The following is a 72,089-nucleotide window of genomic DNA, read 5'->3' on the forward strand; positions in this document are numbered from 1 at the left end:
TTTTTGGTCAGGGATGACAATGAGGAGACAGGGCAGTCCTTGAGGCAGGGCTACCCATCAGAACCAGAAGAAAACAAGATCCAGCAGCTGAGCCCACTCCTGTTGGCTGATGGCTCAGTATTGGCTGAGAGTCGAGAGAGTCTTCAGTTTGTCCTTAACCAATGAAAAGGATCCAAAGATGCAGTCTCTCTGGCCAGTAAAGAGACACTTCCACCTATGATTGGCTGCAGAGTACTTCACCTCAGGGTTCTCCTATTGGCTTGGAATAACATGCTGGCAGCCAGGGCACCCTGTGGCAAGCAGGCACCTACGTAGGCATGCAGTCAAGAAAAGTCTGCTGCTGGGCACTGAAGGGAGAGGCAGATAGAGGAGTAGGCACCTCCCTCTGTTTAACTGGTGACACCTTGGGAACCCACCCAAATCTTTCTGTCTCTTTCCCCTCAGGCTGAGCATGCTTTCCTAGAGGACTTTCATTCACAGATATGGTGGTGACTGGCAACACAGGGTAAGATGTAGACTTTCCTCAGGGTTATTGCATTGTCATCAGGGATTCCTGATGTCTGAAAATCTGTGGTGGCCCAAAAAACTCATAGGACTATGGAATTTTTCAGCGACAGGGAACTTTGGAATAGTTCCCATTTTACAGATGATGAAGAAAATGGGGGCAAAGTCAGGGAAGTAAAGAAAATTTGGACAAAGTCACCAGATAGTTAGTAGCAAGTCACCTGACTGAAGGCAAGGGCAGCACTTTCTGATGCATCACAAATGAATCTCTAACTTCGACATTTCATGTAAGGGTACCTTTCTATTTTTCTTCAAACCATAAGCTTTCCACCCCTGGGAAACTCCCACTGTGGAGATCTTCAGGCCACAAATGTGGCTTAATTAACTTTCCCATTGAATTTTCAGCTGTGTCGTCAATGATGGAGAAGGAGGCTTGAGCTATGGGCTTTCTCTCATTGTTTACTCTGTTCTTATGATTACCAACCAACAGTAGTGAATTAACTGCCAACAGGGCTAAGGAGTCATGTAGCCAGCTAGTTCCATAAGAAGTTGTCGAACTGGGGACCCTGGCCACTAGCACCATGGCATATGAACCATCACTGTTCAAGATGCAGCAAAGAAGCAAGTCTGAGCCTAAGTTATTGTCGCATTAATATGAGTACTTCATTTTTCAAGCATTTATCCTCAAAATCACCTTTAGGTTAGAGACCTGGGTTTATTTGTTCATATGTAAGATAAGCCCCCTAGGGAGTCCTGAAATCCAAGCCATTGCTAGCTCTGCCTCATCAACCACAGAAAACATAAAGGGATTTTGATTGCTCAGTCCATCCTCTCTCCATTGCTTCTGCTTCCCTTGATGCTTCTGCTTCCCTCATTCCCCTTTTCTTATTCTTGAGAGACCGTCTTAAGTCCTGCCTTCCCCAGGAGCCTTCCCTCAACTAGTGGTACCCACATCAATCTCTCCAGTCTTTGTATTCTTACATCCCTTCCTGTCTGTCCCAAGAAATACATTTAAGTATATTACATTTTGTATTTCTCACTATTGGTTTCATGTATATCAGTCTCATATTCCCAACCAGCTTGTAAATTCCATAAGGGCAGGGTACACATTTTATGCTTTTTAATGTGCTCTGCAATGTCTGCTGGACATTCAAATTAGACTAGAATCATACTATAACAGATGTATAACTTCAAAGTACAAAATTCCATGATAACAGTTTTATGAAGAGATGGAAGATAGAAACAAGTAAGCAAATCTACTGAAAGGAAATACACTCAAATGTGAGAAAGGTGAGATAAGATGTATGTATACACGAATGTAAACTTTCATATATTTACCTGATTATCCAAATTTTCAATAGTAACATGTATTATTCTTATGATAAACAATAAGTGTTATTTAAAAGAGAATCACAGATTCACAGGTTCTGAAAGCTAGAGCAGGAAGGGATCTTAGAGAGTTTCTACGTACTGTCTGCTTGTTTTAGAGAGTAACAGCCTAAGGCACTGCTGTGGGAGATTACTAAACCGATAATTCACAGTCTCTGCCCTCTAGGAGCAAACCGACTAGTGCCCTGGAGCTCTGAGACTGAGCCTCCTAACCTCAAAACCCCTTTCTCCAGTGAATTTCCCTTCCAGGCAATGGTCCTGGAAGTGGCTGCTTTGTTTCCTCCTGCAGAGTTTTTCATGAATCCTTAGCATTTCCTTGGGGGGCCTGAAGGTTTGGCTTTAACTCATGCAGTAGTTTCTTGCTAGCTTTTCCTAGAGCACCTTGCTTTGTCTCTGGAACATTCCAAGACGGCAAGACATTGTACCCCTGCCCCAGGTGGCTGGAAGTAAAAACACCTTGCTCTACTTAACTAGCAATATAAACTCACTGCATTCTGAGTATTTGCTGGGGAGGATGATCTAACTCATTGCCACTCATACCTTTGAAAAGCTTGGCTGAGAGCAGTATGATTTAAGGAGGACCACCTAAAGGTGATGTTTGCATCCTATTCATTCTTTTCATATATTTTGGACCCAAAAGGATAGCTCAGGTGCCTGTCATACCCATTTTTTCCCTTTCTAGTTAAACCTACCTCACCCACAGCCCCATGGTCAGGAGAAGGATTGACTGTTTAATATATTAGAGTGGCCACTGATTGGCCAAAGAGTGGACACTTGACCCAAGGCAGGCCACCTATGATCTGGTAGGAGACCTATGTAGTGGTTTTTTCTAATAATATTTCTCTGACCAGCAGTAGAATTTAATGTGCCCACAATTGGATACTCTTGGTTAAAGCTATGTCACTTATTTGGGAGGATAAACATATATAATGCTTTTCATCTATCCATGCTCCCATGCTTCCATCCATTCATCAAACAAGCATTGGGTTCTTACCATAGATCTTCAATCTCTTATTTGCAATTCCAAAACCAAAAGCTCTGAAAACAAAAAGCTTTCTCTTAAGTTTGATGCTAAACCTCATTTTAACTGACATTAAGATGTGACAGTCTTTATTTATTCCACTTAGTGTGAATATTCATATATGTCACTAAAGAAATAGTAATGTATTTGATTATTGGGTGCTATGCAATAATCCACTAAAGGTATTATTAAATATATGTAAATGCACAGGATAACTTTGATAAAATTCCCCAAATTCTGAATTCTGAAACACATAAGGATTTTGGATAAGACACTCTAGACCTGTAGGATCTTGGGGTGGGGATGCAGACCCTACCTGAGCCAGCCAGGAGCAGAGGAAATTGTGTGGTGAAGGGAGTCGTCATTCAAGTCTTTAGAGAAGGAGGGCTTGCTAAGGTTCAAGCCAAGGAAACCCAGTCAGGTTACTCAATAATTGATCCAAAGGGCACAGGCAAGGCTGAAAACAGAAGACAAAATAGAGTCAAGAGAAGGATAGACCCCTAGTGTATAACCTGATTGGTCTCTGGAACAATGCATATCTCTGAGACACCTGAAACTTAGAGCTAGAGCTCGGCAGATATGAATGTCAATATTAGTGCATACAGCCACTGTCAAAAAAAAAAAAAAAAAAAGCTGAAAAAGAGCCCAAACTTCAATTAGTGATATGAATGAAGCAGGTCTGGTTAAGACCAGGGCAAGCCAGGCCAAAGGATAAAGGTTGAAACTGATTGTGTTTTAAAACTTCAACTTTCATATGCGACCAAGGGAATAGATATCTATTTGGTACAGAATCTAAATTTTCTAAACGGTACAACTCTACAGTCGATTTGTTCAAACACCACAATTGCATGGAACTTTGAATAGGAAGTGAGATATGGTAGGATAGTATAGGCTGGAGTGAAATAGTGACACATCCTAGAGTAATTTGGGCAGATAATAAAAAATATATTTACAGCCTCCCCCTCCCCAGCCCCGAGGATCTGGGGGAAGGTGCAGATGTGTTGGACATCCTCACCTGGACTGGTGTTGATGTTGTCACAAACATTGGGACTGGCGGTTTGATGTGCTGAGCCCTCGAGCATGGGACTTGCCCTTATGAAGCTCATTACCACAAAGGAGGGTCTAAAGTTGTATGTAATGGTGCCTAAGAGTCTCCCCCTGAGTACCTCTTTGTTGCTCAGATGTGGCCCTCTCTCTCTCTAACTGAGCCATCTCGACAGGTGAACTCGCTGCCCTCCCCCCTACGTAGGACCCGACTCCCAGGGGTGTAAATCTCCCTGGCAACGCAGAGTATGACTCCCGGGGATGAATGTGGACCTGGCATCGTGGGACTGAGAGTATCTTCTTGACCAAAAGGGGGATGCAAAATGAGACGAAATAGTTTCAGTGGCTGAGAGATTCCAAATGGAGTCGAGAGGTCACTCTGGTGGACATTCTTATGCACTACATAGATAACACCTCTTAGGCTTTAATGTATTGGAATAGCTAGAAGTAAATACCTGAAACTACCAAACTCCAACCCAGCAGTCTGGACTCCTGAAGACAATTATATAATAATGTAGATTACAAGGGGTGACAGTGTGATTGTGAAGACCTTGTGGATCACACCCCCTTTATCTAGTGTATGGATGAGTGGAGGAATGGGGATAAAAACTAAAGGACAAATGGGGTGGGATGGGGGGATGATTTGGGTGTTCTTTTTTCACTTTTATTTTTTATTCTTGTTCTGGTTCTTTCTGATGTAAGGAAAATGTTCAGAGATAGATTGTGGTGATGAATGCATAACTGTGTTATCATACTGTGGACAGTGGATTGTATATCATGGATGATTGTATGGTGTGTGAATGTATTTCAATAAAACTGAATTTAATAAAAAAAAAAGAGAAGGATAGAGCTGAAATGGAACAAAAATAGTTTGAGAATGGAGGAAGTGAGGAGGGGCCTAGGATATCAGGGATAGTGTCTTTGACTCCAGTTGATTGGCTGAAAGCTGGCTCTTAGGCATAAAGGTGGATCAGGCTGGCTTTAATGATTGAGAGTTGCGGCAGAGGGATACAGAGAGGAAATCAAATACAATCTTTAAAATCCAGAATCCATTAGCATTAGCAGAGTCCTGGATAGATAGAACTTGGGGTAATATTATTCTGAGACAAAGATTTGTCTTTGGCTTTTTCTGTATTTTTAAACTTTTTTAAAAACTACAAAATGTACCACATGCAAAGAAAAGTGCATAAATATAAATGTACAGCTTAGTCAATAAAACCTATGTCACTATCACCCAGTCAAAAAATAGAATATTTTTAGCACTCCAGTTGCCCAACTTTTGTCCTTCCTGATCACTGCTCATTCTCTCCCTCCTAAAGGTAACAACTATTCTGACTTTTACATGAATAACTTCCTTGCTATTGTTTATACTTGAACAGCTAAGCAATGCATCCCTAAACACTGTAATTTTGCTTGTTAAGTACTTTTATATAAACAATTGGTACGAACACCATTGGGTCTGGTTTCTTTAATTCAACGTTACATTTGTGAGATTCATCCATGTTGTTGCATGAAGCTTATTTTGTTCCTTCTCATGACTATATAATATTCCATTTTGTGACTATGCCACAATTTATTTACCCATTCTACTGTAGATGGACATTTGGGCCATTTCCAGTCTGGGGTTATTATGACTGAAGTTACTATGGACATTTTTGTCTGACTTTTGGTGCACACATGCATGCATTTCTGTTAGAAGTAGAATCACTGAGTCATATGGTTTGCACATGTATGGCTTTGGCAGATGCTACCAAATGGTTTTTCCAAGAGTTATACCAATTTACACTCTTCCATTGCTCCAAATCATTATCAACACTTAGCATTGTCTGACTTTTTAAATTTTCATCATTCTGGTGGGTGTGCATTGGTATCTCATTGTCGTTTAATTTGTATTTCCCTGGTGACTAATGAGGCTGAGCACATTTTTATATTTTTTTGGCCTTTTGGATATCATCTTTATAAAATTCCTATTTAAGTCTTTTGCCTATTTTCAACTAGATTGTCTCCCTTTTAGTATTCATTTGTGGTTCTTTATACATTCTAGATACAAGCCCTTTGTTATATGTGTTCCAAAGAAACTCTCCGGCACTAAAACTTCTCATTTGAGACTTTTTGAGTCTCATTATCTTCCTCTTATTTCTATCAGGTTCCCTATGCCCAAATGACCCCCATTTTGCTAAGGTCTTAATAAGCTCATCCAGGCCCCAGGCTGTACTTCACTAAGGTGGCAGAGCTCTTTGTTCCTTCTACTATTCCTCCTTCCCTTCCTCCTTCCCTCCCACTGATTTTCCCTATCTCTTTCTCCTTCCCTTCCTTCAAACTTTGCTTATTCTCAGGAGGCTGCTTATTATTCACAGGATGGATAGAAACAACTTTTTTTCAGCCATGGTGCCAAGACTGTCAGGTTTGTCATGTACTATGTATGTATCAGAAAATCTTCAGACTGGAAAGGTCTTTGGAGATCATGTAGTTCTCTCTTTAATTATATAGAATTGGAAGCTTAGAGAAATTAAGGGACTTGTTCAAGGTCACACTGCAAGTTAGAGGCAGAGCTAGTACTAGAACTCAAGACTGTTGCATGGATATGCCAGTTTTTTCCACTCCACTATGCTAAGACCAGGGCATATAGCTGCACATTGACTAGAGTGTTGTTTTTCTTTGTGAAAGTAAGTGCTGTCTGTGTCAGTGTAACAACGTAATCAGTAGAGACTATGGCTCATGTCTGTCTGGACCCAGGTTAAGAGATCACATCACCTCTGCTACTTTCCCATCTCCTGGCTGTCAAAGATTGAAGGACAACAAATGGCTTGAGAAATGAGATGAGTTAAGATAGTGTCTCCCACGCTGAATTATGTGCCAGATCCAGGACTATAGGATTCTGCCACAATCCATTTACACAAGAAATTAAATTGAAGATTGCAATGTAATATTCATATATTAAATCCTGGTGGACAATCAAAGTAATTAAGGCTAAATGCTCTGAATCATCCTGTGGCATCATGAACATTCTATTGCTGGGTTTTTAGAAGGACTTATTTCTATCACCAATTATCTTGGAAATCATTAAACCTCCTTTGGAATGTGAATCATTTGAAAGCTACCACAGTATGCAGTATTACGCACACCCTTTTGCTCCCATAGAAAAACAATTCTGCTAGACAGAGTGTGGGGTGAGAAAGGAAAGTCTTATTTCAAGAACTAGAGTTGGGGGATAGAAACAAGCCTCTGACCACTCCCATTCTGCTTTTCTTTTTTAAGGAGTGGATATATTTCATCCTAAAATGAGGCAGTTCAAATGATGCAGGCAACTGGATTAGCAACAGCTACAGATTGTTCAACTTCTTTTGTAGGATTATAGCTCTTACAAACACATGTTATTGATAAAAAGAAAGATCTGGGGGAATTGGTATGGCTCTGTGTAGCCCACAGTGATGAATAGGGTCACCCTTCAGACCTCCTCTTCACATGCTCCACCATGGGTCACTTTGTCTCTTAAAACTTCTCCAATTACCCTCATCTCTTAGGTCCCATTCTTCTTGGCTTCCTTCCTTTGGTTCTCATCTTTATTACAGTACTTATCATAAAGTATTCAAGTCACTTGTTGGCTCTCATTTTGGGGTGTAAGCCCCTCAAGGGTAGGGACTATGTCTGATTCTCCTCAGTGTTCCTACACCTGACCCAATGCCTACTTCCGAGAAAATGCTTAGTGTATGGTTCATGGATGTGCAAAAGACTGAAGAAACGAATGAATGATTGAGAGAACAAACTCATAAATCTACACAAATATAATTCTGTTTGGGAATGAAAGAATTAGTGTTACAGCAGCAACAAAGAGAGGGATTAATCACTTCTTCTTTTCCAGTAAATACCTTAATTCTGTCCATAAAACCATGCTCTCATATTGTTACCATCCAATGAAACCTGGTCACCAAGAATGTGTAGTTAAAAGACAAGCAAGAAGTATTAAGTTAACTTGTACTTTTTAGAGTTGTACTTAGGTAACCTAATCAAGTTCTTTTACCTGAACTAATTATAAGATTTTATTCATCTTGAATACTGCATACAAAAAAGGTCTCTGATTCATCAGTTTTGCCAGTGGGGATAATTAAAAGCATGCATATACAGTAATATTCCTACCAAATTATTTCTTCTCATAAATATTTATCCATAGCCTAAGTCTGTTGATGCTGAGCTGCATCAATATTTCTTAGCTCTGGCTCTTATACTGCCCCCCTGACTGCACCACAATTTTGATTCACAGATGAGATATTTGAGAGTTATCTGAGCATATCTTGTTCATGTCTGTATCCCTAATTCTAGCACAGTTTGGCACAGAGAAAGCACTCACTGCATAATGAATGAATGAATGAATGGGCAATCTGAGACAGAAGCTCTAAGGGATGTTTCCCATCATCAAAGCAGAGCTGCACAAAACAAGCCCCATTTACCTAGATTCTCTTTATGATCTGTTGTCTACACCACCCTTGAGCATCTAAGCCAGCTGCTCCACTCAGTCAAGCATTATGCCACTTCCAAAGGCAGTTGTCTCACCCCTACAAATGCCCAACATCATCCAGTTCATGGCTTTGGAAGTGAGTGGAGTGTTTTCTGCATGTAAGCCCAAGCCAGATGGAAACACCAGCAACCATCTATTGCTTTCCTTGGAGGGCTTCTTGAGCCTACACACTGCACATCATGGAGCTTCCAGTCAGTGTCAAAAGTAGTGCCAAGAAATATTGATACTGCACAAAGTCAATAAGCTGGGGCTATGGCTACATATTTATTGCGGCAGACAGTGATGCCATGTTTGCTTGGAAAATTCGATCAAGATTTTTCCAATTACCACGGGTTTAGATTTGAACGAATTAGCTCTTAGTCATAGAATTGCACAATGTCAGGGTTGGAGGTACCCTTAGAACTCATCTGGCCCTGTGTAGCCCTAAGGTTTTCAAACTTTTCTTTGTCAGAGACTCTTCTTATCCAGTGAAATCTTATGGCACGCCTCTCATTCAAAGGGAGGTGCAGGTATTAGATCCTGCTGCTCAGCCTCCTCCTGTTATCTGCCTCAAACTGCAGAGGAGAAAAGGAAAGTCCAGTGAGGTTAGGAGGGATCATGGCATACTGGGCAAAAAACAGTCCTGGGCTTGGAATAGGTATCAAACAGACTACAACTCTATCTTGGCCACAGGGCTTGATATTTCACCTTTAAACTTATGTCTGAAGCCTTTTGAATCTGGTCACCTAAATTGATTCAGGCCATCTGTTCCCTGAGAGAAATGACGCACTAGTAGGCTCATTAGCAAGAGTGAGTTTATTTAAATAAAACACATTGCTACCAACTGTCAAAAAGCCAAGAAGAAAATCCTGAGGGTAGGAGACACAGGGTAATAACGGCCCTTTATTACGGTATTTCATGAAGGCAAAGAGAAGGGAGAAGGAGCTGAGCTAAGGTCAGATCTCCTCCTCTCACCCTGGCTGGGTGTCTGCTTCTGTACCTGTCTTCCTCTGTGTCATCTTCTGCATCTGTGTATCCAGTTCCTTGTCAGTTTCTGCCTATGCCTATCTGTATGTGTCTTTCAGGGTGGCTCTGTTCACACTTGTCTGCAGTGGGTCTATCTCTGCCTATGTCTAAAGTCTTTCAGCACCTGTGTATCTGGGTGGGCTACTTTTCATGTGCCTGTTTGTCTCAGAACACGTCTCTATGTGTCTGATTTTGCACAAGTGTGTGTGTGTGTGTGTTCTTCTCTGTGATCTTGACTCTGTATCTGTGGCTTCTATTTCAGTAGGTAACTGTCCCTACCTTTCTGTTTCTGCCTTCAATAATTTTCCCCACAAGAAAGACTAATGGTGTAAATGGGAAGGATGGAGTTTTCTGAGCTAGGAAGGAAACCTGGTGATAGCCCTCAGGCATCACAGTGAAATCATGTGTATCTCACAAGCCAAATAAAAAATACACAAATAGGAAAAAACACAAACAATTAAACAACAATAACAACAAAAAAATTTCAGTTCCCCAAGTCCTCAGTCTCTTCTTCCATTTTTCTCTACTTTCTTTACTTATTTTCTTTCCAGGCATCCTCCCTCCCACATTCCTTTTTCTTTCACTCTGTCTCTTCCTCTCTAACTTTTTCTGTTTTTCTATTTCTCTATATCATTTTCTTATTTTTTCTATTATATTTATCCCCCCTCCCATCTCTTGCTGTTTCTATTTGGTTTTCTCTCTAGATTTATCTTTCCCTCATACTTTCCTCTATTTCCTGTCTTTCTGTTATCTTTTTCTTTTCTTTTCTTTTCTTCATTCTGAGTCTGTTTTTACTTCTTTTTCTTTCTCCCTTTCATCTCAGCTTCTCTTTCTGGATTTTCCTTTTTACTATATTCCTCTTATTCTGTTTCCTTTTTCTGTGGTTCTTTATTTTATTAATTTTCCTCTCCCTCTTTCCCTCTCTCTCTCTTTTTTAAATCTCTGACTTTTTCCATTCCTTCCTTTCTGTTTCTCCTTCTGTTACCAATTCTCTTCTTCTCTGTCTGTCAGTAGCTCCTTGTATATGAATCAGTCCCCTCATTTTATGCTTTGCTCTCCCCAAAGATGCTTCAAACATTAGAAGAGAGCAGATGAGACCCTTTTCTGCCCTGGGCTGGTCTTAGGGTGGTTGGGTTTCATTATCTGGCTTCTCATTCCTGGGTGGTGGGCTTGTCGCTGCTCCCTGGAAACCTATCCTCATATCCCTGTTCCCTGCCCCCAGAGCCCCTTCTGCAGAGTCACTGTGCGACTCCAGCCTTTGCTTGCATTCCCTGCATGTTCCATGAAGAGCAATGAGCCCCCAGGTGCTGTAGGAGAATTCATCAGCTGCCCGACAGCTAACGATTTACTCCTGAGGAATAATCCATATCCAGATAATGGCTCACCCCCTACTCTCTAAGACCATTTGTCTTGGCACTTAAATGGCACCAGAATCCAGGGGCAGAACCAGGACTCTATCCCAGGTTCACTCATAGATGAAGAGGCTGGAATAATAATGTTAAAGATTATGATAGGGAACACTTTGCATTTGCTTGGTGCTTTTAAGCTTTATCAGTTTGGAGGAGATTAACCTTCCTTGACTCATCTCTTTTAAACCTCACACTGTGGACCTCACTTGCGAATTCAGAAGCAGAAGCCTTTAAGTGACTCTCCCAGCATCATCTAGCCTGCTACTGGAAGAAATGGCAGGAAAACCGTTTTTCTGACTTCCTGAAACTCTTTCTGTGACTGCGACATGGCCTTCTGGTCTCTGGATCTCATTGCTTCTATCTGAGAAATGAAAGCCAATACTAAGAATATAGTGTAGGGGTTCATTGTCAGACAGGCCTGGGTTTGAATCCTGGCTCTTTATTAGCCAGTTGTATGGCCTTGGGCAGGTTGCTTACTCACTCAGAACCTTAATTTCCTCTTCTATAAAATGGGGATCCTAATAATATCTCCCTCATAAGATTGTTATGAGGATGAAAAGAGATTATGCATGTGAAGTGCTTAATATAGTGCCTGGCTCATAGTAAAAGCTCCCTGAGTGTTAGCTATGATTATTACTACTGCCTGACTCTTCACAGAAGCTGAGAGAACTCATACAAATGCATGAGAAAATTGGTTCTGGGGGAGGGAAGGAGATAATGGATGAGCTGGCTTCCACAGAGGTGCCCCTGAGTCCACGGATGGGGGAAGGGACCTGTAAGGGTGAATTCTGATGGCAGGAGGAGGAAAGGATTCTGCTTGGACTGGGGTGGGGAGTGCTCTGGGTTGGTTCTGGGAACTTAGCAAAGGGAAGGAAAGGGGTCAGGGATTGCATCCAGGCCCCCAACATGTTTCATTGCTCAGCAGGAACAGTTGCTGGACTTCAATTCCAGCTGGCTAACGGTCCCTTCTCAAGGTCTCAGCTGCCTCTGTTTTCCTGGTAGTTCCCTTCCACAATAGCTGGACAGAGAACTATTTCTCTGGGTAATACTTAAGCCAAAAAGGTTCTGTAGAAGTCCATCAAAAATGAAAAAATGAAACTTATGCAGGCAGGTGCCTTTGGTGTAAATGAAAGTTCATCATGCAAATGTAAGAATGATTATTAAAATTTCCAATAATAATAGTAATGAGCAATCTTTGGAACTCATTCTATACAGTGTAGCTGCTAGAGGCTGACACATCACCTCAGAGAGTAAGAAACATCCCCAGGGTCCACCTGTATACAGAATCACAGTCTACATTCTTCTCCCCCTTTCCTGGGACCTCATCCTCCCAGAGTCACACACATAATTCAGCCTTCAGTGAAATGATTCTGACATTATCGAGGCTCCCTGGACAATGGATGCCATGCGGAGGCAGGGAGTATGGGCTCCTGACTACAAGCTGCGGGAAGGCGAGGAACTGATACATCTCCCAAGCACGAAGGGCTCAACTCCTTTGGAAATGAGAAAGGCTTTGTTAAAGCTTGATGGTTTATTAATAATTCTCTCAACTGAAGAGAGCCCCATGCTTATCAATTGACAAGTATTTGGTGAGAAACCTCTGTGGGGGATCTAAAGAGGTTTGGGAGAGCTGACAATGTGGCTGAGGAGACAGACCACAGATATATAAAAATTATCAACAATACAAAGCAGCCCCTCCAACAAAGAGACGCAAGCATCTAGAGCAAAGTGGGAAAAATATAAGATACAGAGTCAGGAGACGTGACGTCACTTAATCTGTCTGAGCCTTGGTTTCCCTATCCTCTTGGAAAGGCAGCCTGGTGTTGTTGAAAGAACATTAGCTTTGGAGTCAGACCAACCTGACTTAAAATTTCAGTTATGTTACAAATTAACTAGGGTTCTTGAACAAGTTACTTTACTCTCATGAGGTGCATTCACCTTTTCTATAAATTAGAGTATAATCATAGCCTCTTTATCATAAGGTTATAGTGAGGATTAAATGAAATCACACACATAACATGTTAAGCATACTGCCTGGCACATGGTAAGCACTTAATAATCAGTTCCAGTTATTATAAGTTGTACAAGGAAAGGCAATGAATATTTGGAAATAGAAGGGGCTTGTTTTCCTCTTCAGCTCTTTTTGTGCCTGATATTAAATTTCATAGGAATGTAAACCAAAGTACTTATATGTAAACAATAGTTATAATATCACTCCGTGATACCTTTTATCTGCTTCCACAGTGCTGCACACTATATTTGGTATAATCAAATTTATGAAAAAATGAAACAGCAGAGAAGGTAAATTATATTCTCCTTGTAATCCTGGGCACTTCACTGAGCTTCAGTTTTCCCATCCGTAAAATGTGGTTAAGAACACCTACCTCACAGGGCTTTTGTGAGAATTAAATAAAAATGTGTATAAAGCACTTGGCACAGAACAGGTATAAAAAAAATGTTCCCCTTCTCTCTTCTGTAAAAAAGGGAAGTAATAAGGAATCAACCTCATAGGGTTATTAGGAGGATGAAGTCAGGTAAATATACAGGATATGTTTGTAAACTGTAAAACCCCAATGATAGCCTTCATGGAACATTTGTTATACTGGGCACTGTGCTAATCAATTAGGTAAATAATAAGTGTCTACAATATTTAGAACACTGTTTTAGGCACCATGAGTGATCCAGAGAGATGAGGGCCGTCAGAGTGGATAAGCCCCTCTACCCAAGAATAGAGCATTAAAGACAGGACCTAGAGGGATGCTTCCATTTAGGGTACCAAAGGAGAATGCAGAGCCAGAAGAAGAAATCAGAGCTATGAAAACTAGTACAGGGCAGCATCCTCATAGTCAAGGGAAGCAACAATTTCAATAAGTAGGCAAGGATCCACAGTATGGCATGCTGCAGAGAAGACAAGTAAAAGTAGAACATGAATGTATCCCCTTGGATTAGGCTTCCAAAGGGACACTGGTAATTGCAATGAGAGGAGTCTCAGTGGAGTGTGTGTGTATGTGTGTGTGTGGGGGGGGCAGGCCAGGAGCCATCTTGCCATGGAACAAGAAATAAGTATACAGTGAGAAGTAAAGAGAGTCAGTCTAGACAACTCTTTGAAGGCATTAAGAAATATGGCTGAGGAGTGGAAGACTGGATGATAACTGGAAGGGGACTCTGGGTTCAAGAGGGTTGTTTTCATATGGGAGAGTTTGAATGTCTTTGTGGGCTAGCAGGGAAAAGTCCATAGGGAAAGAGAAGACAAATAAGTAGGTGAGATGGGTTACTGGTCAGGCAGAAATAGAAGTCTGAAAGAGAAGAGAAATGGGAAGTTCAGCTAATAGAAGAGGGAGTTTCAATCAATAAGGAGAAAGGGATCATGGAGTAGCAAATGCTTCCAAGTGCACAAGAGGACTAAAAACTGACAAGGGACCACTGTGTCCCATCTAGAGCTAGGAAGTTATGAGGGCCTTCAGTGGTGAGTGCGGAGTAGGAAGAGGTAAAGTAGTGAGTGGAGATCCAGTGGGGCAGCAGGCAGAGTCCACACACTTGAGATGTTTTGCACACCCTGGAAACAACAGCAAGGCTGAAGGAAGGATTGTTTTTTTATGGGGTGGGGTTGAGATATGTGTAGGCAGGAAGGAAGAAGTCATAGAGGGGTAGAGGTTGAAACTGCAAAAAGTTGAGAGGCTCCTTGGTGACTGAGGTGGCAAAAGAGTGAGGGGCTAGGCTCCAGAGCATCAGTGGAGAGGGCCCCAGAAAAGGACCCCTTCTTCCTTTGAGTGGAGGGCAGGACATAAAACCAAAGAGGCCAATGTTCTGCATTCACTCTTTGAATCCTAATATCATTACCCCTGGTCCTTGTACCTTTCAGAGCATCTCACCATCACTGAGTAGATTTGAGGGACAGTCCCTAATGATAGCAAGGTGAATGATTTGGGGGATATAACAGTAGCTCTCTCCATAAGGAAGTGGGAGGGAGCTGTAGTCACAGTCTCAGGATACTGGGCCCCAGAGCCTGGACCAGCATGGAGCGCCTATCATCCATGACCCATAACCATGTCACAGAATGACTTCCTTTCCTCTTTCTGAAACTGCCACTCTGGATTCCCTCTTGGAAAACAGTCTGGTTCCACAGTCACTCAGAACTCAAGTGTCTTTGTTATTTACTAAGGCACTGGGGGCCAAGAACTCTGTGATCTGCCAAATGTTTACTCTAATGAGGGCAAAAGAGAGGGGCTTTCTGAATATAACCTGACTCTCAACTCTGACATGTGTGAACACAGCCTGCTGAATGCATCAAATGGCCTTCATGACACTTGATCTGGTCCCAAATATGGCCCCTTCTCTCCAGCATGACTGCTCTCTGGTACCTGGCCCCTGCAGCTCTTATGACCCCTCCCTGTCCCTTAGCTCTCATTCTGAGAAGTCTGCTGGGTTCTGGAGGGTGGAACAGCAGAACAATTATAAGCCCCGGGTGCTTGGAAAGTAGGAGAGAGTGCTGGGTCCCATGAAGCAGGAAAGCAGGGCCTTGGATGGTTTCCAGATGAAAAGCAGCTCAAAAGATGAAGTCAGCCCTCAGCATCTCTTCACTTAGGGTCAGCCCTGGTGTTCATATACCAGCCTCAACGGTGCCTGGGATTTAGAAACACAGAGGAAGAAGGACAAAAAATTCACTAGCTAGGGAAATCTAGGACTCTGGAGCTAGCCCTGAATGCCTGTTCAAGGCTTGGGTTGTCCCAGGATTGAGTCCCAGTGGAGAAAGACTTAATTGCATTGACAATGCAAATGGCAATTAACAGAGGGTTTGATTAAAAGTGAGAGAAGCTACAGGCTCAGAAATGTCAGCAGTTGGTACGCAAGAGAATTCCTTCACATTTTCCTCTCCCACTTTCTTTCCCCCTTTTTATCCTCTCCCCTTCTCCCTCTTTTCCCTTCCTCTCTTCTGCCCTCCTCCTGCTTGCTCCTTCCACCCCCACCCCCAGCTACTGATGTGATTTCTCATGATCTACAGTCAAGTGCCATTAATCCCAACAGGCTCACAAGGGTTCAGCTAAGCTATCCCATGAACCAATCCTATGAGCAGACAGATCTGGGGTAGCAGCAGCAAATAACCCCTCCCCCAACCCCACCTCCTCAGTGATAGTGGCAGCTAAACCAATGAACCAGAGAGGCTGCCCCGAAAGCAATCAATAAATCACTCGGGGTCTGAGAGAGGTGGAAAACTCCCCAGCAAACAGTGCTCAGGACATTTTCCATGACCTCCTCTGCTTTGAATGTCCATGGCACACCAGCCGTGTGGGCCTGGATTGTCTCTGCTCTCAAGGTGCCCCTCCCAGATTCTGCGTGGCCTGTCTCAGTTTCAGAGGGAGGTCATTCATTCCAATGGGATGTGACAGGTGACATCTTCAGGCGCATGGCTCTGGGGTGGGTAGATGAACTTTCAAGAGCCCACAAACCCAAAGTGAGATGGCAGTGTGATGTAATGGAATAAGCTCTTGACTAGAAGGCTGGACATCTGGCTTCTTGTCCCATTTCAGCCATCAACTTGCTGGGCCATATTGGGTAAGTCACTTTTCCTCTCTGGGCCCCAGAGCCCCCACCCCCCACCCCATGATGTGAAGTTGTTGGACTAGATTATCTGTAATGACTCTTCCAGCCCTGATAAGCAAACTCTGCAATAAAAATAAAGAAGACTCAAAAATAATTTTTGGAAAAAAGCAGAGTTCTGATTGGAATCTGTTAGGAGATTCCTCTAGGGGTCCAGTTTAGCTGCTTTGCTACCAAATCCCTCACCATAAATTCCCACTCAATACATTTCTAAGCACCAAAGCTCCATGTAAGACATAAGATCACTTATGGGTCTAGCCTGCCCTTCCTATGGAGCTAGATCTGTGCTTAAGGCTGGGCCATCCTGATAGAGTCTTTAGGTGGTGCCTTGTATGGGGAATGCACCAATGCCCCCCAGATATTGCAGAAAACAGGAGGGGTTAACTACCTAGGTGGGGATATTCCCCTCAACTTTGCATTTTCAAAATTTTTAACACCCAGTAAATTTGAAAGAATCACATAATAAATACTTGTATACTCCAATTAATTTGCCACATTTGCTTTCTCTCTCTCCCTTTCTCCTTTCCTCTCTATTCACCTCCTCCCTCCACCATTTGAAAGTATGCTAGAGACATCATGAAAATTCACTCTTAAATACTTCAGCTTAAATCTCCTAAGTATAAGAATGTTCTTAGTTGGGAAAATTTTAAGGGCTTTGCAATTCACAGCAAGAGAAAAGTCTTGGTGTCAGGGAGGTAAAGACCAGAGTGCAGTCTGGATATGGGCAGTGTGAGAGGGAAATGAGCACAAGAGGCATGGGAGGAGAGAAAGAGGCATGAACAGTGGTTTATGTACAGGTTCCAAACCAAAACAAAACAAAACAAGTGGGCAAGTCACTTTCCTTGAGCTTCAGTTTCTTCATCTATAAAATGGGGCTTGTGTTAATCTCAGTTCTGTCAACCTCACAAAGCTCTATGAGGTTCAGATGTGAACATAGATATGAGAGCATGTTGGGAGCTGCTACACTTAAACATATAAGGGCAGGTGATTTGCAGAGATGACCTTCACAACTAGTAAACTCAGAAACAATGCTTCTCTGGCCCCAAGCTTGGAGGTCTCTGGCAACACATGGAACTGGATGGTCCTCTGCTCAACTCCTAAATTCTTATTACTGGAAGCCACAGAATCTTCATCTATAACAGAAATTCTAGTAGCTTGCATCTCTTGCAGTTTTTCAAATATATAAGCACACATCTAAGTTCTTTCTATTTCTTATTTCAGAAAATTCCTTTTTCTCTCATTGATTATGGCACAAAACTAAAAGATTACCTCCCTACTTTTTCTTCTTGCTTATTTTTTTTCTATCGCTTTCCCCCCCTCCCTTGGTTCCTACTATTCTCTTCCCCTTCAGACTTCTAGAGTTGGAAAATTCTCTCATCCTGCCTATCCCTAGCTCAAAGAGCAAAATTCTCTAAAAAATTAAGTAAGCTTCTGGGATTTTTAACTTGATTTTATCTTTTCATTCAATCGGAGAGGTATGTGTGTGGGAGATGCACTTGTCAACTAAAAGCAATTTCTTTGCCTCCTTGGGGACTGAAGTGTAATCGTAGCTCTGTCTTTCTGGTGTCAGGATGAAACTTCAGTTTTCCTGAGTGATGTCAGCACCCTGACAGACAGCTCCTGGGATCTAGTGAGGGGTACTGGAAAAGAACAGACGGTGGGGGAGAGATCTGGAGGCTGGTCTTGGCTAATCTCTCTTCCCCTGGGTGACTTTGGGCTAGACATTTACTGTCTTTTGCCTCAGATTTTCTAACTTAAGAAAATGGAATATAATTTTCTTCCCTTTCTACCTCACAAAGATGTTGCCAGGACCTTGTCAGACTTTGGTGATATGAAAATGCTATGGAAGGAGTTTATCCTAAGAATGCTGTTAAGTAGCTGGAAAGGAACTTTGTTTGCCTTGTATAATCCCATTTGAGAAATGAGGAAATTGAGACCCTTCTGAGGTTCAGAGAGGTCCCACCCCACAAAGATTCCCCATGATTTCACTGATATGTTCACCTCCAGGCCAGAAAAATCTTTCCCAGAGAGAAAGGCAGAGAGGCAGAGTCCTGAGGTCCTGGGGCTTACAGTCCCCTTTGGAGGACACATATAGTCCCTGTATTCAACAGGTGTACCTTCTGGTAGGGCTTCTCAAAAGGGGGGGTACTGGGAAGCAGGGTTGCTAATATGCTAATTCCCTCTGTGGGCCTGGGGCAGAGTACTTTGTTTTCTCACTCCCGAAATTGTGGAGACCCTCACAACAGCCTGTTGAGGGAAGCAAGCAGGGGGACTGGGGACTCCATTTCATAGAGAAGGAGCCTGGAGCTCAGGTTGGGTAGCAGACATACTAACATTCACCCAGCAAGTCAGCTGACTTGCCCAGCCTCATTCCTAATATTTTAACTTTAAATACCATGCTCTTTCCACTGTGCTGTAGCTGCCTCTCGCCCTATGCAAGGAACCTAAAGAGGGAGTTCAAATGATATAACCTAACTGGAAAGTGTTATATCGACATATAAATAAGGATTTTTAGAAAACCCAAATGGATGACCTTCAATGAGCATGCTCATTTTGAATGCACCTAGACCTTATCAGGAATCAAGCTTTAAGATTTGGTAAATTTCCCATGCTACCTATTTATCCACACACCCAAAGGAAGTAAGATGGGGTTAAAGTGATCAATTTCCCCAGATGGCTAGCCTAGTGTTCCTTGTACCTGGTGGACAATGGGAAGAGGTGATGGTGGAAGGTTTGCAGGAAAGACTTCTCTCCTCTATATTAAGGTTTTTCTAATTTTAGTGGGCATAAATGCCCTCCTGCAGAGCTTGTTAAAATTCTGTTTTCTGGAGCCCATACCTAGAAATTCTTGTTCAGTAGGTCTAGGGTGGGAGCAGGGAATCTGCATTGTTATAGCACATCCCAGGAGATTCTGATGCATCTGGTCCAATGGACCATACTTTGGGAAACACTGATCCATAACAAGGCTTAAGGGCCTTTGATAGTCAGTGTCCCATTTAATGAACAGTTGTTTTGCCTGGTTGCCAAGCATTTTTGAGCATCAGGACAAAAGAGGGGTTTGAAGCCTTACTTCTCAAGGTCAGCAAACCCCCAGATTGACTTCATCATTGTGGGTTCTTCCCAGCTAGCATGCATTTTTCTCCTGCTAAAGTCCTCACAGCAAACAATGACCTAGGTAAGGAGGAGGATGCTTGGCTCTTAATTGGAATTACAATGAGAAACCCTGAAGAAGCAAGTTGTTAAGCTCTAGGCCCTGGGGAGTGAGAGATTGTGGGTCCATGCTGACAGTCTCCTGGCTGATCTGTGGAGGTGCTGAGGACCCGTGCATCCTTGGGATATAGGTGCCATAACTGGTTATATGCACATGCACAGAAAGGGGGTTCTGCATTTTACTCACAGTTCAACTTTCTCAGCTTTATTCTGGATCACTGAAACCAGCCCTAGCACCCTGTGCTATTAGCAAAATCCCCACCCTAAAGTCCTAGTTATTCCCCTATCTAGCCTAGTCCTTTATTCATCAGAAACAAAGTTATAAATTTTTCCTATAAAATGTATTTTCCAAATCCAGAAAATAATACATGTTTATTAAAGAAAATTTGGAAAATGCTAAAATATGAAAATAATAAAGCAGCCAAAAATTGCCCATAATTTCATTGCCTAAATACAATAACTATTAAGACTCTGGTGTGATTATCTTTAGCCTTTTTTCCTACATATTGTATTATCATTTATTTGCATTTTTATATTATAGTGTACATACATTTTGCATCCTGCCTTTTTTAATTTAAAATAATTATAAGTGCATTTTCAGGTTATCATTTGTACTTCAAAACAATCCATTTTAAAAATAATTGCATAATAATTCATTGTGTGAATCAACATTATTTATATAGCTCAACACCTGGCACCCAGAAGACATTTGCTAAATATTGGTTGATGGATGGATGGATACATTCCCTATTATGTAAGATTAATGATTTTCAAAGGAAACTTTACCCTAAGAAATTAAGTGGCAGAGGAGATGGGTCATGGAAGGGAAGGGGGAGAACTGCTAACTTGATTCATAAATCATTTTTTTAAATTTCTGAACTCTATATTTCTCCTTCCTTTCTTCCCCCAAAGAGTAGACTGTGGTTTGCCTGGAGTTTGTTCACAACTATTAATATCTCCATTTTACCATGAGGAAACTGAGCCTCAGAGAGGTTAAAATAACTCTCCCAAGATTACACAGCTAGTACATGGCAGAATTGGGGTTCCAACCAAGGTCTATGTGCATCCTGAACTTTTTTCCTTTACTATATCACACATCTTGCAGATAAAGGCAACAAAGAAGGATAGCTGTCATGAGTTTGTTCTACAGGTAAACTTATTCTGGAAGTAGAGAAACTTCAGTTACCAAGGCCCTTTGGATTAGACTGGGCAGGCAGCCTTTTTGGCCATGAGGAAGCCAAAATAAAGCTCATTCAACTGGGAAAAAAAAGAAGCTCATTGAGGCCATTACAAAAGCTGATGCTGGATAAGCCTATGGAAAGAGGTAAGGCTGGGTTTTCAATATCAAGAGCCTGAAACTGGACATTTCTAGATGTCAGGCTTGTTTGGCTTGGATGACTGGGTTTTTGTGCAGCGGAAATTGGGGAAAGAGCAGGTCTAGTGAATGTTTGTTGTCTTTGATTGCTTTTAGAAAACAGAGAAAATTGGTAATGATTTAGAAATTGGTGCAAAAGGCAAAGAGGTACCATGGTTTCCAGAAAGGAAGAAAAATGAGTGGAAACACTTTAAACTCTGTCTACAGCTCTACTTTGCTAAGAATTGCATAGCAAAGTACAGGCGATTTTTCCATTTTATTCATCCCTTTTACCAAGTTAATGCTAAAATCAGTGGTTAGTAAAGCAAATGTAATAACCGCTCTCCCCAAAGGACCTGTGACTGCAGCTTCCACACCTCGGGTCTGCAATCCAACCGCTGTAAGATGATTTTCCATATTTCTTTTTAACTTCTCACTCGCATTTTGATCGACAGAGCCCCATTTTCCCAATAGAGAAAAACAAAGCATGGAGTCACGTTTGTGCAACTGTCAATGGAGAATTGGAGGAGAAATTAATTTGGCCCCTGGGCTTGAACAGAAAAGAAAATTCTATTTAGAAGCCTTTCCTGCCCAATATGGTCCATCTCCCGTGGTTGTTTCTACCCCAGGATTTAGGGGCAGGGATGAATTACTACCGCCAGAGGCCCCAAACACTGAACCCATTGTCGTATGCACCCTTATATGTATTTAAAATTTAAAAATACAAAGCCATAAAAGAAATGAAAGGAAATCCAACACAATACCATCCCACATTGAAATATCAAATATCAAATTCTTTCTAAAAATAAATGTTGGTGCCCCTCCTATTCTGGTTACCCTTGCAAAAGCACAGGCCGTGGAATCCCTAAGCCGGCAGCACCTGAGGGGCACCCCATATTTATACGTGCTTGACACTAGGTTATTTTATCTCACTTGAGGTCCCCGGATGAGGGTAATAAAATTACTCTCGGGTTCCGGACTCCTTGGGGGGCAGAAGTCGTTTTTCCTACTCACATTCTTTGTCCTCTAGAACGCGGCAGTGACTTAAAATCCTATTTGAAGCTACTCAGGGCCAAGGCAGTGCCTCCCCTTCTGATTCAGGGTTCCTGGGGTAGGCACCACTTCCCCCTTAGATTGCTCCTCCGGAGAACTGAGGTGACGTCTCCGCTGAAACCTGGGGTTTCCCAAAGCTGGTATAAGGTCTCACCCTCTGATCTGGATCTCCTTGTGACAGGTGCACCATCTCGCCCTCAAATTCAGGCTTCTGTGCATGGACCCGCTTTTATGCACCCGATTGAAGGCTCCCAGGAGGAGGGACCTTCCTTCCTCCTCAGATTCCAGGCTCACCAGGGCCGAGAAGGCGTCTCCCCTCAGACTCGGGGCTCCCTGGGGCAGGGACGGGGCGGGGTCCCGCCCTCAGACTGAGAGCTTCGCGGGACCTGAGCTGTGTCCGCCTCCCTTAGCGTGGGGGAAGGGGCTGCACGACCAGCGGCCTCTCCTCTGGCGAGAGGGGAGGGGGGGCTCCCCTGAGGCCCTGCCCCCTTCATGACAGGCCCGAGGTGTCCGATGACCAAGACACTCTTAGCTGGGTGCAGGGTGCGGCTCAGGGCGTGGTCACCCGGGGATACTTAGGGCGGCCCGAGCGGGGTGGGGGGGTGGGGGGCGGCGCGGAAATTCGCTGCAAGGCTGCTGGACACAGAGCGCGGGTCATGGCGTGGATACTGGACTGCCTCTTCGCATCGGCTTTTGAGCCCCGCCCCCGCCGTGGTGAGTGGGGCCCGGGAGTCTGGGGGCTGCGGCGCACCGCTGGAGACCGTCGGCGGCAGCAACCGGGCTGGGCTCCCTGGGGCTTGGCTTCCAGCCCCCCTCCCTCCCTTCCTGCTGGCTTTAGCTAATTATTCCTGGCCCAAGGGACTTGCCCCGTCGAAGCCCCGCATAAATCACCAGCTTTGCTGGGAACCGCGAGCAATCGCGCTAATGGTTCGGCGGGACGCGGGGCGAGCGCGGGGGCAAAGTCGCTGGCTCGGCCACCTTCACGGACAGCCAGAGCTTTGGGACCGGATGTACAGCCGGAGCTTTGGGACCAGATGTGCTGGAGCGCAGTCCCGCAACTCATGGGTCCTAAAGACCCAAGGATGAAAATCTTTGACAGGGCAGTCTGAGTCCAGCGACCCTGACAGATGGAGGTGGGGGGGGTCCTTGTCACCCTCTTTTGCCTTAAAGATCCACCCCCCCACTTTGCCCCAATCTCAACCACAGAATATCAACATGAGAAGGTCCCTTAGAGTCGATGAGTCAACCCTTTCATTTAAGAGTTGGTGACATTGAAGATCAGAGATGGGAAAGGCCTGCCCAAGGTCACACAAAGAGTTGGCAGCAGATTTGAATCTGCTTAGGCTCTGTCAACTGCCCACTGCCCCCAACTGCCCAATGGCTGAGACTTGGGGCCTTTAGTCCTGGTCTGTCCTTGGGTACTTGAGAGCAATGCCTGGTTCCCCTATTCCTGTGGAGTTGAGGACATAGGCATGCAAAGATCACAGCACGGGTGTAAGTATGTGCCTCACATTCACCCCTTTCCTGGAACTGCTTCCACAAAACATATTTTAGAAACTGATTTTTTCCTCCTTAAAGTTTCAGGAGACTTATATTTTCTTTTTGAGATTTCCAAGGACCCCCATCCACACTGTCCTTCACTCCCCCTTGGTAAGCCCCACCCTCTCCAGGCTGCCATCTGCCCCCACAGCCACCTGTTTTTCCATAGTCTCCACCTCCAAAATCTATATTGGTGAGAACGTGTCATCGGTCACCAAACCTGGGGTTGTCTCCTCTTTCTTCTGACCCCCTTAAGCTGGGGAAGGGAAGTAAAGTGAGGAGATGCCACAGCAACTTAATTCAGCAGAGACCAGTTTTTAGTTCTCATCAGCCCCAGTTGGCTGCTGAGAACCATCCCTGCAGTATGACCTCTGCTAAGAGACTGTGACACACTTAGCAAGTTGAAGTACACTCTCTGGCTGAGGCCACAAGGTCTCTGAGAAGAAAAAGGTCTGCATACAAATGAAGAGCTTAACTTTTTTGCTGGGCTTAATTTTTTTTCCAAGTTTATATCTGATCTCGATGAATCAAAAAAATAAGAGAGTTTTGTATGTTGCCTTTGAGGCCTTATGGCTCTAACACCGTTCCCTGGAAAAGGGAAGTCTCGTCTGGACTACAAGGATGTTGTGTGACTCCAGTAAGATCACAGATATGAAAGTACTCCAGTAAGACCATGGATATGAAAGTTCTTTATGAATAACCTCATAACGGGAGGATCAGTATTGTATAAGGAAGCCCATCTCCATCTAAAGATAGCCCATGCCTATTAGAAGGTTTTTCCTGAAACTGGACCCAAATCTATATCCTGAGAGCTTCCACCTTCTGGCAGATCCTCCTTCCTATGGATCAGTAGCAGCCCTCCTTTTCCTCTCTACTTCCCACTCACCTCTATTCTTATCCAGGCCTAACCACCTCTGTTCCTTCATCTGTTTAACATGTGACACGGCTGCAAGGCCACTACCTACATCTAGCTGGTCTTTGAACATGCTCCAAGTTGTGAATGCCCAGGGACCTGGCCAAAAGAGGATTTCCACTTCCTCCCTACTCCTTCCATAAATATAGTCCTAGATGACTGGCTTTCCCTCTTTTGGAAGCCCATACCACATCCATATATAGCCATAAATACATACATACAGACACTTTCCCAAACCCATGCATGCCCATATACAAAGCCAGGAATACATACACACACAGGAGCATATCAGCTCCCAAATAGACATGTGCACACACAATACCTGGGAAAAAAGCACACACACACACACATACACACTTGTCATATATCACAAACACACACATATACTCCGCATGCATCAAATATTCTCCACAAATATACCCATATCACACATGCATGCATCACACACAAGTCCCACCCACACACACTATGCACATATCACACTGTTTATTTATATTGGAATTATTTTCATCCAAAGCTACTAAGTTTCATTTGTTTCTTTTGTTTTGTTTTAACTAAACCCAAGTTATCTGAAGAGTCTTCATTCTGTATTTAGTTGATGTTTGAACTCAACTGCAAGACCTTATATTTGCTACAGCATTTCCAATCTGGTGAAACCTATCCCTCTACATAACTCAGTGGTACACCACTGCCTACACCAGTTCTGTTACTCGTAACAATAGTGACTAATATGTATGTAGTACCTCCCAAATCCTGGACCCTAGGCTTAGTACATTACATGTATGATCTCACTTAAGTCACACAACATTCCTTTGAAATAGGTAATTAGTCTTCAGGCAGAGTATTTTGGCCAGGTAAGCATCTACTTCACTGAACTCCCTCTGGGAAATGCTGTGGAATGTGCAGGGTAACTTTGTGGGTAGCTATTGATCTCCTGTGGGGCTACAAACTGCCCTTAGTGTCTCCCTTCAAATGTCTTCCAGAAATCCTCAGGAGTCAAAGGTTGGGGGCAGGGAGCTGGCCACTGATTGGGCAGAGTATGGGAAGTATTCTATATATTCCTTCATCCCCCTTGACCAGGAGACAGTTGGCATGTCAGAGCAATCTTCTAAAGGTGGCAATGGGTGACCATATGAAAGCATTTGGGAGAGGCATCATCGCAGTCTGGGAGGAATGGTGGCCCAGAAGGGTCTTCTTTCCCTGGGAAGGGGACAACACAATTAAACCACTTTAAATTCTCTTCCCAGTTCACTCCTGGCATTGGATTTGGACTCAAACAATTGGACTTCTGTAAAGCAGCCAAAACTCTAAAGCTGAAGGGACTCTGGGGCCCACTTTACATACAAATTTGATCTTTTCTTGGAGATGGGACCCAATCGATTTGCTGAGGCCAGGGCTGGCTGAGCTACAGCAGAATCATTTTCCAGAGCTGGGGTGAGCTTGCCAATGAGGCACCCCACTCTCCTGGTCAGGTCATCAGACAAGCACCCCATTTACCAATGGCAGGACTTCCCAAAGTTCCTTTGTAAATCATGTTTTTGCATTACAAACAACATTTCTCCATAGGGAAAAAATGTGATGCTCCAGAGCTTATGTTCTTAGGTTAGCCCACACTTTACCCATGATGAACATGAAATGCAGAACCTGTATGATGATAACTGGCTGAAAATAATATTCTTGAAAATGTGCCTCAGGCTCCAACAGTAGATTGTTATCCAACAAGTTTAAGTATCAATGACAGAAAGCATATTTGACTTTGATAGCATAGGACACCAGGTTCCTGAGGGTTGTTATGACAATGGTGAAAGCAACATCATTCCTTTTGTTCATAATTATCTACTAAGAAATTTAAATATCCAACAAAAGTGGCAGGTTAAATAAACTAGCATATGATACTATACCACCGTATACAACCATAAAAATTGTGTTTATGAAGAATATGTAGCAACATGGAAAATTGTATGATTATAACTAAAAAATATGCATTTTCAAGACTGGAAAAAGTTCAGCAAAAAGGTAAAGCTAGAGATTGTATTAAGTTGGTGGGATAATGGTTATTCTTTTTCTTTTCTCTGTTTTTTAAAATCCCCATAAAGTTTGTTCTTAAATTACTCTTATAATTTAAAAAGGTTTTTTAAAAAGGCAAATTGAGGGCCCATAAGATGCAAATAATCTATACAATGATCTGGAATCCCACAAATGCACAGTTTGATCTAAGTTATTTTTCCTTCAAATTCTAGTTTAAATGTAATGACTAGATCAAGTCAGCCAAATATGATCTTCCCAATAATCATGAAATGTCCTCCATCACTGGGTGGAAAGAGGGTGGGCTTTGGAACCAGGCAGAACTGGTTTGAATCCCAGACCTGCATTTATAGTGTCACTGCAAGAAAGTTACCTAACCCTTCTGAAAAGAATTACCTATATTTTCAAGTTATAAATAATGTGTTAATACCTGCATTTTCAGGTTATACTTAAATAATCCCAGTTATAAATAATTATAAGTTTGTTGTTGTTATTAATATTATTATAAACATCATTTATTAAATGCCTTTTATGGCTCAGGTATCAAAAGATGTGTTTTATGCCTTTTCCAAACATTTTCTGAATCTACTATGTTCCAGTCACTTTACATAAACCATCTCATTTAACGTTCATAACAACTCTCTGAAGTAAGTAGTAGTATCTCTATTTTAAAGACAAAAGCTAAGAGATGCTCAATAACTTGTTCCCACACAATGGCCAAGCAAGGATTGCAAACCCTTTTGGTCTGATTACAAAGTCTGAGTGAGATTAAAAGGGATAACATTTGCAAATCTCCTAGCACAGTGCTAACAAACAGCAGACATTTACTAGGTGGTCAATATAATGTTGGTGATGATCTCTGTCCAGAGCCCAAAATCTGGTCTTTGATTCAATTGATTATCTTTTGATTCCTTTCTATGAAAAGGTGCACATTTCAACTGGAAGATGCAATGAAAACACCACCTGTGTCCTCATAGCTGGGGCTCTGAGTCACTAGGAAACGATTTCTGTTTCCTTTTGTAGTATCATTTGTTCTCAAATGTATCAGCAGAAGTAGCTAGAAGCGTGTTTGATCAGTCTTGGCAGCGACTATCATGTCTCAGATACACCTCTTGGAAAAACATGTGGCTTCCTAGGGATGGGCATCTAATACCCAGCAGCCGATAGGTCCCTGCACTCAAGGGAACTTATTAAGTGGCATGGGCCTATCCTAAGCCCCTGCTCCAACTATTCTCTTCTTGATATGGCTAACAATTGGTTGTTACCCTCCCATTTCCCTCCTCAAAGCAGAGGCTGCAGGACTCCCTGAGAAGTGAACATGGGTAGGAGCTGGAGAAGTTCCTGTAAATTCCTAAATCCTGAAAGGGACTCACTGATATATTATCTTGCATGGAGGTGTCTAGGTTCAGTGAGGGTAGCATTTAGGATGAATATGAGGGAGGAGTTGAAGGAATCTCCCAGAGACTGGGAACACATGAAGGCAGGACGGTTAGAGCTTTTCCTTTCATAAGTCTTAATACTTCTCTACTTTGTAGCCTCGTTATTCCTCCCTGGGCAGCTTTAGCTTGTAGTGACTTGCTTTTGTCTCTAGAGGGAGGCAACAACATCAGGGAGAAAGGGGGCACAGGTTCAGGTCTTCTACAACTTCATTTTTTGCAAAAGGTACATTTTGTTTTCCTTCATCTGGGAACAGAAAAGTAAGAGCATATCTGAGGTGTGTTTTAGGTGCTGCAGAGTATAACTCAGAGAACCAGCATCTCTCCCTGTATCGTCCCATCTGCCCCCTCAACCTTGATAGCTGCTAGAAACAGGATGTCTTTGGAACTCTTCTTAATTTCTAGGGTAGAGGTGAGAAAAAACAGGAGTAATAGTGCAGACTTAGACAAAAAATATTCATGCTCTCATTCTATTGAGCACAATGGCTCCTATTTAGGAGACAGGGTCGAGGCTGAGACTATAGCCAGAATTAGTTGGTATCCCATCTCCGTCACTTACTTGCTGTGTGATTTTGGTAAGGTTACTTCACCTTTCTGAGCCTCAGTTTCCTCATCTGCAAAATGGAGATGTTAATACCTGCCTCAGAATTGCTCAGATGACTGAAGGAGGTAAAACATGGAAAGCATCGGTCCACACTTGGGGGTCAGTCTGTACACTTAGCAGGAAATTTGAGACTCTCCTGTGTGGAACATTACATTTCAAACTTTGGTCTCATTAACACTGCCAGTTCTTCCTGGGCTGCATTAGGCTGATCAAAACATCATCCTAAAAGAGGAGGGACTCTTTTGAGAATGTCAGACAAGCAGTAATGAGGAAAATTGGAAGCTCAGTTAGTCAGCTCCATTCCCTGAATACCCTGGCTGAGACACTCCTGGCTACATGCTATCAGAGAATAGGAAGAAAAAAAAAAGCATGGGAGAGAATTAATGTTTTCTTAAACATTTACTATATGTGTCAGATATTTGGCTGATGCTTTCCACGTTTTACCTCCTTCAGTCATCTGAGCAATTCTGAGGCAGGTATTAACATCTCCATTTTGCAGATGAGGAAACTGAGGCTCAGAGAGGTGAAGTAACCTTATCAAAATCACACAGCAAGTAAGTGATGGAGATGGGATACCAACTCAAAACTGTCTCAGTCCAAAGCCCACCATCTTTCTCTGCCCCCGTGGAAAAGACAAAGACCCTGATCTTTTAATTCTTTTATTCTTGTGGGGAAACCAGGATCTCTCTCCTCAAGAAAATTTACATTTCAGCATCGTACTCCTACAGATTCTTGTTTTTTAGGGAAAAGCAGGAAAATTTCTGTTTACATTGGGCAATAATGGGGGTTATTAAAGCATTTTTCCACCTTTACAATTTCCTATATAATCCTCATGTTATGGGGACACATTTCCTGAACCCCAAAGAGAGAAAGACTCCTGGTGGGGATTTTAAGCTCCAATGAAAGTGTGTGTGTGTCCTATGCTGGTAGCAGTGTTCACAGGGGTTCTGGTAGCCCTTCTCATCCCACTATTTATAAGGAGCCTGAGGGAGAGTAAGTGTAGCTTTCCCTTATGTGAATAACCCTTGGAGTCACATCCCTGGAGCTTTGGCTTCTCCAAAGTTGAAGGTACACCCCATTTCACAGGTCGGAGCATTGAGATACAGTGAACCAGTCTTCATGAATCCAGATGGGACTTACACAACAGCATTTAAACATATGGTCCAGTTGTTCGGGGCGGGGGGGGGGTGGTGCTTGGGGGAGGCAGAGAGAGAGGCTTTGCAGAAGGAGAGGCCTCAAATGAGCATTTGTGAGGAAGTGGGCCTGAAGCTGGTATATGCAGAGGCGGAGTGAGGAGGTGTCAGACTGACCCCACAGAAGCAGGAAAGCCAAGTGCTTGACATCAGATGCCTGGACATCCCAAACTTTGCATGAGCTTCTTGGGCACACTTAAGTGTGATCTAGCCAAAGGGATTCAGGTAGTCTGTGCCCTGCATGACTTACATTGGCTTCTCCAGACCCTTTTTTTTTCCCAAAAGGAGACTTCTGGCTACATAATACTTTAGGCAAGGCTTTTCCTGCCCACCCGGGGTTGAGGTGCTGACCCAGGCCCAGCTACAGGGAGGTTTTATGGATGTTCCAGCTGCTTCTCGTCTGCATACCAAGTTCATTTGTGCCAGCTGAAAGGGCACAATAATACCAGTGGCAATTTAAATCGTGCTTCTCACCTTCCCTCCTGAAAAGTGGCAAAATGACTCACCGCCATTGAATTGTCCCCCTCTACCCACCCCCTGACCTCTCTGCAGCAGTAGTCTAGGCTGGTTCCCTTGGGATTGAGCTGGGAGCCAGTGCTTCTAGTGGTCCTTTAGTTGTGACTGAGCTAACAACCCTCCTCACCGCCCCCCCATAAATGTGTTCTCAAAAATGCGATGTATTGTTTTAATTTGGATTTCTCAGATGAGGCTGCTTGGAAGCATTAGAACAGCATGAGCCCCATTAGGCAAGTATAGCCCCCCCCCCTCAATTATGAATAATAAAAAATTGGGCCCATTCAGGATTCCTTTCTGGGAGGGGGGATCTGCTTGTTTTTCTATCTGCAGTTTGATATGGAGATGGCTGGCTTGCTTGAAATTCACTGCTTACCAAATTCTGGTTGTGGTGCTGTGAAAATAGGTCTGGGGAGCTGTGAAATCACTTCCCTATCCTCTCCAGACCCTTCACCTCCCATTCCCCTCCATACCCAATTCCCCTGACTCTATGACTAGAAAATGCTCATTCTCAGCTCTTCTTTCAGCACCAGCCTGAGGAGAGCTCCCAGAAATGGAACTGGTAAAGTGCAGTGCTTATGTGCCTAGAGTAATTAAAGATTTTGAGGTGTCAACGAAGCAGGTAATTAGGTAGAGAAGGTATCAACTGTCTGGGAGACAAAGAAATTAATTACACCAAGCACTCTTGGTGCTGTCAGTAAACTCAAAAGAAAGATTTGTTGGGAAATGATATCATTTGATAGAGACTTCAAGGTCTAGCAGGAAGCAGGGAGCTCTTAGTTAGGCTGCCTGATATAGAAGAAAGGATTAGGGAGCATGGCAGACCTGAGTTCAAATGCCAGCTCTGCCTCCTATTGGCTGTGTGACCTTGGGAAAATTTCTTAACTACTCTGAACCTGGTGTGTGATGTGTAAAATGGCAATGATCATAGCTGTATCTACCTCACAGGGTCGCCGTGAGGACCCAAGGAGATAATGCATGTGGTTAGCACAGCACATGGAAAGTGCCTAATAAATGGTAGCATTATTATTATGGTTACTATTATTATTATTACTATGTACAAAACACTGTAGAGAAACTCTGAGTTTAAAATGAGAGGCAGATAAATAATTGCAGTTATGTATGATCATGTCATGAAAAATATGAAGAGTGTAACTATGGTGGTTCAAAGGAGGGAGCCCTCAATTGGTGGTGGTGGTGATGGTGGGTTGACAGAAAAGCAGAGAAAGTTTCATGACTTAAAAAATAAGTAAGAGTTTGTCACCAGTCTCAGGGGGAAAGGGCTTTTAAGGCAACAGGGTCCCATACAAAGCCCAAGAAGTGTGAAGCAGCTTGGCCATTGGCAGGGAGCCCTGCAAATAGTTGGGTTCAGCTGAGTACAAGCTGGGATCTCCTGGGGGGGTGTCTTTAGTAACCAGAATCTTTCCAGATTACTCCCACCAGTCCCCGCACTGCGCTCTATGGCGCCCTACCTGGTCAATCACGTGTGACGCCCTCTTCTTCTTTGCCCTCAGCAGCCAGGTAAGCCTACACCCTGACCCAGCAGGCTTTGTGTGCACAGCTGTGGGAGGACAGGACTGGGAGGTGAAGCCAGTGGGTGCCACTGCCCAGGGGTGGTCTGCTCTTATCTCTTTCTTGGACCCAGTCCTGCTGCAATGCCTGACTCCCCCCTCCCCCCGCCACAAACACATCATGCGCACCATCACCTGGGTTCTTTTCAACAGCTTTGTGCTCTCACACACCGCACCTGTACACTCACGTGGCGATCCCCCCTTCAAGGCACCCATGGTCTCTAGCCCTCCAACGGATCACATACATGGGCCATGGGCTTCTGCACAACACATATGAATATACCACACCCAAATCTACACACACCGCACCCTCACACACGTAAACCTTTTAACATATACCCCTTAAGTAAGCTCATATATAGAGACACTTTGCCCATGAACACACACTACATGACAAACACCACATGTAAACCCAAATTGACGCACCACATCTAAGTGTAAACACACACCTAATACACATATATACACAAGCTTCAACAGGCACACATACGTACACACACTGCACACATACATATATTCATCAGCGCATGAACACAAACCCCAGCAGAAACATACATCGAACAAACCCACCTCCAGGCCACACCCACATAGTCACACCACGCTCGGGCAGAAGCACACAACCCACAAACTTGCACACACAAACACTGCACAAACACTCCATGTCAAGCATAAACCAAATGCACACCACACCAAGCATCCAGGTTGAAACATGCACCGTGCACACACCCCCCGACTCAACCACATACCGAACACACACACAGACTTACCGCACTGGTGCGCGCGCACACGCGCGTACATGCATACACACCACACACACACACACACACACACACACACAGCCCACCGCCCTCCCATTATCTCCTGGCGGAAGAGAAGGGGCGAGGGGAAGAAGGGAGGGGGATGGGGCGGGGCGAGTGGGACCAGGAAGCTCCGCGGACAATGAAGGCTATTGAGGGCAGTAAGACTCTTTTCCCTTTGACCTGGCTGTCTCCCCCATTAGCGTTCCTGTTCCCACTCCCAAGCAAAGGGAATGAGTGAATTGGGTTCAGGAGGGATGCAGTCGGAAGCCCAGGAAAATGGGAAGGTCCGAGGAATCCGCGGGAGGACGGCGGGCTCGAGGCTCCGCGGGGACCCTGACTCAGCGCAGAGTTGACCGCGCCGGAGGCTCTTCCTCCCTGCACACTCCCCCAAGCCCCTTCCCCGCCTTGGCCTCTGCCCTCGCATGACAAGCACTATTCCCTCTCTAGACTTCATGCCTCCCTTACGGAGACAGCAGGCAACTGTAGAGTGTGGAGGGCTTTTTGGTTTAAAGAAGTAGGGAGTTGAGAGCTTCACAGAAGCTTTTTTGCGAAACCTGTTCTAATCTACTTTGAAGACTTCTCTTGACGGGCAGCTAGCTATTTTGCAAAGCAACTAATTTTCTACGGAAAGGTCTATTAGAAATTGCTGACGCCGCACTGGACACATAGTAGGGCATTGTAAATGTTCCTTCCTCCAGCTTACCCCACCAAATCTGGCAGGAATCTCTGCAGCCCAGCACTGGCCTGCCTCAGCTCTTGGGCAGTCAGTGAGCTTTTTTCTTAGCACGCAGATACACTCCTGAAAACAAAGGCCTTGGTCCGGGATTCAGTGACGGCAGGAGGCGGTAGAGTTACTGAAGGTGCTTTGCGCTTGTTGCCGCCTTGCCTACGCGCTGTCGCGCCCCTCCCACGGTATCAAGCTTTGCAACCAGGTGACCATTTGGCTCCTTTCTGCGAAAATGGACAGCGGGGAAAGGGACGGTGACGGAAGGGGAGGGCACCCTCTGGCGCGTTGTATAAAGTGCTGTGGAAAGTACACCGGCTTCAAAGTGGATAGTGGAAAGTACACCGGCTTCAAAGTGGATACAGATTTGAATCCCAACTCAGCCATCTCATAGATGAGTAGCAACTCACTGGCTTAGGGTGCGGGTGGTTGTGAGGCCTAAAGGAAGTGACATATGTAAGGTGTTTATCCCAGTTAAAATCCCGAAGATGTCCTTTTCCTTTCGTTCCCTCCCCCTCTTCACCACCCTCATCAAAGAAATACAGATTTGGAGGTTGGGGAAGGGGACTGGGAGAGTAACTAGGCCACCATCTGATGCTCCCAAACCAGACAGAAAGGCAGATGTTTGGCTCGGTTGACATTCAGTTTCTTAAGCAATGTACTGTGTTTAAGGGAAACACTTGCACCAATGATTTTAGCGATGCTTCTGGCCACAAGAAATTCCAGGCCACAACCCCAATCCTAGGGGTTGCTGTGAAGCCCTTCTCCTATCACCTCCACCCCTCACAGGGACTTCCTAACTCATCCCCCTGAATTTTTCTCCCCCCTCTCCAAGTTTCCACATTAATTTCTTTTAACATGTAGTGAATGCTTATTGGGGGCCAGGAACGTCTCCTCTTACCTTATGTCCCACCAGCACCTAAAATAATGCGGGGCACACAGCATAGGCTCTATACATGCTACAAAGGGATTCCCTTTATGAAATCCCTTGGAGACATTGGAAGTTGAGGGTACTTAAGGAGTTAGCACAAGGAACCTAGAGAGAGGACTGTTGCAGTGGCACCCCAAGCACTGTAAGGGTGGAGGTCAGCGGCTTTGGATAGGGGGCTATTTCTTCCTCCTCAAAGCCCTCCAGCTGAAAGTTTGCCTAGAAGGGTGTTGTCTCACTGCTGCTGAGGCTTCTGCAGTCAATTAAGTAGAAAGCCTTTTTCCTGGAGGGCAGAGCCCCTGGCTGGCTAGAGGGTGAGTCACCACCTCAGAGTTGGGCAGCAGAGGTAGCCCTAAAGTGTTAATGAATTGGGACAAGATGGCATGGGGAGATTACCTGAGTGATTATGAGAAGGGAGATGAGGCAGGAGCCTGAGTCCCTTAGCTCTATTTATATGAATAGAGTCAGCTTCTAAACCTCCCTCCCCACTTCCAGCCTCACAAATTCCCCAACGTCAGTCTTGGCAGGCTTCAGAGAGGAGGAAGTATGGAAATCACCTCTCCAGGGTGGGGTTTGGGACACCTGGGTTCCAACCCTGACTCTACCACTTATTGTGTGACCATGGACAAGCACTATTCCCTCTCTAGACTTCAGTAGCAATAGGGTTGTGGTGCTGATTCAATGTGATAATATGCAAAGTGTGGCAAACTTGAATGGAGACAGCTAAGAATGAGGGCTGGGTCTAGAGGCAGGTGGCCTGGATCCTTTCCTGTCTGGCTCTTGGCTACAGGCTGCAGGCTGTCCTCTGTCCAACCCCAGAAGAAGTTAAGGAGGCAAGGGGGTCTGTGCCAAGCCTTGTGTTAACTACTGTACCTACGTTGTTGCACACAATCCTCCCAACAGTGGAGCCAGCATTTATTCCCCTATTCTGCAATTTATAAAACTGAGTCTGAGTGATATTCAGTGATCTACCTGCCTTCTCTCTAATGCATCATGAGGTCTTTGCATATTTATGTTACCAAGGCAATCACTGTAACTCAAGCTGGTAAACTGCCAGTCCTCTGCCTAAATTGATTCCCTATGTATTCAGGTATAAATCATATCTTTCAGCTGACCCCAACACCAACCTCCAGATGGGTAGTTGCTCCCCTGGCAGAGTAGCTGGCTATCTGGCTACCTGGGTGGGTTTCTCCTTTCATCTCCGGAGGCACCTCCACCACCACCATCCCCAGCTCAAATCCTTCCTTGACATGTCAGCCTAAAGTCCACATTGAAAAGGAAGGATCATCAGAAAGATGCACCCCAATATCAGTCCCTTATCACAAGGGGGTGGGGGACTGCCTGCGGGATGCTGCAATGAGGAAGGGGAACAGAGCTGCTTGTAGGGCCAGAAAGAGGGGCTGCAGAAAAACCCAACATAAGAGAGAAGATGCCAGGGACAAATTGGAACAGCCTTAAACTGCCACTCCTTCTCTTTCACCCCCTTTTCTGATCTGATGGTCTAGAATTTATAGATGGGCAGCACCCAGCCCATTTCCAACAGGAGGAGTGGAAGGGAAAAACAGCCCTGAACATTCAAATGACACTCCTGTGTTGGGTAAGATGTGTTTCAGTTCTACAGGGGAGGAGGGCAGCAAGACAGGAAGAGGGGGAGAAGGCATCGTGGTTATGGTGATGAAGTGACACTTGAAGCTTAAAGCAGAGAGAATGCCACCAGCCAGTGCTGCTGCCAGAGCCAGAAGCTCTCTCTCTTTGCTAGGGGTTAGGAGAAACTAGCCACTGGGCTTCTAGATCTCATTTCCAATCCAGAGCCCTAAAAGCCACATCCCTGAGTCTCTGGAGAACAGGTCTATATCTTCCTGGGCTGTCACAGTACCCCTGTATGCCTGGAGCCAGCAGCTAGTATATCCCACAGTCTGTACTCTATCCTTTCTCTTCCCCTTCCTTCCTTCTCTCCTTTACCTAGGTTCTGCTTTCTTCTCCTTCTTTCTTGCCAGGCTCACTGATAACATCTGACATTCTTGACTCTCCTCTTTATTCTCCATTCCTGTCCCTCTGTGTCAACAACATTCTCCCTTTGTCCATTTATATGGTACAAGATAGGAGAAAATTGAATTAGGAGGCGGTATCATCGTGTAGTTGAAATTCCCCCAACTCGAGATCTTGTGTTTATAACCCAATATTGCCCTTGTAACATCAGAAGAGATTGTTTGGCTCTGATATATAACATAATTTTTCCTGGTTAAAAGGTGATTGATAAGCATGTTTAGTGCAATGCAGATTAGAAGAGGGCATATTTGGAACAGGTTTTAGAAGGTACAAAGATTTCAGCAGATGTGGATGGTCTTCTGACTTTCCCTAGGTGTACAAAGAAGAAAGAAAAAGAAAGATGAAGATTATTGTAGTAACAGCAGTGTGTGAGGAGGATACTGAGACCATTCTCATCCAGATGGGTGGGGAACTTTCTGAAATCAGCTACTGTTTGCTCTTGCTGCTCATTTGAACAAAATGACCCTTTTGTCTATGATTGTGGAAGTTCAGAGGCCCCAGACAAGAACAGGAGTAGAAAGAAAGAAGAAGAGGAGTAGGGGTGGTGGTGTTTTTTCTGTGTGCAGTCCTTGTGTGCAAAGTGTCAACGAAAGATGTTCCCTGCCCTTAAATACCATACAAGTTGGGGCAGAAGGGAAGAAATGTGGTGTAGCAAATGCTGTGCTGAGCTGGAATCCAGGAGTGTTCTGGGATTTCATCTTGGCTCTGCCACTAATTAGCTCTGTGTCCTTGAATAAGCTTCTTGGCTATCTGAACCTTCACTTCTGCTTTTTCTTCACTAACATACTCACTAAGAACTGAGATAAGAGTGTCCCACAATGTCAGATTGCGTGGCATGGACAGAGAAGGGAAGATTCCAAGACTCAGAGAGAACCCTGAGTCTGAAGCTTAAAAAGATCGGCATTGAATAAGGGGAGAAAAGGAGAGAGGAGACTGTGGGGGTGGAATGAGAAACAGTGGGAGTAGCCCAGGGAATTCAGCAAAGAGGTTTGCGTAAGGCACTGAGCTGGCTGCCGTGTGGGAAATTGCTATGAATCAGCCCCTTCCCCACCGCGGAGGGCTTTACAGGGACTGGAGGAGCCTGAGCGGCAGAGCTGAACGCTCACAGTGCCTGCTGCTTGTCCCTGTACGGGCCACGGCCGTGTCGCCGGACAGAGGAGCAGGTTACGCAGCCACTTATTCCCTGGCCGGACCAGGAGAGTCGCCAAGAGGTAGTACAGGGGCAGGGCTTCAGGATTTGAGTGTGGTCCCCTGGGGGCGAGAGAGGGAGGTGAGGGCACTCCACTTGGAGAGCCCGACGTGAGGGAGGGAAAGGAAGCCTGAGAATGCTGTACAAGTTGCTCAGGCTTTTGCGTTTAATGGCTCAAACCTTGAGCGCGCAAGAAAGATTTCATTGTTAGAATTCTCGGCAGGCGCAGGCAGCGGAAAGTGGGTTTTGCGCGCCGCGGGCTTTTACTTCGCAGATTCTGCGCTTTCTCAAGCTATGTAGAGGAGAGGCGTGCGCAGCGCAACACAGCCTGAAGGCTGAGCTCTAAAGCTTAATGGCACTCAAAGGCCAAAGACACCCGGGCGTGGCCTGAGGGGCTGGGGCACTGCTCGCCGCAGCCCCCTTACCTGGCTCCGGACCAAGGGTAAGCAGGGGGGCGGGGATCAGGTTGGAAAGGGGGAAGAAGAACCCGCTCCGACCTCCACACTGTGGCCCCGGGAGCCGGCGGAGGGGCGGGGACAGCGAAGGTGCAGCCCTCTACCCTGGGGTAGGCCAGGTCCCATAGAAGAATCAAGGTCTTTGCAGACTTAACATGCTGTGTCTCTGGAGCGCTCTTAGATAAACAGAATAATAATAAATTAAGCTGGTTGTGTTTCAGGCTTGGGAATGCTCACCGACTTGCCCAAGGCCATCCAGCTGCTTTGTAACTGAGCAGGACTCCTGACTGGTTTTAGGGCTTTCTTCATTGCATCATAGATAAGGCAAGGGTGTGATTTTGGAAGAGAATAGATAGGTAGTAGACAGACAGACTGATATTTTAAAAATTGGTTTTAAAATACCATTCCTATCCTGAAAACTACATGAAAGAGGAAAAACATCTCCCTCAACCCCAATTCCTTAAGACAGCCACTCAGACATGAGTTTGAAAGAGAAAACTGGATGTTTACTGGGGAAGATACAAAGGAGAAGAGACGTGGTGGTGGTGGTGTGTTTGTATGTTTGTGGGGGGGGGGGTGGGGGGTTGGGCAAGGGTGTTGGAGAGGAAGCTCTCAGCACAGATTCTGAGAACTTCTTCATTCTCAAGGTTTCCTTGACTCTGGATCTGTTCAAATGGTTTAGGGGAGTGTCCCCATTGGTCTGCTCTCCGTCATGCCCACTCTGCTAAAACTGAGGTCTAGAGGGGTAAAGCCTTGATTGACATCCCTTTAATTCAGAGGATCATTTTCCTCCCTCCCTCTCTCTCTTGTAGTGTTCTTGTAGTAAATACACTGGAGAGGTTTATTCTGTGTGTGTGTGTGTGTGTGTGTGTGTGTGTGAAAATGCATATGTGAGAGAGCATGAAGATTCTGTGTTTGTGCACGGGTATTTGTGAGAGGGAATGTGTGTATGTGTTTGAAAGGGAGTGTGTCTCCAAGAGGGAAGCTTTGTGGTGATAGTTGTGGAAGGGCAAGGAAGTTAGGAAGATTGGAAGAATGAATCAAGATTTACTGAGTGCATACTAGAAACTTATTGCTGAGAAAGGGCCTGCACAGTGCTGGTGGGCCTGGGGCAATAGTGAATTCTTAATATTCCCTAAAGGAACAAATGAGAGGAAATATATTTAAATTAGTGTAGGTAAGGATGATGTTAGACCCACAAGCCTTCTTTGATAGTCCTTCAGATTCTCGACATTTACATGACCTCCAACTTAGCTGAAAGATCCCAAGGGCAGGAGCTGGGGCTTTCCTCCCCAAGTGGCTCCTCCCTTGCCTCTGCCATCCCTGGCATGGATGCCTTGTACACTGGGCCGAGGAAGCCAAAGGTAGGGACCAAATTCCTTTTGTGGTCCAGTTAACTTTTTTCTGCATTTCATAGCCTAGACTAATCCCCCCTCACGCTCTGCAGTTAGCTGCCTTGCTTCTGTGAGCACGAAAGACCCAGCAAAGAAACAGTTCATTTCATCCTCTCTTGAGGGGGTGCTTCTTGCTGATTGTGAGCGAGTACACATTTTCACCTTCAAAAGATGGTGCAGGGGTCTTCTTCAGTGGGGGCACTATCTGCTTCATTCCAGATAGTATCACTTTTTGTGTTCCTCTCAAATTTGACTCCCAGGTATTTTGGGGGCAATTATTCACTGTAGCACAGCGCTTTACTCTTTAGAGGATACCTTCATTCCATCCTGTCTTTTATTTAATGTTTACCACATTTGTTAGGTATCATAATGCTTATTTTGTAAGGTAAGGAAGCTGAAGCTCAGGGAAGTGAGATAATTTATTTCAACTCACAAATTCCAGTGCCCATCTCAGGAGCTTTGCAGGATACCATGCTGTCAGGTTTGGGATAGGATGGGGTGAGAGATGCAGTGGGAAGTATATATGTATATATTTATGAATATGTGTGTGTGTGTATATATGTGTGTGTGTGTATATATATATATATATGGCTTTTGGTGGCCTTCTCCTCTATCCACTCCTCTCCTCTACCTTTCATCATAGTCTTTTTCAAATATATGTGTATTTTCTATTTTCTCAAGGAAAGGTGCAGAATAATGTATAAATAAGACCTCAAAAACCCAGCTTCATCATTAGGAAAGATGCTAGTGTTTACTTAGATCTTCCCGGTTGCCAGCAGCAGATGTTGGTGAAGGATACCAAGAAATACACTTGTGTGATGGGAAGGACAATGTCTAGACTGAGAATAGGTCAGGATACCTGGGTCCTAGATCATATTCCTCCATGACATTTCTGTGCAACTTCTGGTAAGTCAGAACCTCTCCAGAGCCTTAGTTTGTTGTTACCTGTAAAATGGGAAAAAATAACCCCCAACCTACCTACTTCCCTGCGGTTGTTTTGAAAATAAAGTGGCATGATTCATTTATTCATGAATCATGAATAGCTGTTTTAATTATAAGACCTTTAGGTTCTCTCAAAACCCTCATATTTTATAATCCTATGATTCACCCAACAAACACTTATTGAACACCTACTGTGTGCTAGGGACTGGAGATAATGGGTATAAGAAAAGCTTTTGAGAAAATGAAAAGCACAAGACAAATTAGGCATTTAAAAATATTTTACCACCTATTAATGAAACATCTTAATTTTCATTTTCCACTGCAATTTGATAGAAGTAGCAATCAAAATGGGAAAAAAACTACACTGACATAACTTTGAGATGCCAGCACTGTTGTGTACCTCGACACAGACTGCAGATAATGGAAAGAGTATATCTTGTTGTGTTTGTTTTTACACCACCTTGTTCAGCACTATCCTTTGGGATGTTTAAAGTATGAAGATTGCCTTCACTATCCTGAGCTTGAGATGTTTCTTTAGTCAATAATTTTAAAAAGGACATTCCATGGTCTATGGAACCATGACTGTTCTCGTTTTCAAAGAGGTTGAAATTTGTGGTGGCAGCTTGCCTTCAGATCTGACCTCTCCTGACTTATCGAATCATACTTTGATTCTTTTGCATTCTTTTGATTTCATTACTTAGCTATGCAGAATTTGCAGTTATTAGAACAAAGGTGGATGGTGCAGTGGAAAGAACTCTGAGACTGAGGAGAACTGTGTTTTTTGCCTTGGCTCTGTTGTCAAATTGCTGTGTGACTTTGGGCAAACTCCTGTCTCTCTCTGAATCTCAGTTTCTGAACTATAGAATGGAATTTTGAAGTACATGATGTTTAAGTTTCTTTCTATCTGTGAACTATCCTAATATTCTAAGCAGTACTTTAAACATTCTTTTTAAAATTTTTATTATTTTATTTTATTTTAAGCATTTTTTATTGTGAAATATAACATATATACAGAAAAGTGATAAATTTCAAAATACAGTTTAGCAGGTAGTTATAGAACAGATTTCAAAATATAGTATGAGTTACCATTCCACAATTTCAAGTATTTCCTTCTGTCTGTTCTAATACACTAGGAACTAAAAAGAACTATCTATATAATGAGTCAGTAGTCATAATAATTTGTTAAATCCTAACTTCTCTGTTGCAACTCCTCCTTCTCATTTGATCATTTTCTCAGTCTTCAGGGATATTTGGGCAACGACCATTCTAACTTCTTCATTTAAACATTATTTTTTGAAGACAGGGCTTTTCTCAACATATTTTAGCAGTATTACTACCAGCTTATGAGCTCCTGCTATACAAGCTGACTCCATGTATTAAAGAATGCTGTCGCCAAATTTAATTATCTTGGGGCATCACCACTGCATCGGATAAAATGAGCCATTTTGTTCACTGCTGCTGTAGCCTTTGCTGAAATGGAGGTTGGGGGATAATAACTTAAAGGCTAACTCATTAATGCTCAGGGGTGAATGAGGTAATGCAACAGCAGACCAAATTCGTGCCCAAATGTTTTTATCTAGAGACCCATTGCTCTTTCCCATGTTGTGGTGATATATTACTGGGGATGTCTTTATCCATTGTCACTGCCTATTGACTTTTGCATAACGTAGATGTAATACTTTCTGGGCACCCAGCCCTGTCCACTCTCAATTTCTCAACCTCTGAGGCACTCTCTTAGGCTTGGAGCAAAGTTCTGATGGTGGCATAAAGTACCTAAATTTATAAGGATTCAAACCATGGCATCAGTACAGTCTCCCCCTCTTTTTCATAGGTGTTTACTAGTGAGCATGGCATCATTTCTAGCTATTTGATGAGAATAATGGAGTAAATTAGTCCTCCAAACTGTGAAGGCTGTGGATTTATGCTAGCCAAAAGAATTTCTGCCCTCACAATGTCTAAGCAGGTAACCTTTATGGCGTTAATATGTTTCTCCATCTGTGCCATACATTTTGGGAGGATGTGAAAAATAGGCTTGATGTCCTACAAGTGTGTTTCCCTTTCTTGTATTGCTTGAGACTTGATCTGGGTGTTCCTCTGCCATTTGTTCAAATTCTCTCTCTTGGTATCTGCTAATCTTCTAGCCCATTTACTAATTAAAATGAAATCTTTTCTTTTTATTTTTTGCTTGTGACAATGTAAAATTTGACAGTCTGAAAGAGAAATAAATTTGAGGCAGATAGGTGTTTTACTAATCCAAATAATAACACTTGAAAATTTGACCACTTCTAAATTTCATAAGACAATTTTTTTTATACTTTACCCTGAACATATTGAAGATTGAAGAAAAAAATATCTATTCCCAGTAGTCTCCCAAGATCTCCTTACCTATTTTAATTTAATTCAAATTTAGTAGAGATTGAACAGAGCAGATCATTAGTTGCATTGATACAAATTCTAATTTTAAGTAATTACTTTTGAAGCCTGGTATTTTCTGGTAAACTGAAGCCCTCCTCAAAGAACCTTCAATATCAAAATGCTTGGTAAAAACCAATGCTAGATATCACAATACATGATTTCATTTAATTCTCACACAATCACTGAAATGGGCATTGTGTCATTATCCCCATTTTATGGAGGGGGCCACTAAGGCTCAGAGAATCAACTGATTTTCCTAAGGTCACAAAATTAAGAAATTGTAAAGCTTGGCTTCGAACTGAATTCTATTTGGCTCTAATGCCAGTGACCATTACAGACATTTGTCTAAGGATATTTCTTTTGTAAATGTCTTAAATTCTAAGCTGAAACTGACCTGAGATTTTCAGATAAAAATCTTCCTTTTTTAGGACATATTTTTTTTTTATGGTCACTTCAGGCCAGCACCATGGCATGCTGAAGGGGGAAGGAGTAGACACTTTGGAGCAAGAGAGGTCTCTTGGCATCTTGTTCTCTGTAGGGGGCTTTCTTTTGTGTTCAGCTTGTAAACTCAGGCTTGAGGACAAGTATTCAAACAAGAGCCTGCTGTGTGCCTCACACAGTGCTGAAGCCTGCCTATCAGCACCCCCTTGCCCTACCCATCTGGTTCTTGTTTGGGCACATTGGCCTTCCTAACTCTGCTTATGTCTTGTATCCTACTGGTACCTTGAGGGATTTGAAGGCAAGCAAGACAGTGCCAGTTTTGCTGGCAGAACTGCAACATATGATTGCTCTTAAGTTTAGTCCTGTATCTTTGAGCAGGAGGCAATGACAAACGATTTACTCTAAGGCCTTTGATTTCCTTCGGAATTGTAAGGATCTAGGCTGACTCATCTCTCAAAGGCTTCTCTCTCTCTCTCCCTTTCTGTCTCTCCTGATTGGTGGTGTTTTTTTTTTTATTGTTTTCTTAATGTTATTTTTGGGGGGGAATTTATTTTATCCTGATTTTTGGGTGGAAGAACCAGCTATATGCTCCTTGGATGACCAGATCTGGTAGACCTCAGTAAGAAGAAATAGCTGAAGCTTCAAGACAGGTACAAAAATGTCTGAACTGGGGCACAGGGAGAAGGGAGTGATGTTAGAAATATTAAGCCAGAGCTAGGTTGTGTGTATCAGGTGAGACCCTTGGCTTATAGGCTCTGGACCTGCCGTCACAGATGGGGGATTGCTAACACTTTGTCTGGGACTGTGGTTAGATGCTATGCATGTGCCTTTGGTTAAAATTGTCAGTTTGTTGTTGCAGTTTGATGGTTGGGCTTAGGGGTTCTCTTTGGGTCCAGGGGGTAATGTTTTGCAGTTCAAGTTGCTTTAAAGTCCACTGGTAAGGTTTTTCCTCTTAGCTCAGTTCAATAGCCATAAAAAGACCCCCTCATCTTTTCTCATAGTGCACCTTTTTTTCTATGGCAAGCATTTCTGATATGTATGCCTTTGGCCATCAAGGAAAGTAGGCAAAAGAGAACTTTGGAGACAGAATTCAAGCCTGAGGTTTCTGTGAGTTTTTGTTTTGTTTTGCAAGAGGATAGCTCATTCATTTAAATTATTGAATAATAGACTCATTCTCTCTGTCAAAACTGCATAAGTTGATCTGTGAAATTTAAGCCCCCAAATGATATATAGAATATTATCTTACAGCTCCATGGGAAAGGGCAGCTCAGAAAAGTGGCCTACAGCCACTTTCCTTCTTATCAAAAGGTTTAGTTCTCCATATCCCAAATTATCTTCTCTGTTACAAACCAGCATCCACACATTCTCCCAAACATAAACCTGAGAGCTAGCCCAAATTCTTCTTTTCTGTTCCAATTAAAAAATTTCCCTGTCCTGTAAGTTTTACCCATAAAATCCATTCCCTGACCCAGCCCCAGTGACAGTGAATTGTGTCAGCATCTCTTGTGTCTTAGGCAATCTACCTACTTCAGACCCTTTACCCCAAACCAGGCTTTTTCTAAACTGTAGCTCTCATTCTTCCCCTCCCAGCCTAAACCCTGCAGTAGTTCCCCATTGCCTTCAGGAGAAAGTCCAACTCTTTTATACGGCTTACAGGGCCATTCATGATCTCATTCCTGCCTATCCAGATTTATCTCTTTCCACCCCTCTGTACAGCTTCAAGAATATGACAACCTCTCTCCTGTCTGCCTGCCTTTGTACAAGCTGCTCTCTCTTTGGGCGCTCCCAACTCCCTGTCTCCAGGCATACTTAGAGGTTTCCTCCTTTCTGCTTTCAGTACTTTGTTTATATCTTGGCTGATTGACATCACAAGTCAATCACAAGGTTTTGTAAATTGTTGCTAACCTGTGTACCTTCTTCACTACACTGTTAAATCTTTTATGAAAAGACACATATTATCTTGCTCATCTTTGATTCTCTAGTGCCTGGCATAAAGTGGGCAATTATACAGGTTTCTTTTTTAAAATGAATGAAAGAAAATGTAAATAATAGAGGTGAGATTATGCAGGAAAGGATGCTGTCTGGGGTTCAGGGAGATCCTCACTGAGGAATCCTGTGCAGCTTGGGAGCAGTATGAGATTGTGTGCAACATGGAGAAGGGACATATAAAGCAATTTTCCCAGTAAACAAAAACAAAGTTCATTGTGATCATCAGTACTTCATAGTGATTTTCACTAGAAATGACCTGAAAATGATGTTTATTTGTTTTGGAACAAATTAAATTTTTTCATGAAAAAGTAATATAATCAAGTTGTACATTTTTTTATTTTTGGTAAATAGAGAAAAGGCAAAAAGCAAACAAAATCCTACCACTTAATACAAACACTATTAGTACTTGAGTGAATTTCCTTCTTTTATTTTTGTGCATGATTTCTTCACATAGTTGTAATCATAATACAATTGTGTATTTGTTGTTACAAAGCTCTTTGTGAACATCACTTTAATGACTGCATATTTTTCTATAATGTGACCATTCCATAATTTATATAAATTGTCTCATTTGGGAGCTAGTTGTTTTCTTTTCTTTTCTTTTTAACTATTATGGCTCATGTACATATGATGTTTTCCTATCTATAGGAAGATTTCATTAGGATAGATTCCTAGAAGGGGAATTACTGACTGGGTCAAGGGACCTGGGGATGATTTTTGGCTTCAGGCCCATGTGTCATTTTCCTTTCTGGAAGAGTTGTGCAAATTTCTAGTGCCTCTAATCTAGAGGGAAGTGCCCATTTCACCCACCCTGGCCAGCATAGTGTATTATTAAAAAATAAAAATAAACTTCATCAATGTTCTAATGAATTAATGGAAAATGCTACCTATTGTTTTCTCAATATGCATTTTTTTATCATAAGGTTGGTTGCTTCTCTTTTATCTTTTTTTCTTTCTTTTCTTTCTTTTTTTTGGGAGGGGGTTGCTAATTATGTCTTCTCTTTTGTGGACTGTCTGTTCAGGGTTGATTTTTTTTAAAAAATTGTTCTTTTTTTAAATAAGCAACCAGAGGCAGTTCTCCTTGAGGGTGAAGCCGCCTCCCAGTTTTCCCTCCCCCTTTGCCCCCACCCCCGTAGTTCCTTCAACCAGGTCCAGTGACAATTGGATGATGCAGCTTTGATAATCATTTGATTCTAGAATGGGTGGCTGCATTCCTTTTCTCAAGACAGCAAGGACACTGTGCCCCAGAATCATGCCCCCTTTGCTGTTGTTGTCTGCCTTCATTTTTTTAGTGAGCGTCCTGGGAGGAGCCCCAGGACACAACCCGGACCGCAGGACAAAGATGATATCAATACACAGCCTCTCGGAGCTGGAGCGTCTGAAGCTGCAAGAGACTGCTTATCATGAACTCGTGGCCAGACATTTCCTCTCTGAATTTGATCCTGACAGAGGTGAGCTGTACCCCGGAGTGTGGCATCCTCGCCTCTGGGCGAGTGGACCCTCGGGGCAGGAAAAGACGGATTGGGGGTCCAGAAGGGTGGGAGGGCTTGTTCTGGGTTTCAGACCCGGTTGGTTCTCCTGGAGCCAGTAGAACCGGGAAAGCGGGAGTTGAAGGTATTTTATTGAATTGTGGAAGAGGTAAAGATTAGTTGAGTTGGGTCGAAGCTAGGGGGCTTGAGGGGGTTGGGGTGGGGTAGCCGTAAGACAGACAAGCGAATGTCAGGAACCAACTGGTGGGTAGAAGACAGGTGAAGAGACAGACGCACCAGGTGAGGTGCGAGATCGAGGCAGAGTGAGACCAAGGTGCAGAGGGACAGTCAGAGAGCGTACTGGGACAGACAGAGACCGAGTGGTAGAGAGACAGAGAGTAAAGTGAGATAGCAAGACCGTGAGAGACACGTGCCAAGCAGGGCGGAGCTGGAGGGTGGGAGGTGCGCTGACAGCTCTGCCCACCTCAGCTCCTTGTGGGGTAGCAAGCGGGACGCTGCATGGGACAGGGTTCGAGCGTGCTGGGAGGTGGGGGGGAAGGTCTCAGAGGTACGGGCGCGGGTTCGGGCCCCGGGCCGAGGAGGAGGGAGGGGGTCGCATGCGCCAAAGGGCGCCCTTGCGGAAATGGAATTTGCAGCAGGGCGGTGGGTTAGCTTGGCGCAGGCGATGGGGGCGGCCTGAACGGAGCTTAGCCGAGGGCAGAGACCTCGCGGGCAGCCACCGTTGCCGGGGTGGGAGCTCTGGGACAGCCTGGTGCAGCCGCTTCTCCCGCAGCAGCGTGGAGAGCCGATGGTATCGTGGGTGCGAGCACGCCCGCAGCGTCTCCACTTGGTGACCCCCGCCCTTGGTGGAGCACGGGGCAGAGCCCTTCTGCTCGCCTGTTGCACAGTCCGTGTGCCTCAGAGCACCAGAATTTGTTTTAAGCGGTGTGTTGAGTGACAACTGGTGTGTAGCAAGATGCGCGGCGCGCTCGCGACGCCTTAGGTCGTCTGGTTTGGTTGAATTCTTGGAGTCTCATGTGTGCTAGATGGGATTGGTCCCATTGTCAGACTGGGAAACTGAGGCTGAGAGAAAGCAAAACACTTTTTGGGGAATTGGATGGGCTATTTGGGCCGCGCTCCCCCCCTCCCCCGCGCGGATGAAGGCATTGAGATTTTTTAGTCACTGATCAAGTCCTATTTGTGCGAATGTCCGCGTCTTTTCTTTTTCTCTTCCTGTAGCTCTACCTGTTGACCGTCCAAACACCTTTGAGAAGTGGTTTCTGATTCTGACAGGACAGCAGAGGGGTGAGGGTCTCTAATACTTTCCTTAGAAGAGATATGGGAAGCTGTACATCTCCTGCATTTCCTCTGGCTTTTGGAGAACCGGCGGTACATACTGTCTCTGGGAGTGCCCCCTCCCTTCCTCCCTGAAACCCCATAGGGAATGATTTCAGGAAATGGTGCCCTAACTGCAAGTGCGCAGAGGGGTCCCTTCAGACCTGCCTAAACCTTCCTGGCAGACCCACCCCAGACAGATCACGCTCTGAAGAAATCTCCCTCATTGCTTCAAGGTGGTCACCCCCAGCAGGACTTAAGGGAGGGACCCTGAGTCCCGTCGGAGTAGTTGAGTGCAGCTGAGGCCTTTCGCCAACCCACTGAAGGGTCTTTTTTGCTAGCTCTCTAGGGAGGGGCGCTGCGTGTCTGAAAGGATGGGGTTGGCTGCGAGCAGTGGCTTAAAGGATTACTGTGGCCCCTGCAGTTCCTCCTGACTTAAGCACTGCGTGGCTTAGACGCTTCTCTTTCCCCTAGTCGTTTCACTCAAGACCTTTGGCATTCGTCTGGAAGAGGTGCTGGTGAATGAGCTTACCCGCCGCAAGCATCTTGAACTGAGAGCTGTGATGCAGATTGAAGACCCCACCAGGCAGGCTGTGGGCCGTTGGGGAAATGTGCAAAGGATGTTTGGCCGCATCAGGCGCTTTTTCAGTCGCAGGCAGGATGGACCCTCCTTGCCCCGAGAGTTCACTCGCCGTGGGCATCGAGTGAGTTAACCCCCCACAGGTTTCAGGCAGAAACCCTTCTTAGGGAGAGTTAGCTGTAGGGATGTGGGACTGGATGGTGAAGGCCTGTGTCCTCAGAGGGAGGGAGAGCTGAATAGAACAGAGTGGGAGGGTTGTGATCAGCTTGAGGAGAGGTCTCATGTTCTTAAAGTCACCCAGCCCCCTCCCCTTCAAGATCCCAGGAAGATCTCAGAGAACTCTCCTGCTCCCCCATTTAAAAATGATCTGTGTTTCTTTGTAGGGTGCAGTATCTGTGGACAGCCTGGCTGAGCTGGAGGATGGGGCCTTGCTGCTGCAGACCCTGCAACTTTCCAAGATTTCCTTTCCAATTGGCCAGAGACTTCTGGGATCCAAAAGGAAAATGAGCCTCAATCCAATTGCTAAACAAATCCCCCAGGTTGTTGAGGCTTGCTGCAAGTTCATTGAGAAACATGGTAAGGTGGGGGCCCAACAGTGATTGATGAACCAAGGAAGGAGGCAATTAAAGGGAAGGGTGGGGGTTCTAAAAATGGAGAGAGAAAAGAGGTCCTGGATTGAAAGGCTCAGAGAACATTCTCCTGCCTCTGTTGGGGTGGGGATAGAGCAGAGGAAGAGAAGGTAAATGCCATGGGGATAGGGACCAGAGATTGTTAGCATCCTCTGGTCTTTTCTTTCAGGCTTAAGCACAGTGGGGATTTTCAGCCTTGAATACTCTGAGGAGAGAGTACACCAGGTAAATTGGCTATGTTTACCCTTTTGTTCCTTGGGTGAGTAAAAGCAGGGGGAGGTGGGGGGAGTGCCATGCCTGGTAGGGAGAACAAGGTCTTTTTTCTAGCCTCCTGGTACATCATTTTGTCAGCTACCTCAAATGAAATTTAGGACTTGCTGAAGGAATGGCCAAGATGGAGCCTGTGGTGGCAGGGCATACAATCCATGTCTTTTCTCCATGTTTTTTAGCTCCGTGAAGAATTTGATCAAGGTCTGGATATAGTGCTGGATGACAATCAGAATGTTCATGATGTGGCTGCACTCCTCAAGGAGTTTTTCCATGATATGAAGGACTCTCTGCTGCCAGATGATCTATACATGTCCTTCCTCCTGACAGCAAGTAAGTCTTCTGCCCTTCCCTGTTGGATCAGGAAAGGACATACTATAAGGAAAGGATATGAGAAAAAAAGTCAGGATGAACATCAGAAGATGAGAAAAACCTCTCCAAGTGACTTTTCTTGTATCTCTTAACATTCCACTATAGGTCTGTTTCTTGGAAATTTCTCTAGAGCTTTTGTGCCCTCTCAATGTTCAAGGCAAAGAAGAACCCAGGCTCTACAGAGAGGGTGTGTCTTTGATGGGAGCACTTCTTGCTTTCAGGGTTTCTGAGATCAAATTCTTTGGGAATGAGCAAAGGCAACATGCCTGGGTACTCTCTCCATAGCCTTCAGCAGTTTTCAAGCAAAATCCCATCTCTCTTGGCATCAGGTTGCTGCCAAGGCTAACCCACCTGAGCCAGTCCCTGCTTTCCTTCCTCCAGCTCTGAAGCCACAGGATCAGCTTTCTGCTCTGCAATTGCTGGTCTACCTGATGCCACCATGCCACAGTGACACCCTGGAGCGTCTGCTGAAGGCTCTGCATAAAATTACTGAGAACTGCGAGGACTCCATTGGCATTGATGGACAGTTGGTAAAAAGCTCTGGGAAGGGATAGTGAGTGCTGTGTACAGTAATCGATACACATGGGAGTATATGAAAGAGAGACAGAGAGGGACAAAAACAGAAAGAGATATATCTATTTGTTCTACCTCCAGTTCTACCCCAAGGTCAATCACTTTCTGCTTTCCTTTACCTAGATTCCGGGCAACTGTATGACTTCCACCAATTTGGCTCAGGTATTTGGATCTGCTCTCTTGAAGAAGGGAAGGTTTGCCAAGAGGGAGACCAGGAAGACAAGGCTGGGGATTGACCACTATGTTGCTTCTGTCAGTGTGGTCCAGGCCATGATTGATAACTGGGATATTCTCTTCCAGGTATATGGAAGTTTTGAACCCACTTATTTCATTGCTCCTTCTCCTGTTCACAAGGCAAGAGAGGATTGTGCCCAACTCCTTAAGGGTGAATCCTTAAGGGTAGCCAAAAGAGGAAGCCACAAAATCTCCCAATCTAGATATTCCTCCCTCCATTAGCTGATAATGGTGCCTTCAGTCCTTCTAAAGAGGGAAACCTTGCTTGGAATATTAGAATAAGGATCACTGAGCATCCAGGAGGTCAGAGCAAGGCCTGGGTGCCTGATAGAGAAGAATATAAATGAAAACTTGTGGTGTAGTAAAGGCTAAAATTGCTGATTTTACCCACAGGTGCCTCCCCATATCCAGAGACAGGTTGCTAAGCGTGTGTGGAAATCCAGTCCTGAAGCCCTTGATTTTATCAGACGCAGGAATTTGAGGAAGATCCAGTGAGTGTTTTCTGGGTTTGTTTATGCTCAGTCTGAGGCAGAATCCCCAACAGGGGACTACCAGCCCCAGACCATTTTATGTTAGTCAACCCAGGTCTCTAAACTGGCTTACTTTTCAAATCCCTTCCCATTTAGGAGTGAACAGATCAAGATGGAAGAGGATGCTTTACTTTCTGATCCAGTGGAAAACTCTGCTGAAATCCAGGCTGCTGTCCTTGCTCAAAGCAAGCCTTTTGATGAAGGTCAGTTCCCTACTGGCAGTTCAGACCCTTGCTGAAGGTCAGGCCCTTGCTGAAGGTCAGGCCCTTCCTGAAGGCCAGGTTCCTTGCTGAAGATGAGCCCCTTGAGGAAGATGAGTCCTCTGTGGAAGATGTGTCAGTCAATGAAGAGCTAGTATTTGAATATCTCAATGAAGGAGTGGTCTTTGGGCAGTCCAAGGTCTCAAGATCCCAAGTGATCTTGAGATTCAAGGCCCTCATCTTGAAGGCATACTGGAGTTTGATGAAGAAGAAGAGGATGATGATGATGATACCCTGAATTTTGATGATCTACCTCCCCTTGAAGATATTCTAGGACTCAATCTTGAAATTCCAGAACTCATTGAGATCCCAGACTTTGGAGAAATACCATATTTTGACATGGTACCAGGTCCTGAAGGAGCCCCAGATAAGCAGGAAAACCTGGGCCCCAGAGAAAACCCTAACCATGACTTTGAAGAGGGACCAGATATTGAAGACTACCAAACTCTTGACCTTGTAGAAATTCCGTATCTTGATATAATCCCAAACAATGAAGAAGTCTCAGATACTGATGAAATTCCACACAATGAAGAAGCCCCTGGCACTGATGAAATCCCAGACCATGAAGATGCTGCAGATAATGATGAAAACCCAGATTCTGAAGAAGAGTCCTATCTTGAAGATGTCACAGCTGTCAGTGACATCCCAAATGATGAAACCTCAAGTGTGAAGAAATCTCAGACCATGAAGTTGCCCCAGAGGTCAATGGGATTCCAGACTCTGAAGAAGACCTTGATTTTGAAGAAGTGCCAGCACTTCATGTAGTCCCAAGCCCTGAAGAAGCCCCTGGTGGTCATGAAATCCTAAATCATGAAGAATCCCCAGAGGTTAATGGACTCCTAGACTTGGAAGGATCTTGAAGAGGTTCCTGCTTTTGATGGAATCCCAAATGACAAAGACTCAGATGCTGAAGAAATACCAGATAATGAAGAAGCTTCAGAGGTCAACAGAATCACAGGCTCTGAAGAAGACTTCCACCTTGAAGAAGTCACAGTTGTCCATTTGGCCAGAGGCCCTGAAGATGACCTGATTTTTAATTAAACTCAAGACAATGAAGTATCCTCAGATGTCAGTGGATTCCCAAATGATGCAGAAGCATCAGATATTGAAGAAATCTCAGGCCACAAAGAAGCCACTGATGTCAATGGAGTCCAAGATGCTGAAGAAAACTCCAGTCTTGAAGAAGACTCAGTTCTCAGTGTAGTCCCAGAACCTGAGGATACCCCAATTCACAGTGAAATTCCAGATTCACAGAAAGACCTGGCCAACACTTTTGAAGAAGACCAGGTTCTCAGTGTGGCTACAGAACCTGAAGATATCTCCATTCTCAGTACAATTTCAAACCTTCAGCAAGACCTGGCAATCAACCTTGAAGAAGTCATGAATGCAGAAGTCCCCATGCCTAATGATCTCAATCTCAAAGAAGTTCAAACTCCAAAGGCAAATCCAGTTCCATAAGAAAGATGCAGATGCTGCATTTCCTGTAGATACCACTCTCCTTTAAAGCAAGTCTCAGCCTGGCCAAGTCATGGACTACAAGTCCTTTCCAGAGTCACTGAAGAGTGACACCTGATTTCTCTCCTCCATGTTGTGCTGTAAACTTCCAGATCCAGCTTTGTTACTCATTTGCTTAGTAAAATTAGTCAGGCTAGTTGTAGGGTGGTTGTGGTTGTTAGGAGACTACCATCTTCCCTGTCTCTTGGGTAGTATTGTCCATTTTCTCTGAGCTTGGAGTGTCTGTCTCACTTGCTCTGTTCCTCAACCCATTGGCTTCCATAGTGAGCCTAAGTTTAGAGATCTGTGTTCTACTGTTAAGCTGCAGTTTTCTTACATGTCAAATGGGGATAATCATTAGTGCCCCACCTTCTTGCCTCATACTGTATTTGAAGCTCAAAATTAGGTCTTAGTACCTTGGGTACTGTGCAAAGTATGAAGTCTAGAAACATAAGGAGTTAACACTGTTCCTATTTTCCAGGTTCCTCTGAGGAGCCAGCTGTGCCTCGTTCCCGTGATGATGAGGAAGGAGCGGGTAACCCCCCCATTCCAGAGCAAGACCGCCCATTGCTCCATGTGCCCCGGGAGAAGGAAGCCAAAACTGGCATCAGCTGCTTCTTTCCTTAGATGTTTTTTCCTTCTATAAGGTGCAGGACAGGGGAAAAGGGTGGGGGTAGACCTGGGATGTCACAGGAAATGTTAAGGAGTCTTGAAGATAAAGATCTGAGGGTAAGAAGGAGTTCCAACCTGATGCTTGGGTCAAGTTGGGAATTCCAAACACATTGTCAGCCCCTTCACTGGGGATGCTTGGTCCCTTCAGCTGGTAAAAGCAGAGATGCTTCTGTGTCATGCCAAGGCTTCCTGGTACTACCTTGCCTTTCCCTTTTAACCTTGATCCTGGCTTTCCTTTACTGCAACCCTTCCTTTAATTGATGTAACATTTGTGGTAAACACCTGTCCCAGAGAAGCTCACAAATCTTGAGGTTCTTTCCCTTCCCCAAAGGGGATTGCATGCTTTTCCTGACTTTCCTACCCTCCTCCCAAGAGCTCAATTGGAAAGGCCCTCAAGAGGCATGCTGGGATGTTAGGTCAGCCTACTGACAGCTGACAAACAGTTAATGCTAAACAAACCATGTCACAACAACTCATAGCCGTGTCCCTGCAGTAATTCCACCACCTCAGGATATTTTTTTCCCAAACTATTTAGACCAATGGCTCATCAAGTAGCCACTCCCAAAATTCTGTGCAGTTTTGCTCAGGTCAAGTCAACAAGGAAAACTCAAAAGTAAGTCCAATTAAATTTTCTGGGGTCAAAAGTTAGAGGAAAAATTTGGATTTATTCCCTGGACAGCTGGCATTCACATCTGGTTGTCAGAAAAACAACTAGTTAGGTACAGACACATAGTTCCAAGTAGCTAAAGTCAACTGATTTCAGATGTTCTTATCTGTCATTTCTGTAGTTCCTCTATGCAGGATGGTAAAAATTTATGAGATATGCTCTGGTAACACACAGATATGAGTTATGTATGACATCCAAACTTACGGCTTATATTGATGGGCAACAACTGCTAAGGTCCATAGAATGAAGAATGTATTGTATTGAGGGATAGATATTGATCATACAATGGGTAACAACCGCAGAGCTCAAATATTTGTGATTGTTAAAACTTCTCTGGCATTTAATCATTAATAAACATCTGTATTGTGACAGCAGCATATTCATGGCTTACCATGTGATTTCTTTTTAATTTTGGGGGTGAATTCAAAATCTCTGACTGGAGAACTGAAGGTTAAAAGGAAGTGGGGAAATGGAATTAGGGTAGGGGGTGAAATGGAATAAAGGAAAGGAATGAAATATAAGGGAATATTCTATTCATGAAATAGAGGGAAGAGGATGAAGTAGAATAGGGGATAGAGGGAGTCATGGAATAGAGGGGAGAGGGTGACATGGAAGAGAGGGGAGAGGGAGATGTTGAATAAAGAATAGGGGATGACATGGAATAGAGAGGAGAGAGGGACGTAGAATAGAGGGGAAGGGTGACATGGAATAGGGGAAGAGGGAGTGACATGGAATAAAGGGCAGGGGGAGTCACAGAATAGAGGGTAGTGAGTGACATGGAAATAAAGGGAGGAGGAAACAGGGAATAGAGTGGAATGGGTGACATGGAATAAAAAGGAGGGAGTAACATGGAATAAAAAAGTGGGTGAAATGGCATATAAAGAAAGGCATGCAGTAAGGGGGAGGGAGAGATATGGAATAGAGGTGAGGGATGACATGGAATAGAGGGATTATGATATGGAATAAAGAGGAGGCATTAATTGGAATAGCAGGGAGAGGGTGACATGGAATAAAGGAGAGGGAGAGACATGAAATAGAGGTGAGGGGTGACATTGAATTGAGGGGAGGGGGAGACATGGAATGGAGAGGGGAGGTGATATGGAATAAAGGGGAGGGGGGAACATGGAATAGTGGGGAGGGCTGACATAGGATAGCAGGAAGGGGTAATATGGAATAGAGGGGAAAGATGACATGGAATAGAGGGAGAAGGAGGGACATGGAGTAAAGGGAAGGGGAGACATGGAATAGAGGGGAGTGGGTGACATGGAAATAAAGGGAAGAGGTGACAGAATAGAGTGGAAGGGATGACATGGAATAATGTGAAGAGATGACATGGATTAGAGGGGAGTGGTGAAGTGGAAAAAAGGGATGGGATGACATGGAATAAAGAGGAGGAAGTGACATGGAATAAAAAAGAGAGGGCAGCATGGTATATAAAGGAGGGAGCTCAGCAAGGAGGAGAGGGGTCCTTTCTCTTTCTTTCTTAAAAGTCTTCAACTGATTGGATTAAATCCAGCTGATTGAATTCTCTCATTGCAGAAGACAAACCCTTCATTGATGTAATCAGTCACTGCTGCAGTCAATTGACTGATAATTTAATAAACCAGGCTTCTGGTTTATTAACCAGCCACAAATGTCCTTGCAGTAACAGGCCAGTGCTTGCTTGACCAGACACCTGGGCACCATCACCTGGCCAAGTTGACACATGTACCTAACCATCACAGTCCACCCCTTGTCAACTTGGCAGTTATACACATCACCTTAAAGCATACTTTATCTCTAAGTAGAGAACAATAACGGACATAAATTTTTTGCCTAACAATACTCAGCTGTCCTGTGTACAACAAGAAACACACTAAATCTCTCCAGAATAGGGTGCAAATCCTTGGATGACATTGACTCTTAAAATTGATTTCCTTAACTTAAATACTGTGAACTGAACAAAACACCTTATGTCATATGATAAGGGGATAAGATAGAGAAGAAAACAAAGATATTTGCTTTATGGACAAATACAAGCATACTCATAACAAAACGAGATATTCATGCCATCATACTCCTCATTTCTGTAACTGGTCACATGGTCATAGTTCATGTTTATCACTACCTTCTTCCACTACCAATTCCATGTTCCCTTTACCCTCAGCAAGCACTTCAGCTGGCCGTGGTTCTCTGCCTGGTGGGGTGACCCAAATATTCATTCCTGAAATTTCTTGGCCATTGGTCGTCCTGCCTGGATTGGGTTGTTGCAGTTTTCCATTGACTTTAGTCACAGGGCATGGTAGTAATAAGAGACAGCCAAGGGGATCTCCTGCATTCCAGGAAAACTCTTCTTTACCTCCATTGTGTAGTTGCAGTGCTATTTCCCCATGATAAACAGGATCAATCACCCCAGCAAGTACAGTAATCCCTTTCCTTGCCTGTTGATTCAGAGGCATGAGCAGCTCAAAGTGGCCGGGTGGCAGTCTTAACTTCTATGTTCAATGGAATTATTGTTGTGTCTCCTGGTGGAAGCACTCCTCCTTTTGGAACTAAGATTTGTAGATCATCAGACCTCAAACTTGCAGGGACAGGAAGCAAAAATTATTCTAGTGGATCACTAGGAGTGATAGTGAGTGGTGACACTCCTATTTCCATCCTTGATTCCTGGACCCGTGAAGCCTGGCTATGGGAGAAACAGTCCCATAGAGTGGAACTGATTCAGCGCACATACAGCCTCTCAGAGAACACTGCCCCAGCCCTGCAAGGTATTGCTGCCTAGTTGGCACTGTAATTGAGTCTTCAACAGGCCATTCCACCATTCTATCAACCCAGCTGACTCTGGGTGATGGGGAACATGGTAAGACCAGAGAATTCCATGAGCGTGTGCCCATTCCCTCACTTAATTTGCTGTGAATTGGGTTCCTTGATCAGAAGCAATGCTGTGTGAAATACCACGATGGTGGATAAGGTATTCCATAAGTCCACAGATGGTAGTTTTGGCAGAAGCATTGTGTGCAGGGAAGGAAAACACATATCTGGAGTATGTGTCTATTCCAGTGAGAACAAATCGCTGCCCCTTCCATGATGGAACTGGTCCAATGTAATCAACCTGCCACCAGGTAGCAAGCTGATCACCTTGGGGAATGGTGCCATATCAGGGACTCAGTGTGGGTCTCTGCTGCTGGCAGATTGGGCACTCAGCAGTGGCTGTGGTCAGGTCAGCCTTGGTGAGTGGAAGTCCATGTTGCTGAGCCCATGCATAACCTCAATCCCTACCACCATGACCACTTTGTTCATGAACCCATTGAGCAATGACAGGAGTGGCTGGGGAAAGAGGCTGACTGGTATCCACCTAATGGGTCATCTTATCCACTTGATTAAAATCTTCCCCTGCTGAAGTCACCCTCTGGTGAGCATTTACATGGGACACAAATATCTTCATGTTTTTGCCCATTTGGAAAGTTTATCCACATACCTCGTCCCTATACTTCTTTGTCACCAATTTTCCAACCATGTTCCTTCCAAGTCCCTGACCATCCAGCCAAACCATTAGCAACAGCCCATGAATCAGTATAGAAATGCACCCCAGGCTAGTTCTCCTTCAAAGCAAAATGAACAACTGAGTGCACTGCTCGAAGTTCTGCTGCCTGGGAGGATTTTCCCCTCACCACTGTACTTCAAGGGCATCCCAGAAAGGGGATGCAGTGCTGCAGCTCTCCACTTTCAGTTGGTTCCTGCATATCATGCAGAACTAGCTGTAAACCAGGCCCAAGTTTTCTCTTCCTCAGTCAACTGATAGTAAGGAACTCCCCAGGATGTCCTAGTTCTGGACTGGAAAAGAGAAGGTAAGATGGAAGGAGTGGGGGCCATGGACATTTGGGCCACTTCCTCATGTAATTTACTTGTACCTTCAGGATGCACTTGAGCTCTATCTCGTATATACCATTTCCACTTTATGATGGAGTGCTGCTGTGCTCACCCAAATTTATGGCTTGGTGGGTTGGACAACACACAGCTCATGATAGGTAACTCAAGTCTCATCGTAACTTGGTGACTCATGGTTAAGAGTTCTGTCTCTACTAGGGCCCAATAACAGGCAAAAAGTTGTTTCTCAAATGGAGAGTAGTTCTCTTCAGAGGATGGTAAGGCTTTACTCCAAAATCCTAAGGGCCTGTGTTGTGATTCTCCTACAGGAGCCTGCCAAAGGCTCCAAACAGCATTTCTATTTGTCACTGGCACTTCCAGCACCATTGGATCAGCTGGATCATGTGGTCCAAGTGGCAGAGCAGCTTGCACAGCAGCCTGGACCTGTTGCCGAGCCTCATCTTGTTCTAGTCCCCACTCAAAACTAGAAGCTTTTCTGGTCACTCGGTAAATGGACTGAAGTAGCACACCCAAATTAGGAATATGTTTTCTCCAAAATCCAAAGAGGACAAATAGGTGTTGTGCCTCTTTTTTTTTGGTCATAGGAGTAGCAAGATGCAACAGTTATCCTTCACCTTAGAAGGGATATCTCAACATGCCCCACACGACTGGACACCTAGAAAGTTTACTGATCTGTAAAGCCCTGTATTTTTGTTGGATTTATCTCCCATCCTCTGCCATGCAAATACCTTACCAGGAAATCTGGAATAGTTGTTACTTCTTACTCACTGCACCCAATCAACATGATATCATCAATATAATGGACCAGTGTGATGTCTTGTGGGAGGGAGAAATGATCAAGATCCCTGCTGACAATATTATGACATAGAGCTGGAGAGTTGCTATAGCCCTGAGGTAGCACAGTGAATGTATACTGCTGGCCTTGGCAGCTGAAAGCAAACTGTGTCTGGTGGTTCTTACTACCAGCTATTGATAAAAAACATTTTCCAGATCAATAGCTGCATTCCAGGTACCAGGGCATGTGTTGATTTGCTCAAGCAATGATACCACATCTGGAACAGCAGCTGCAATTGGAGTCACCACTTGGCTAAGCTTACAATAATCCACTATCATCATCCAAGAACTATCTGTTTTCTACACAGGCCAAATATGAGAGTTGAATGGGGATGTAATGGGAATTACCACCCCTGCATCCTTCAAGTCCTTAAGAGTGGCATTAATCTCTGCACTCCCTCCAGGAATCCAGTATTGCTTATGGCTTACTAGTTTGCTAGGTGGGAACAGTTTGAGTGGCTTCCACTTGGTCATTCCTACCATAACAGCCCTCAGTTCATGAGTCAGGGAACCAATGTGAGGATTCTGCCAGTTGCTGAGTATGTCTATTCAAATTATGCATTCCAGCACCGGGGAAATAACCACAGAATGGGTCAGGGGACACATTGGACCCACTATGAGATGGACCTGAGCTAAAACTCCATCCGTTACCTGACCTCCAAAAGCCTCTACTCTGACTGGTGGACCAGAGTGACATTTTAGGTCTCCTGGAATTAATGCCACTTCTGAACCAGTGTCTAATAATCCCTGAAATATCTGACCATTTCCTTTTCCCTAATGCACAGTTATCCTGGTAAAAGGCCATAGGTCCCCCTGGGGAAGGCTGGGAGGAAGACTAACAGTATAAATTTTTTGGCAGTGTAACAGGGTCCTTCCCCAAGGGTATCTGGCCTTTCCCTTATTCCAGGGGCTCTGGGTCTGTAAACTGTCTCAAATCTGGGAATCAATTAAGGGGCCATGACTCTCTGTTTTTGTAATTCAAGGTAGACTTTTGTTCACTTTACCTAGAAGTCTTCTGCTTATACAGATCAAACAAGAATTTAGTAGACTGCCCATCTATTTTAGTTGTAGGTACTCCATGATCTACTCACCTACACCATAAATCTCTTTGAGTCAGATTATTTTGACTGCAGCTTTGCACCTGTTTTCCATTATGGTAGCCACACCCACCTTGTCTTTGGTCATTAACTGCTGCCACGTGGCTTCTGCCAACTTGGGATCTGATTATCCCCATTGTGTTTAAGGATTCCAGCTCAGTGACAGCAGTTCCCACAGTAATATCTGACCTACAGAGAAGGGTGACCACAGAGCTCTTCAGAGTAGATGGAGCTAATCTCACAAACTTATTCCTCACAGTCCTGGTAAAAGGTATGTCTTTGGGACATTCCAGGGGTGTGTGAGCAGGTCTTCCATGATAAATCCACTCTAACATTCCAATTTCTCTAAGCCTTTGAATCCCCTCCTCTACATTATACCAGGGCAGTTCTGGCATTTTGACCTCAGGTAATGTGGGCCACCTTTTGATCCATGCTTCAGCCAACCACCCAAACAAACTGTTAATGCCCTTTCTGGGCCCTCAAGTTACAACATTTAATGCAGAATCTCTGCTTAGTGGGCCCATATCAATAAATTCAGCCTGATCCAACTTTATATTCCTTCCCCCATTATCCCACACCCTTAATATCCATTCCCACACATATTTCCCTCATTTCTACCTATATAAATTTGAAAATTCATACAGTTCTCTTGGAGTATAGCATACACCCTCATGGGTAACAATTTGTACCTCACCCTTCAGGGCCTGTTGGGGACTTTAGTTCTAGGTCTGAAGAAGAGAATGGTGGTGGGGGTGGGTCATTAAAAGAATTAGAAGTATCCCTCAAGCCATTTGCCTCAGGACATTCTGTTGCAGTTTCATCTAGTGAAACAGGATTAAACCCTCCAGACAGAGGAGTGAGGGCTGCTTCACCATGGGTGGTGATTATAGGTTTAGCAGGCACTGAAGGGTTAACCTCTTTAGGTGGAGTTTGGATTTCAGGCTCCTTAGGGCAGACTTGATGTCAGGAGACTGTTTCCTCAAAGAAGGCTAGAGGTTGGGTAGCTGTCTCCTCAGGGCAGACTGGAGGTGGAGGGGGGGCTCTTTCCTCAGGGGAGAACTTTACTAGTATGTCTTGCAAAGTCTTAGCAGAATCCAGGGTTCCAGTATCCTCACTGTAATTATTATCAATCCATATGTCCCCATTCTGTGTCAGGATCCCATTCTTTTCCATTCAATGTCTTTACTTTGAGAGCAGACAGCATGTGAGATTGAGATTTTAGTTTATGTTGTAATTCTGCTACTTGCATAAAAAGACTCTGGGTTTTCAGAAATCTAAAGTCTGCAGCCACAGGAAATAAGATTTTCTTTCAGGGAACAAATGCTGTAATGGTTAGGTTCATGTATCAACTTGGTCAGGTGATAGTACCCAGCTGTCTGGTCAAGCAAGCACTGGCCTAACAATTGCTGTGAGGATGTTTGTGGCTGGTTAATAAACCAACAGGCTGGTTTATTAAATCATCAGTCAATTGGCTCCAGCTGTGGCTGATGACTCACCAAAGGGCATGTCTTCCACAATGAGAGAATGCATTTGGTTGGATTTAATCCAATTAATCAGTTGAAGACTTATAAGTGAGACAGATAGAAGACCTTCCCTTCTTCTTCAACTGACCAGTGAAGCATTTCCTGAGGAGTTCATCGAACACATTCATCAAAGATCCCAGTTCATTTCCTGAGGAGTTTGTCAAAGTTGCCGGTTCATTTCCTGAGGACTTCATTGGACATCTTCATTGGAGTTGACAGTTTGCTGACTGCCCTACAGAATTTGGACTTGTGCATACCCACAGTTGCATGTTTCACTTTTATAAATCTTATATTCATAGATACCTCTCATTGATTCTGTTTCCCTAGAGAACCCTAACTAATACACATGGAAACTTATACATCTGTCATTCAGTGCTTAAGTTTCAAATTTGAAGCCTTTACCTCATCCCTTTCTCTTGTAACTTTATCCAGCATATCTAAGAGCAACCAACCAAGATCATTATACCTATTAACTTTGGAAAGCTCTTTTAAGGTGTCAAAAACACTGTCACTCAGAACCTTGCTTCATACAAGAGTATGATTAGGCAAATCAAATGGTGATATTTTGAATATCCCCATTGCCAACTCACGCCATGGACTGTCAGTATCATCTTGATTATTGGAAATGGAGTCATTAGTGCCTCCGAATCTAATCAGAGTAGAAAATCAATTGTAAATGCCCATTTTAAGATTCTGTTTCTCAAGATCCACTCCTAGTACCTAGGTGTATTTGTTAGCATTCTCTAGGAAACAGAATCAACAAGAATTATCTGGAAATATAAGATTTTATAAAAGTGTCTCACACAACTGTGGGGATGCAGGAGTCCAAATTCCATTGGGCAGGCAGTGAACTGGCAACTCCAAAGAAGGTGTTCAATGAACTCCTCAGGCAGCAAACTGGCAACTTCGATGAAGATTTTCCATTAACTCCTCAGTAAACACTAACCAAAGAAGAAGTGAATGTCCTCTCTCTTTCTTCCTTAAAATTCTTCAACTGATTGGATGAAATCCAGCTGATTGAATTCTCTCATTGCAGAGCACACACCTTTCACTGATGTAATCAGTCAAAGCTGCAGGCAATTGACTGATGATTTAATAAACCAGACTTCTGGTTTATTAACCAGTCACAAATTTCCTTGCAGTAACAGGCCAGTGCTTGTTTGACTAGACACTTGGGCACCATCACCTGGCCAAATTGACACATAAACCTAACCATCACAATCAAAGGCTTCAACTGATGGGATGAGACATCTTTCATTGTTGAAGGCAGTCTCCTCAGTTGATTTTAGATGTAATCAGCCATAGATGCAATGAATTTAATGATGATTTAAGTCCACAGAAACATCCTCATAGTAACAATCAGATCAGTGCTTCTGTAACCAATCAACTGGACCCCATTACCTAGTGAAGTTGATAGATGGACTTAACCATCAATCCATCCCTTGTCAGCTTGGCAGCCTTACACATCACCTAAAACCAATCTTAATCTCTAAATAAAAAGTAACAGTCTTATTTTTCACCTAACAATACTCAATTGTCATGCATACAACCAGAAAGTCACTATTCCAAAATAGGGTGCAAGTTGTTGGATAATATTCACTCTCAAACTTGATATCCTGTAACTTAAATACAACTTATGCCATTTGTGCCGGTTTGAATGTATTGTGTCCCCCAAATGCCATTATCTTTGTGGTCTTGGGAGAAAGACGTTTTGGTGCTGGTTGGATTTGCTTGGAATGTGCCCCACCCAGCTGTGCGTAATGATTCTGATGAGATGTTCCCATGGAGGCATGGCCCCGCCCATTCAGGGTGGGCCTTGATCAGTGGAGCTATATAAATGAGCTGACTCAGGGGGGAGGAAAAGACAGAGTGCAGCTGGGAGTGATGTTTTGAAGAGAAGCAAGCTTGCTAGAGAGGAACGTCCTGGGAGAAAGCCGTTTTGAGGCCGGAGCTTTGGAGCAGATGCCAGCTGCCTTCCTAGCTAACAGAGGTTTTCCGGACGCCATTGGCCATCCTCCAGTGAAGGTACCCGATTGCTGAGGTGTTACCTTGGACGCTTTGTGGCCTTAAGACTGTAACTGTGTAGCAAAATAAACCCCTGTTTTATAAAAGCCTATCCATCTCTGGTGTTTTGCATTCTGCAGCATTAGCAAACTAAAACACCATTTAAGAGGATAAGATAGGGAAAAACAAAGGTATTTGCTTTATGTACATATAAAAACATACTCATAACAAAACCAGGAGTACTTCAATTGTATACTTGCAGTCCTATTTCCCCTTGATGGTCAGGGTCATCACCCGAATCAGTATAGTAATTCCCTTCTTTGCCTGTTGATTCAGAGGCATGAGGAGCCCAAAGTGGCCAGGTGGAAGTCTTAACTTCCAGTTCAATGGAATCATTGTTGTGTCTCTTTGTGGAAGCACGCCTCCTTTTGGTGAAGCTCAAAGTGGCCAGGCAGCAGTCTTAACTTCCAGTTCAATGGGATCATTGTTGTGTATCCTGGTGGAAACACTCCTCCTTTTGGAACTAAGACCTGTGGACCAGCAGAGCTTAAGGTTGCAGGGACAGGAAGCATTTTTCTAGTGTATTACTAGGGGTAATAGTGAGTGGTGTCACTCCTATTTTAACCCCTTGAATACTGGACCCATGAATCCAGGATATGGGAGAAACAGTTCCATAGAGTGGACACTGATTCAGAGCATACACAGCCTCCTGGAGAACATTTCCCAAGCCCTGCAAGATATCACTGCCTAGTTGGTGTCATCATTGAGTCTTCAAAAGGCCATTCCAAGTTGTTGAAAGCAGACTTTTGCTCTGGAGAAGCTAAGAGAGGACAAATGCCCCAAGAGCAACATTTTGAGGAACGCACAGGAACTGAGACAGGAGCTGGAACTCAACCGGGATCAGCAGATGCCAGCCACATGCCTCCCCAGTTTACAGAGGTTTTCCTGGATGCCACTGGCCTTCCTTCAATGAAGGTATATTGTTGACACCATAGCTTGGACACTTTATGGCCTTCAGATTGTAACTTTGTAACCAAATAAACCCCCTTTATAAAAGCCAAAAAAAAAAAGGCCATTCCACTATTCTATCAATCCAGCTGCTTCAGGATGATAGGGAACATGGTAAGACCAGAGAATTCCATAAATATGTGCCCATTCCTGAACTACATTTGCTGTAAAATGGGTTCCTTGATCAGAAGCAATGCTGTGTGGAATACCATGATGGTGGATAAGTCATTCTGTAAGTCCATGGATGGTAGTTTTGGCAGAGCCATCGCATGCAGGGAAGGCAAGCTGATATTCAGAGTATGTGTCTATTCCAGTTAGAGCAAATCACTGCCCCTTCCATGATGCAAGTGGTCCAATGTAATCAACCTGGCACCAGGTAGCAGGCTGATCACATTGGGGGCATGGTGTCATATTGGGGACTGTTAGTCTCTGCTGCTGGCAGATAAGGCACTCAGCTCTGACTGTAGCCATTTCAAGTTTGGTGAGAGGAAATCCATGTTGCTAAGCCCATGCATAACCTCCATCCTTAACATCATGGCCACTTTGTTCATGAGCCCTTTGGGCAATGACAGGAATGGCTGTGGAAAGAGGGAAACTTGTCTCAGTAGAATGGGTCTTCTTACCCACTTGATTATTACAACCTTCCTCTGCTGAAGTAACCCCTTTGTGAGCATTCATGTGGGATGCAAATATCTTCATGTTTTTTGTCCACTCAGAAAGGCCTATCCACAGAGCTCTTCCCCAGAACTCTTTGTCACCAATTTTCCATTTATGTTCCTTCCAAGTCTCTGACCATTCAGCCAATCCACTGGCAGTATACAGAAGCACATCTGGCCATTTCTCCTTCCAAGGAAAATGCACAACCAATTGCTCTGCTCAAAGTTCTGCCCAATGGGAGGGTTTCCCCTCACCACTGTCCATTAGGGATATCACAGATAGGGGATGTAGGGCTGCAGCAATCCAATTTTGGATGGTACCTTCTTATTGAGCAGAAACATCTGTAATCCAAGCCTGAGTTTTCTCTTCCTCAGTCAACTGATTGTAAGGAACTCCACAAGAGGTCATAGCTATGATTGGGAAAGAGAAGGTAATATGACAGAGGTGGAGACCATGGGCATTTGGGCCACTTCCTCATATAATTTACTTGTGCCTTCAGGTCCATTTGAGTCCTATCTCATATATACCATTTCCATTTTATGATGGAGTGCTGCTGTGCATGCCCAACTTTGTGGCTTGGTGGATTGGACAATGCCCAGCTCGCAATAGGTAACTCAGGTCTCATGTTAACTTGGTGACCCATGGTTAAGTGTTCTGTCTCTACTAAGTCCCAATAGCAGGCCAAAATCTGTTTCTTGAAGGAGAGTAGTTATCTGCAGTAGATGGTAATGCTTTACTCCAAAATCCTAAAGGCCTGCATTGTGATTCTCCTTTAGGAATCTGCCTAAGATGCCAGGCAACAATTCTATTTGCTGCTGACATTTCCAGCACCATTTGATTTTCTGGATCATAAGGGCCAAGTGAAAGAACAGTTTTAACAGCAGCCTGGACCTATTGCAGACCCTCTTCTTGTTCCAGTGCCCACTCAAAACTAGAAGCTTTCCTGGTCACTTGGTTAATGGGTCAGAGTAGCACACCCAAATGAGGAATACTTTGTCTTCAAAATCCAAAGAGGCCATGTAGACATCAGATGCAACAGCTTATCCTTCACCTTATAAGGGATATCTTGACATGCCCCATGCCACTGGGCACCTAAAAATTTTATTGAGGTGGAAGCCCCTGCATTTTTGTTGGATTTATTTCCCATCTTCTGACAAACAAATGCCTTACAAACAAATCTAAAGTAGTTGCTACGTCTTACTCACTAGGTCCAATCAACATGATATCATCAATACAATGGAGCAGTGTGATGTTTTTAGGGTGGGAGAAATAATCAAGTTCCTTGCAGATGGTATTATGACATAGGACTGGGGAATTGATATACCCCTGAGGTAGGACAGTGAAGGTATACTGCTGGCCTTGCCAGCCAAATCCAAACTGTTTCTGGTCATCCTTACTAACAACTATTTAGAAAAAATGCATTTTCCAGAACAATAGCTGCATACCAGGTACCAGGAGATGTGTCAATTTGCTGAACAATGATACCACATCTGGAACAGCAGCTGCAATTGGAGTCACCACCAGTTTAAGATTAAGATAATCCACTGTCATTCTCCAAGACTCATCTGTTTTCACACAGGCCAAATGGGAGAGTTGAATGGGGATATGGTGGGACAACTCCTGCATCCTTCTAGTCCTTAGGAGTGGCAATCCCCCCAGGAATACAGTATTGCTTCTGGTTTACCATTTTGCTAGGCAGGTACAGTTCTAGTGGCTTCCACATGGCCTTTCCTACCATAACAGCCCTCAATCCATGAGTCAGGGAACCAATGTGGGGATTCTGCCAGTTGCTGAGTATGTGTATTCCAATTATGCATTGCAGAGCTGGGGAAATAACCACAGAGTGGGTCCAGGGACACACTGAGCCCACTGTGAGATGGACCTGAGCTAAAACTCCATCCATCACCTGACTCTCATAAACCCCTACTCTGACTGGTAGAACAGAGTTATGTTTTGGTTCTTCTAGAATTAATGTCACTTCTGAACCAGTGTCTAATAAGCCCCCAAATATCTTATCATTTCCTTTTCCCCAAAGCACATTTACCCTGGTAAAAGGCTGACAGCTCCCCTCAGGAAGGCTGGGAGGAAGGTTAACAGTATAAATTTTTGGCAGTGTAACAGGGTCCTTCCCCAAGTTTACCTGGCCTTCCCCTCATTCAAGGGGCTTTGGGTCTGTACACTGTCTCATGTCTGGGAATTGATTATGGGGTTGTGTCTCTCTGTTTCTCTAATTCAAGTTAGACTTTTGTTCACTTGACCTAGAATTCTTCTTCTTATACAGATCAAACAACAATTTAGTAGGCTGCCCATCTATTTTACTTCTAGCCAATGACCTACTAGCCAATGTTACAAGTTTCTGTGATTCAGATGATTTTGACTGCTAGTTTGAGGCTGCTGTCCTTTATGGTAGCTGCATCCATCTTGTTTTTGGTGATTAACTACTGCCACATGGCTTCCTCCAACTTGGGATCTGATTATCCCCATTGTGTTTAAGGATTCCAGCTCAGTGACAGCAGTTCCCACAGTAATATCTGATCTACAGAGAAGGGCAACTACAGAGATCTTCAGGGATGGTGGAGCTAGTCTCACAAATTTATTCCTCACAGTCTTGGTAAAAGGTGTGTCCTCTGGACATTCCAGGGGTGTGTGAGCATGTTTTCCACGATAAATCTACTCCAACATCCCAATCTGTCTAATCCTTTGGGTACCCTCCTCTACATTATACCAAGGCAGTTCTGGCATTTTGACCTCAGGTAACATATGCCACCTTTTGATCCATGCTTCAGTCAACCACCCAAACTGTTAATGCCTTTTCCGGCCCCTTGAGCTACAACATTGAATGCAGAATCTCTGCTTAGTGGACCCATATCAATAAATTCAGCCTGATCCAAATTTATATTCCTTCCACCCTTATCCCACACTCTTATTATCATTCCCACACATTTCCCCCTGACTTCTCCTTATATAAATTGGAAAACTCATGCAATTCTTTTGGAGTATAGCATACTACCTCATGGGTCACACTGTGAACCTTAGCTTTTGGGGTCCGTTGGGAGTGTAGTCTAGTTATAGGACAGGAAGGAAAGAGGGGTATTGGGTAGGTCATGAAAATAATTAGAAGTGACTTTTATGCCAATTACCTCAGGGCATTCTTTTGCAATTTCATCAGTGTCTCACACAGCTATGGGGATGTATGAGTCCAAATTCCATAGGGTAGGATGCATGAATCCAAATTTTGTAGGGCAGGCAGTGAACTGACAACTCTGGTAATGGTGTTCCATGAACTTGTCAGGAGATGCTGGTTAGCCAAAGAAGTGAAGGTTCTCTCTCTTCTCCCTTAAAAGACTTCAAGTGATTGAATTAATTCCAGCTGATTGAATTCTCTCATTGCAAAAGACATGCCCTTCATTGATGTAATCAGCCACAGATGCAATTGATTGATGATTTAATAAAACAGCCTTCTGGTTTATTAACCAGCTACAAGTGTCCTTGCAGTAATGTTTAGGCCAATGCTTGCTTGACCAGACACCTGGGCACTATCACTTGGCCAAGTTGACACACAAACCTAACCATCACAGGGGCTATCTTTTTAGAAGGTTTAATTAATGATTTAATTTCTTTATTAGACATAGAGATATCCAGGTTATCTATTTCTCCTTGTGTGAGTTTTGGTAGTTTGTATCATTCAAGGAATTGGTCCATAAAATCTAAGTTACCAAATTTATGGATTTAGATATGTTTGCAGTGATCCCTTATGTTTTTAATGTCTGTGGGAACAGTAGTGATGACCTCTCTTTCATTTCTGAAGTTGGCAATTTATGACATCTTTTTTCTTGGTGAGCTTGACTATAGGTTTATCAATTTTATTGGTCTTTTGAAAGAGCCAGCTTTTGATTTGATTGTTTTTCTCTACTGTTTTCAATATCACTGATTTCTGCTTTTTTAATTGCTTATTTTTTTTTGCTTGCTTTATTCTTAATTTGCTCTTCTTACTCTAGTTTTCTAAGGTAGGAGCTTGGATTCCTGATTTTAAACCTTTATTATTTTCTGATATATGCATTTTAATGCTATAAATTTCCCTAAGTTCTGCTTTTGCTGCATGCCACATATTTTGATAAATCAAATTTTCATTTTCATTTAGTTAAAATGTTTTCAATTTTTCTTGAGATTTCTTCTTTGACCCTTGGATTATTATAAGTGTTTTTTGTAAATTTACAAATATTTGGGAGTTTCAAGTGACCTTTTAGTTGTTAATTTCTAGTTTAATTTCATTATGATCTGAGAACATGATGTATGATTCCAGCTATTTCAAATCAGTTAAGTCATGTTTTATGGACCTGCATGTGATCTATCTTTGTGAATGTTCCACATGCACTTAAGAAGAATGTGAATTCTTCTGTTGCTGGATGGAGTATTCAATAAATGTCAAATAAGCCAAGTTGATTAATAGTGCTGTTTAGATAATCTATATCCTTAGTGATATTCTGCTTGCTTGATATATCAATTACTGACAGAGTGGTGTTGAAGTTCTCCAGTGATGGTAGTGGATATGTCTATTTCTCCTTTGTGTTCTATCAGTTTTTGACTCCTGTAATTTGATGCTCTGTTGTTAGGTTCATATGCTTTTAGGATTGTTACATCTTCTTGGAGAATGACTCTTTTATTATTATGTGATGATCCACTGTACTCTGATAATTTTCCATGTTTTGTAGTCTGCTTTGTCTTAGACTCATACAGCTACTCTAGCTTTCTTTTTCTTCTAAAATGGGAAACATATATGTATATACACACACACACACACACACACACACACACACACATATATATAATAAAACATTTCCCATTTTTACCATCTTTAAGTGTACAATCCAGTGGTGTTAATTACATCCATAATATTGTGGTACCATCACCACCTACCATTACCAGGATGTTTTCCTGACCACAAACAAAGCTCTGTGCCTGTTAAGAAATAACTTCCCATTCCCCTCTTCCCTTGGCCTCTGATAACTTCTAACATATTTTCAGTCTATATTAATTTCCTTATTTTAGATATATTACATAAGTGGCATCATACAATATTTGTTCTTTAGTGTCTGGTTTACTCCATTGAACAAAATGCTTTCAAGTCTCATCCATGTTGCAGTATGTATCAGGACTTCATTTCTTTTAACAGCTGAATAATGTTCCATTGTATGCATATACCATATGCATCATCATATGTACATCATCTGTTGATGTACACTTTGGGTTGTTTCCACATTTTGGCTATTGTGAATGCTATTGCTATTAACATGGGTATCTACATATCTGTTCAAATCCCTGTTTACATTTCTTTGGAATATATACCTAAATGTTGGACTCTCAGGTCATATGGTAATTCTGTTTTACTTTTTGAGGAAACACCAAACTGTTTTCCACATTAGATGCACAATTTTACAATCCCATGAAAAATGTACAAGGGTCCCAATTTCTCCACATCCTTACCAACATTCTTTATTTTCCATTTTTAAAATAATAGCAATCTGATCCTAGTGGGTTGTGAAGTGGTATTATTGTGATTTTTATTAGCATTTACCAGATAACTAATGATGTTGAATATCTTCATATGCTTATTGATCACTTGTATATCTTCTTTGGAGAAATGACCCTTTCAAGTTCTCTGCCCATTTCTTAATTGGGTTGTTTGCCTTTTTTGTTGCTGAGTTGTAGCTGTTGTTTATATACTTTGGATAATAAACAATTTCCAGAGATAAGACTTGCAACTATTTTCTCCAATTTGGTAGGTTGTGTTTTAATTTTCTTGATAATGTCCTTAATTCACAAAACATTTTAATATGCTTTTTTTTTGTTGCTTTGCTTTTGGTGTTATATCTAAGAAAGCATTGCCAAATCCAAAGTTATGAAGGTATACCCATATGTATTCTTCTAAGTTTTATGGTTTTAGCTCTTATGTCTGGGTTCTTGATCCATTTTTAGTTAATTTTTGTACATGGTATGAAAAGGGGCCCAATTTCATTCTTTTGCTGGATAGAAAGGTATCCAGTTTTCTCAGAACCATTTTGTGAAAAGACTACTCTTTCTCCACTTAATATTCTTGGGACCATGTCTAAAATCAGTGGGCTGCAGGTGTTCAGCTTCATTTTTGGGTTATCAATTCTATTCCATTGGTCTATATGTCTAGTTTTAAGCCAGTCCCACCTTGTTTTGATTACTTTGGCTTTGTAGTAAGTTGTGAAATCAGGGAATGTGTGACCTTTAACTTTTTTTATTTAAGTTTTATTGAGATATATTCACATACCATACAATCATCCATCATATAGTTGTGCATTCATCACCCCAATCTATTTTTGAACATATCCCTTACACCATAAAGAATAAAAATACGAATAAAAAATAAAGTAAAAAAGAGCACCCAAATCATCCCCTCCATCCTATCCTGTTTTGCATTTAGTTTTTGTCCCCATTTTTCAACTCATCCATCCATACACTGGATAAAGGGAGTGTGACCCACAAGGTTTTCTCAATCACACTGAGACCTCTAACTTTTTTCATGATTGATTTGGTTATATGGGGGCCTTGCAATTCCATATGAATTTTTGGATCATCTTTTCCATTTCTGTAAAAAAGATTGCTGGAATTTTGATAGAGATTGCCATTAATCTGTAGATTCCTCTGGGTAGTACTGACATCTTAACAATATTGCCTTATGAAACATGAACATGGGATATCTTGCCATTTATTTAGTCTTCTTTAGTTTCTTTTAGCAGGGTTTTGTAGTTTATATTGTACAAGAC

At 43.6% G+C, this 72,089-nt stretch overlaps 1 protein-coding gene across 6 annotated transcripts; it reads left to right on the forward strand.

Annotated features, from left to right (window-relative positions):
* Nucleotides 1-22,759: 22,759 nt before the first annotated feature.
* On the forward strand, nucleotides 22,760-54,669 carry ARHGAP36 (Rho GTPase activating protein 36). 6 transcript variants are annotated; one of them, XM_037821760.1, is made up of 12 exons: nucleotides 22,760-22,817; nucleotides 46,516-46,674; nucleotides 47,932-47,997; nucleotides 48,502-48,731; nucleotides 48,991-49,183; nucleotides 49,406-49,461; nucleotides 49,686-49,836; nucleotides 50,257-50,405; nucleotides 50,572-50,748; nucleotides 51,076-51,173; nucleotides 51,309-51,415; nucleotides 53,448-54,669. In XM_037821760.1, exons 1-12 carry the CDS (start codon nucleotides 22,760-22,762, stop codon nucleotides 53,591-53,593), a joined length of 1,590 nt encoding a protein of 529 aa, XP_037677688.1. In that variant the 3' UTR covers nucleotides 53,594-54,669. The 6 variants fall into 6 exon arrangements, with proteins under 6 accessions (XP_037677688.1, XP_037677690.1, XP_037677689.1 ...); XM_037821762.1 differs by lacking the exon at nucleotides 22,760-22,817 and adding an exon at nucleotides 31,782-31,847; XM_037821761.1 differs by lacking the exon at nucleotides 22,760-22,817 and adding an exon at nucleotides 37,498-37,609.
* Nucleotides 54,670-72,089: the final 17,420 nt, after the last annotated feature.

Source organism: Choloepus didactylus, chromosome X (genome assembly GCF_015220235.1).
Source record: "Choloepus didactylus isolate mChoDid1 chromosome X, mChoDid1.pri, whole genome shotgun sequence".
In the NCBI taxonomy this organism is placed as follows: Eukaryota; Metazoa; Chordata; class Mammalia; order Pilosa; family Megalonychidae; genus Choloepus; species Choloepus didactylus.

What these genes read in the sequence shown, in the direction of transcription:
- ARHGAP36 (XM_037821759.1), top strand. Translation starts at nt 46,422, where the DNA reads ATGGGTGGCTGCATTCCTTTTCTCAAGACAGCAAGGACACTGTGCCCC. An exon ending in CAAGTTCATTGAGAAACATG is followed by an intron (nt 49,184 to 49,405) that starts GTAAGGTGGGGG and finishes CTTTTCTTTCAG; the next exon opens with GCTTAAGCACAGTGGGGATT. An exon ending in AGGAATTTGAGGAAGATCCA is followed by an intron (nt 51,174 to 51,308) that starts GTGAGTGTTTTC and finishes CTTCCCATTTAG; the next exon opens with GAGTGAACAGATCAAGATGG.